Source organism: Dipodomys merriami, unplaced genomic scaffold (assembly GCF_024711535.1).
Source record: "Dipodomys merriami isolate MVZ:Mamm:240054 unplaced genomic scaffold, mDipMer1.0.p SCAF_130, whole genome shotgun sequence".
Taxonomy (NCBI): Eukaryota; Metazoa; Chordata; class Mammalia; order Rodentia; family Heteromyidae; genus Dipodomys; species Dipodomys merriami.
This window is the reverse complement of record NW_027202605.1, coordinates 616,658-675,291: the sequence shown is the minus strand read 5'-3', so window position 1 is coordinate 675,291 and position 58,634 is coordinate 616,658. Positions and strand designations below refer to the sequence as shown.

The window sequence follows — 58,634 nt, the reverse complement described above, 5'->3', positions numbered from 1 at the left end:
AGTCTCCTGGTTCACTACCCTATTATCCTCCTTAATGGGACCACTTATACTACTAATGCTAATCCTTACTTTAGGCCCTTGCATTGTGAACCGCTTGATACAATTTGTAAAAGACCGCCTATCGGTAGTACAGGCCCTAGTTTTGACCCAACAATATCAAGCCCTCAGGCAACAGGAAACTGGTAGTTAATATGAAAAAGGACAACACCGGCCTCTAAGGTTAGAGGCACTAACAAAAGAAATGGGGGAATGAAAGACCCCCTCCCCAACCAACCAGGCCCTGAGCCTCTTTGTAGGGGAACAGAGTTTTGTATCTAACCAAGCTATTTCTGGCTTCTGTAACATGCTTTGCTTTTCTATTACCCCACACTCCCCCTTTGATAACTAACCTCACCAGTTAATCAACAAGCCCACACCCTACTAACTAATCCCACCCCGCAGTCAGCCCCCTGGTGTGAGCGAAGGACAGGCGCTGACAAAGGTCACTTCCTCATACCAAGGGCGGGAGACACACAACTCGGGGCATGTACACAGAGGGACCCCCTCGAACAGTGATTGGCCAAAACACATGATTTGTTTTAAAAGGATTGGCTGCCTGCGTGCAGACCAGGTTGTAATACTTTAAATTTACTGGCTGAAAAAGCGCGGGCACTCCTGTAACGGACAGAGGGGTCCCATAAAAGGACCATCCCCGGGACTGCTCGGGGTTCCCAGCCACTGACCCGAACCTTGCGGATCTCGAGGTCACGTGCACCTGGGAACCTGGGCATGCCCAAATAAAACCCTCTTGCCTTTTGCATCTGGTGTCGTCTGACTGGTGCTTGGGGCAGGGAGGTCCTGATATGGGGGACACCCGAAGTCGGGGGTCTTTCAGATTCTTGTGGATTGTTAATGTGAAGGAAAAGTACTGGTGAGTCCCCACAGTTCACCTGGGGTTCTAGCCGCTCCTCTGGCTACTCTGTTACAGCAGTGTGCCCAATATAAAAGAACTATAATATTAGTCATTGCATCATTCACAGTAGTGGAAAGGTAGGAGCAACCCAAATGTCCATGGATGAATAAACAAAATGTGATCTATGCATCCAATGAAATACTATTCAATCTTAAAAAGGAATGGCATTCGGACCCATGCTACATGAATGAATCTATATATTGTAAGTGAAATAAACCAGATATAAAAAACGACAATTTGTCTCCACATCCATAGTTAAACAATAGTAAAAATAAATAAATAAAAGTCAAATTTGCTGGGTACCCATGGGTCACATTTATAATACTAGCTTCTCAGTGGGCTGAGAACTGAGGATGGAGGCTTGAAGCCAGGCTAGGCAGAAAAATCTCTGGGGCTCTTAACCCAATTATACCAAAAAGTCAGAAGTAGAAGTGGGACTCAACAGTAGAATATCAGCCTTGCGCAAAAAAAATTCAACTTCGAGTGGAGAATGAGTCGGTCAGTGCGGGTGAGAAAGAGCAAGCTTTCTGGGTGCAACAGCACTGTGGCAGAGCAGAGCACACAAAGCCAGCCCTAGGCTGATGAGGAAGGGCAGAAAAGACAGCAGAAGTTTGATTACTTTTATTGGCCAGCCCTGTGGGTTGACCCCAGGGCCTGGGTCCTGCTCCTGACCCTCATTGTGCTTAAGGCTAGTGCTCTACCACTTGAGCCACAGCCCTGACCTGCTTTTGGCTTTTTCTGAGTCTTTATTGGAAATAACACTTTCATGGACTTCCTGCCAGACTGGCTTCAGAAATTGATCCTCAGATCGTGACCTCCCGAGTAGCTAGGCATACAGGCATGAGCTACTACTTCCCCCCCCATTTCATTAACTCTTGTGTGTCATCCCCAGGAATGTGCACTGGAACCAAGGTGACCCAAGCCTTCAGGGGAGCCCCAGACCCCGGGGGCTGAGCAAAGGTGCGACTCCAGCATTATCTCCAAAGCCCAAGGAACTCGATTCCAGTGACCATTAGCAGCAGCAGAGGAGGCAGGGATCAGACTGGAGTGCACTCCAACTGCACCAAAATGCACCAGGAGCACCAATGCCCAGCGAGCACCAATTAGCTCCCAACAACCCAACTCCGCCTCTTTCTCACTGCCCAGTGGGTGAGGGAGCTACCGAGGAGCAGGATGCATGGTCGCAGCTTCAGAAGAGGGACTGAAGAACGCAAAAAATCATATATATATATATATATATATATAATGACAGCACCTAACAGCCATTTTTGCTTCTGTATGAATTGCTTTGTACTGGATGATTGTATGGTTTTTGTATGATTTTAACTGTGACTGGTTTTAGTTACTTAGTAGTGGAATGTCAGCCTGGGAGCCTAGAGTTGCTTAGTAAAAGACTTCAAAGGGTTTACAGCCCTGACCAAGGGGGCAAAGTCCTCAGAATTATCCCCACAGCTGCAACGCCCCTCCTGGAGGCTGAGGCAGTAAAGCCCTAGGGAAGAATTATAATGTTTTAAGAAACCTAAGCAACTCCATTTTTGTTTAACACTCCATCTCAGTTCTGCGACTTGACTCGTGATCCACTTTAGCCCCAATGCTAGGAATTTATGACAGAAAGCCATGCACAATTCTTGGAGCCATAGATGGCATTTGCTTAAGGCAGGTGTTAGCCCCCAAGTGGTGTTGCCCCCCAGCCACCTAGGACTAAGAGTTGTTAACCAACCCATTCTTCAGTGCCCGGGGCAAGGCATGCCATGCATTCTGTTGGTCCGGGTGTGAAGTAACCTTTTTCGGTCAAGCTATGGACCAAGGACATTTTTTCTGTAAAGGTCAACCAATCATTATTTGCCCAGTTTAGCTTGCTTTAAATGTAAATGTTAACCAATCATGTAATTTCTTATGTAAAAGTTCCTTAAAGTTGTTGGTTCAATACTATAAAAACGGCCCTGATTCTATGCTCAGGGCCTCTTAGCGTCACCGGTTACCATGTGCGCGGAGGACCAAGCTCGAGCTTGCAATAAACCGGCTCTTTGTTGCTTGCATTGATCGTGGTCTCTGGTGCTCTTCTGGGGGTCCCCGAATTTCGGTATAACAGGACCTCTAATGTTGGACCCACAGTTGGCACCCAGATAGACTTGAATCTCCACGCGAAGGTGAAGGCGAGTGATACAAGCATTTGCTAGCAAGTGTAGAATAGGGAATCATGGGTCTGGTGGTGGCTTCACAGTGCCCAACCCTTGCATTGGCGGCGCCAACTTACCCTGCAGCTGTGACTCAGTGGTATGGCCCAGCTTGCTAGTCAGGCAGTGGTGGAAATGCTATAGAGTCAGAGTGGGGACAGCGCCATTGCTGTCTTGGGTTTGGTTAGTTGTTGCCGCTGCCACCACGTGGACACACGGTCAGGTCTGACTGTCCATATTGGCCACATGGTGATTGTAGAGTCTGGCATCTAATCTTCATGCTGGGGGAGGAAAACCAGCCTCCCAGATGAGAGGCGTGCCCGGATCCCTGGAGGCAGGGGTGGGCACTTGGCTGATAGGTTATTGAACCTGTCAGTCCAATGCCTGGGACTGGGAATTTCCGGTGGATCTGCCCGTGCTCGGATCTTTTTAGGCCAGGTGGTGGGCGTGTCCGGATCCCTGGGGTGAGCACTTGGCTGATAGGTTATTGAATCTGTCAGTCTAGTGCCTGGGACTGCGAATTTCTGGTGGATCTGCCCGTGCTCCGATCTTTTTAGGCCCAGACCAGCTTAAGTCTTGCCACGTGTGTCTCCCTAGTCGAGTGCTGGGTCCTGTCTCATCTCTGGTCATCATGCCATGGTAATTCAGATCTCCATCGAAGCTGAATTGCCTTGTTGGTATTGGTTTTATTTCTTTCCTCTTTAGCATGTTTGCTAGCTGGGTTATGTGTATTTGGGGGGCTTGTGGGCCTTTGTAACAACGGGCGGCCTGCAGCCTGTTAACTGTGTAATAAAGACTCCAGTATTTCATATTCCAGAATGTGGCTTCAGGGATAGCTCACAACACAGCTAGTGCGGAGCAGGGCTGCCGGGCTCTGAAGGGGCTTTTTCAGGCGGTGGTACTGGTGGCCCTGGTCTTTCTGCCCAATGTGGGGCCGTGGGCTTTGGACCGTGAGAGGCAGCTCGGTGGCACCCGTGGGGGTTCAGAAAAAGTGCTGGTTCTAGCTGCGAGCAGGTGAGTGCCTCGGTCCGGTATGGCATGGAATGCTGCGCCACCCCCTTCTCCAAATACTTTTCTACTGCCCCTTCTTGCTCCTTCTCCTCCTGTCGGAGTCCTCAGAGGCAGCAGGGGGAACATCTGCACTTTTTCCCACTTTTTTTCCCCAGATGGGGCAAATTGAGGCTCCAAGGATGAAAATGTGTCCACTCAATTGAGTCAGAATTAGAACCCAGGGCCATTGGTGCCCCAGTCTGGGACTCTTATTTCAAATTTCCATGCTTTACAGTCAGTCCTCCTTTCTGTTGCCCTCTCTCGTCCCCTGACCTCATCCAATGTTCTCTTTCTGGGGAGAACCCTGTATCCCAGGGTATCATGCCTTCTGTAGGACTGGTTCCCTCATCTCTGCTCTCCTCCCTCATCCCCACCCCCCACCTCACCCGATCCTGTGGTTTCTGCTCAGGTCAGTCCCTTTTTCATTTTACCATTTGCACAGGGGCCCCTGGGCCTCCCTGCTCCCCTCTCCCTATTTGGCTTTCCCCATTCCTATTTTTTTCTCAGATCCTGTGGATTCCTTGGGGAGTGAGTGCAGAGAACCTCTTGGAGCTTCAGGTGCCTTGGATAGGGTGAAAGGTGAGTTTCTGGTTCCTGAGGAACTTGCCACCTTTAACTCTCCAGGAGTATGGAAGTGTCCTGGTGGAGGGATCCCCCAAAATGTCCCAAAGCACAATTCCTTGAGGGTAGAATGCCACATGCCTTCCTCCTCTCCTCTGAATTGACGGGACTTGGTATTTTTTGCATTTCAAACTGTGATCATTTTTGTTATTGCCTTTTTGAAACTTAATCATGTACCTGTACCTGTGTACATGCATTAGGCTAAATTTGCATTTTTCTGTGTGTGTGTGTGTGTGTGTTCAGATCCTGGGACTTGAACTCAGGACCTGGGTGCTGTCCTTTAGTGTTTTTCACTCATGGCCCATGCTCTGCCGCCTGATCCACAGCTCCACTTCTGGCTTTTTGGTGGTTCATTGGAGATAAGTCATACAGATTTCACTGGCTTAGAACAAGGATTCTCATATTTCAGCCTTCTGAGTAGCTAGGATGGCATGTGTGAACCATTGGCTTTGACTGCTCCCTCACATCATTCCAACTCCCTTATCTCCTAGCAAGTCTATGGATACTTAAATTGCTTCCTATAGTGGGGCATTTCAGATTTGCTTATGGGATTTTTCCTGGTCCCATAAGAAGTGGGTAATTTGTGTATCAGGATCTGACTTGACTGACTGTTGGCTGGACTCAAAGAAAGAGGCTGAATTTTTTTTTGTTGGGGGGGGGGTCCTGTCGTGGGGCCTGAACTCTGGGCCTGGGTGCTGTCCCTCAGCTCTTCAGCTCAAGGCTAGCACTCTACCACATGAGCCACAGCACCACTTCCGGCTTTTTTCTTTTTGCTTATGTGGTGCTGAGGAATGGAACCCAAGGCCTCATGCATGCAAGACAAGCGCTCTACCACTGAATTTTTGAGGTTGATGTTTTTCCTTTCTCCTCAGTCTCTGGCTGATCTCTGGCCATTCTGGTGTGTTGAGTACAGAGGGCTCTTTGCCACAGGGCTAATCAGTGGAGATTAGCAAATGCTCTAATTAATACCTTGAGGTTAACTTGGCAGCTAGAAGTATGTCCTGTAGCAGTTAATTGCCCTTGTCAGTGTTTGAATTGTGTGAGTTGTGTGTCTTCTGTATTTTGCATATGCCGGACCCTCTGCATTTCATACATGTGTCAGAGTTAGAAAGACAAAGACTTAAATGAAACTGTTGCTTCCTAACAACCACAATGGAACTGGGAATGGAGGGAGCCTCTGTAGCATGTGCAGTGGAGTGGGGAAAGGAGGTAAGCCACAGATAACCTAGCCCGGATCTCTCTTTGAGACCTCTCCTCTTTCCCAACTTCCTATGGGAACTGAAGGAAAGCTGGTAACCAGAGCTGCTAACACTAGCCCAGGGCCTGCAGGCAGGGTTAAGCTCTCCTCAGCAGGGATGATTAGCAGGTCTGGCCTTATTCTGGAGGAATGGAGCTGGCAGCAGGGGAGGTTCAGGAGCCTCTAGAGAAGCTCACCCCCACTTCAGGGTGATGGGTCCTAGGTATGAGCCTAGCTCCAAGGTTTCTCAGTGGGCCCTGGCCTTATGGATTACCAGAGTGCTAGTTAATAAAGGAATATAGTTAGTTAGCTGGGCACCAGTAGCTCATGCCTGTAATCCTAGCTACTCAGGAGGCTGAGAACTAAGCTCATGATTCAAAAACAGCCTTGGCAGAAAAGTCTGAAACTTTGCTCTCCTATTAACTACCAAAAAGCCACAAAGTGGATCTATGGCTCAAGTGATAGGAGCACAGAAGCTCAGGGACAGGATCCAGGCCCTGAGTTTAAGCCCTAGGACCAGTCCCCAAAATAAAACAAAACTGAAACACAAAGTTACTCTGTGCTATGGCTGGCAATTCTAGGTGCTAGTAGGACTCTCATTCCAGAAACCTATAAGGAAACTAGGGTTCTGTGGGGCTTGAACTTGTTTAAGATCCCTACCATGAGCTAGATTACCATTGGCCTTCCTGGACTTGTGCCCAAGGCTATCTAATTATTGGGCATGTACAGCCTTTTAATTTAACTTTCATTTCCTTGCAAGTGAGCTGCGGCTAAAGTGGTAGAGCATCAGCCTAGAGAGAAAAGGTTATGAGAGAGCACACAGACCCAGACTTCAAGCTCCAGCACTGGCACAAATAAACGCACTCTCTTTTCCACCTATATGAGCCATGGAGAGACTGGTGTTGGAGTGAATGCAGTTGTGCTCTTTTGCTTACTAACTGGTGGGTCTTTATGTACTTTATAGTGCCAGCTGTGGCTTGAAATCATGGCCTGGGTACTATAAACTGAGCTTTTTTGCTCAGTTCTACCACTTGAGCTACAGCTCTAATTCTAGGTTTTTAGGTGGCTCATTGGAGGTAAGAGTCTCATGAACTTTCCTGCCCAGACTGGTTTGACCCATGATTTTCAGATCTCGGCCTCTCCTGAATAGCTAGGATAACAGATGTGGGCCACCAACACCTGGCTTAGCTGGCTAAAATTCAAAAACCACCTGGAGGCAGCCCCAGAGACTTGGATTTAGTTGGTCAGGTTGGGGCTGGCACTATGCTGTGTGTCTGTGTCTGTGTGTCTGTACGTGCTTGTGTAGTTGCCTAAACACAGGACCTCATATTCTATTTTGTTGTTGTTGATGCTGGGGTTGAACTCAGGAACTAGGGAAATATCCATGAGAGTCTTTTTCTCAAGGCTACCACTGAGCCACAGCTCTATTTCCAGCTTTTTCGGAGTAATTTACTGAAGATAGAATTTCATGGAGTTTTGTGCCCAGGCTGGCTTTGAACTGTGATCCCCAGCATCCTGAGTAGCAGCAGCAAGGATTACAGGTATGAGCCAGCAGGTCCCAGCTCATATTTGTAAAGAAGGATGAGGTAGTGATTATCTTTTATCATAAAGCTTGCCTCTGGGCATAAATAGTTTGTGTACTACTTGTTGTTGTTATTGTTGTTATCACGTCAGAGGTGGGGATGGAACTCAGGACCTTGTACTTATCAGGACAGGCTTCTCCAAGAGCTAAATCCCCAGCCCCACCTCATATTTTTTATTGTTTTTTTTCCCCTCACAATTGGTGCTCTACCAGATGAGCCCCATCTCTATTTCTGTTTTATGTTTTTGATTTTTTTTCTTGTTAATTGGAGGTAAGAGTGTCAGACTTGCCTACCCAGGCTGGCTTTGAACTGCAATCCTCTCATCTCAACCTCAGGAATTAGAATGGTGGGCTTCCAGAGGCTGGGAAAAGGCATGGATTGGTGCTGCTAATTAAAAGGTACCCAATTTCAGTTTGGGATACTGAGAAAGTTCTAGAAGTTGGTATCAGTGAGGTTGCTTGAAATGTGACTGTACTTAAAGCCACTTCTACTTGGTTTGTATAGCATGTTTTATGCTATACTTATTTTCACACAATGAGAGAATAATTAACATTGCAGCCAGAGAGGGGCTGGACAAGAAGGGTTGGCAGGAGGTGTAAAGTTCACTCATTCAGTTTCTCACCACCAAATATCTGTTGTTGGACCATTTGTGCTGGGCCTGTGCCAAGTTGGAACAAAGGCAGTGGGTGGTTGCTTGGAACTGGTGGTCTATTACTTGAGCCACACTTATACTTCTGGCTTTTTGCAGGTTAATTGGAGATTAATCTCTCAGATTTAGCTGCCATGGCTGGCTTTGAACTTAATATACTATCTTAAACTCATGAGTGGAACCTGCTCTCTCTCTTTTTTTTTTTTTTTTTTTTTTTTTGTCAGTCGTGGGGCTTGAACTCTGGGCTTGGGTGCTGTCCTTGTGATCTTCAGCTCAAGGCGAGCGCTCTACCCGCTTGAGTCACAGCACCACTTCCGGTTTTCTAGTGGTTTATTGGAGATAAGTGTCTCATGAACTTTCCTGCCCGGGCTGGCTTTGAACCATGATCCTCAGATCTCAGCCTCCTGAGTAGCTAAGATTACAGGCATGAGCCACCAGCTCCCGGCCTGCTCTTTTTTTTTGATGTTTTTGGTTATCAGGCTGGGCACTGACCCTGGGCACTGACCCTGAGTTCTGCTTAAGGCTAGTTCTCTACCACTTAGATCCACTGCACTACTTTTGGTTTTCTGGTGATTAATTAGATTTGAGAGTCTCACAGACTTTGCTGCTCATTAGCCTTTATCTTCAATCCTCTGATCTCAGCCTCCTGAGTAGTTAGGATTACAGGCAGGAGCCCCTGCACCTTGCTGGAGACCTGCTCTTCTATGAGGGAAGGGGCTCTGATTATTTCCATTTTACAGATGTAGAAACAGAGGCAAAAAAATTAAAATGACTTGTCTATGATGTCATGAGTTAGTAAATACCAGAGCTGGGACTTTTATCTTTTAGCAAAGCTCACCCTCAAATAATACTCCATTTGTGTGTGACCTTTGTCATCCCATCATATTGCTGTACCAAGGAATCAACACCCACAGGTGTTATTAAGAACATGGCCCTGTCTGGTGAGGAGAGTGCCTGGGTTCGAGTCTCATGTTCACTATTGAATTTGGATTGAGATGTTTGTATGGCCAAGATTCAAGTTTTATGATCTTGGCCCTGGCCAATCATTTGTTCTGTGTTCCAGTGGCCAGGTCTGTAAGACTAGGATAATTTATTACCAAGTTCACCCATTAAAATCAGCTTCTTAGTTCATTTGAGTGAAGATGGCAACCTTGGGCTGAGTATCTCATTCAGTGGTATTCTGTACATTTTTAGCATGGTGGGAAGGAGGAAGGAGGTGAGGATAGAGGAAGAAGAACCAAGAGGAAGAGGTAGAGGTGGAAGTTGGCCAGGTATCAGTGTCTGGAGCCAGTAATCCTAGTTACTCAGGGGGCTAACATCTGAAGATGATAGTTCAAACCAGCCAGTACAGGAAAGTCTAAGATTTTTGTTGTTATTGTTGTTGTCAGTCATGGGGCTTGAACTCTGGACTTGGGTGCTGTCCCTGCACTCTTCAGCTCAAGGCTGAGCGCTTTACCACTTGAGCCACAGCGCCACTTCCGGTTTTCTAGTGGCTTATTGGAGATAAGAGTCTCAAGGACTTTCCTACCTGGGCTGGCTTTGAACCTTGATCCTCAGATCTCAGCCTCCTGAGTGGCTAGATTTACAGGCGTGAGCCACGAGTGCCCACCAAGATTTTTATCTCGAACTACTCAGAAAAGACTGGAAGTGGAACTGTGGCTCAAGTGGTAAAGTACTAGCCTTTTTTTGTGTGTGTGGGGTCTGGTCCTGGGGCCTGGGCGCTGTCCCTCAGCTCTTCAGCTCAAGGCTAGCACTCTACCACTTGGGTCCCAGCGCCACTTCTGGCTTTTTTCTTTTTTGCTTATGTGGTGCTGAGGAATCGAACCCAGGGCCTCATGCATGCAAGGCAAGTGCTGTACCACTGAACAACCTTCCCAGCCCCAAAGCACTAGCCTTCATTGCACACAAAGAGGCTCATGGACAGTGCTCAGGCTCTGAGTTCAAGCCCCAAGACTAGCGAAAAAGTAAGAGACAAAAGTAGAAAAGATAGGGTTTTGTGTTAGTAATATAGTTTGTTGTTGCTGCGACAAAATACTTGACAGAAATAACCTAAGGGAAAAAGGATTTCTTTTGCTTCATGTCAGAGGAAATCTTGGCAAAGCAGAACAACTCATGGTAGCCAGGGAGTTAGGGAAAGGGGTAAGAGTGGGAAAGAGAATGCCTGCCTGCATTGCAGTATTCTCTCCCCCACCCTACTTTAATTTCATATGGCAAGCCTGCCTATGGAATGGTGCGACCTATATGCAGGAGAGATTCAGTTAATCTGATATCCAGCCCAACCCCCCCCCCCCCCACACACACACAAAGGCATGCTTTACTCATCAGCTGGATGCATCAAAACCAATCGATCTCAATTAAGTTCATCCTCAAGATTTAACCATCACAGATGTCAGCTTCATTTGCCTCCAGATTTACCTTACTTGTTCTCTCACAACTCACCTATAATTTGTCATTGTTGGGTTTTGTTTTGTTATGTTTTGTTGGTTATGCGGCTTGGGCCTGGGCTCAGTCCCTAAGCTCTTCAGCTTAAGGCTAGCACTCTACCACCTGAGCCACAGTGCCACTTTGAGTTTTCTGAGTGGCTTATTGGAGATAGGAGTCTCACAGACTTTTCTGCCTGGGTTGGCTTTGAACTATGATCCTTAGATCTCAGCCTCCTGAGTAGCTAGGATTACAGGCATGAGCCACCAGCACCCAGCTTCATTGTTGGTTTTTTTTAAGCACTCTTAAACTACTATGTGTGTGTGTGTATGTATGCACCTGCACGCATGTGTACACATGCTGATACTGTCGCTGGAACTCAGCCTCTGTGAGTGAGTTCTTCCTTTTGTATTCAAGATAAGGCTGATGCTACCACTTGAGCCATGCCTCCATTTCGGTTTTTTTAGGCCAGGCTCAAGTGGCTCACACTGTAATCCTAGCTACTCAAAAGGCTTGATATCTGATGTTGAGGTTCAAAGCCAGCCAGAGCAGGGCTTTTATCTCCAGTTAGCAACCTACTGTGATTTAAAGTGGTAGACCACTTGCCCTGAGGAATAGGAGTTCTGGTGGGTACAGCAACCAGGCCCTGAGTTCAAACTCCACAAACAACAACAAAAAAAACCCTGAAAACTCTCATGAACTTTCTTGCCTGACCTGAGCTGACTTTGAAACGTGATCCTTAGATCTGAGGCTCCTGAATAGCTAGGATTACAGGTGTATGTGAGCCACTGGCACCCAGCTTTTAAATTCTGAGATAATGGATGTTCCTAAAATTGCCAGAACTTTTTGCCTTGAATGGAGCCTGCAAGATGCAGAACAGGGTCAAAGCTGGGTGTAGAGTGGCTCTGCCCAATGGAAAGGGCAGAACTGATCATCTTTGCAAGCTGAGTGGCTTAGACAACAGTTGTTAACCCTCCCCTGGGGTCCACATTGGTCAGACCTTGGGGCCTTCCAGAGCAGCTCTGTAAGTCACAGGGGGGGATGTTGTATATAGAGTTATTCAGTCAACTAATCCAGTAAACAGGATCAGCAGGACCTAGCTGGATTTATGGATTGCCAGAGGGCCTTTCACTGAAGGAGATGTGCCTGCTTGTGGCTCTTCTGCTCACCACTGGCCAAGCTTGAACTCAGTATCTGAACACTGTTCCTGGGCTCTTTGGCTCCAGACTGCTACTCTACCACTAGAGCCATAGCTCCATTTCTGGTTTTCTGGTAGTTAATTGAAGATAAGAGTCTTAATGGACTTTCCTGCCCAGGTTGTCTTTGAATTGTAATCTTCAGATCTCAGCTTGCTGGGTAGCTAGGATCACAGGTATGAGGTACCAGCTCCCAGACATTTTTTTTTTTGAGCCCAAGTTTTTCTGTTTGTAGAATAGTGATGTTCTGAGTACATTTGCAGTATTGATATTTTGTGTTTCTGTGTGTCTCTGTCTAATGGTCCTGGGGCTTGAACTCCGGGCCTGAGTACTCTCCCTAAGCTGTTTTTTTGTTTGTTTGTTTTTGTTTTGTTTTGTTTTTTTTGCCCAAGGTTAATGCTCTACCACTTGAGTCTAAGCTCCATTGCTGGCCTTTTGGTAATTAGTTGAGTAGCTAAGAAACAGGCCTAAGCCACCAATGAGAAAGGTACATTTTACCAAAACAAATATGCTTACATCCAAAACAAGAATACACATGTCATGTCAGGTACCCATGGTTCATGTCTGTAATCGTAGCTCCTGTGTGAGCCCTGTGACAGGCTCTACCTTTTAACAGCAGTCATTTTTCCTCACTTACTTACTGTCTCCAGAATTCTTTCATTAGCTGGGCACCAGTTGCTCATGCCTGTAATCCTCACTACTCAGGAGGCTGATATCTGAGGATCACTGTTCAAAGCCAGCCTGGGCAGGAAAGTCCCTGTGAGACTCTTAGTTCCAATGAACCACTGTAAAACTGGAAGTGGAGCTTTTTGGCTCAAGTGGTAGAGTGCTAGCCTTGAGAACAAAAACTCATGGATAGCACCCAGATCAAGATTTTAAGCCCCAGGACCAGAAAAAAAATTCCTGCATTGTGCAGAAGTGACAGTACATACCACTAATCAATACTCAGAGTATTGAGTGTGATTAAGATTCCTTTCTAAGCCAGGGACCTGAGGTTCACGTCTTTAATCCTAGCTTCTCAGGCAGCTGAGATCTGATAATCAAGGTTTAAAGCCAGCCTGGGCAGGAAAGTCTGTGAGGCCCTTATCTACAATTAACCACTTTTTGAAAAGCCAGAAATGGAGGTGTCACTCAAGTGGTGGATCACTAGCCTTAAACAAAAGATCAAGGAGGGGGCCCAGTCCTTGAGTTCAAGCCCCAGAATTGGCACACATGCACAGTTTTTTCCTGTGGTCTCTCTGTTCTCTTTGGCCTCTGCATGCAGGCCATGAAGCATGGCTGGTGTAGATTCAGAACCACTGCTGCCTTGGTGGGTGCCAATGATGCCCATTGAGCAACGCCCTCTGACCCTTTTACCATTTCCATGGCTCTGCTCCTCAGCACTCAACACCTGTGGCTTTCTTTAGAGGAGAAAGCAAAATAGAGGGATGACCAAATGGATTAGGGCAGCAGGAGGAGATTGTTCACTGCAACTCAAGGCTCTCCAAGTTCAGGTTTGCACAGAACCCCATATCACCCCGTTATCCTTTTCTTCTGCTGCTGATCCCCTGGAACATCATACACCTTACACATAATCATTTCATGGACTCCCTGGAAACCTTGAGGAAGCATCACTCCTTCATTGCTGTCTATTCTTCTTCTCTGTCCACATACTGACTTCACTGAGTATCCCTCTTCCCCAGCATTCCTTCAGTCTCCATGGAAGGACATTGAAGGGACATAGGCATGTAAATGAGTCACTGTCTGACAGATCTATCGTGTGTGTGTGTGTGTGTGTGTGTGTGTGTGTGTGTGTGTGTGTGTGTGTGTGTGTGTTTCCTAGGGTTTGAACTCAAATCTGAGTGATGCCTCTGAGCTTTATTGCTCAAAACTCGTGCTCTACCACTTGAGCCACAGCTCCATGTCCACGTTTTTGGTAGTTAATTGTAGGTAAGATTCCAATTGCTTTCCTTCCCAGGCTGTCTTTGAACCATGATCCTTAGATCTCAGCCTCCTGATTCAGCTAGGTTTACATGCATGAGCCACCAGTGCCTGTCCCTAAGCCTTTTTAATTTACCTTCAAGGTCACTGAAAGCCCAAGAGTTCTTCAGACAATCTGACAACTCTCCAGGAATCATAACTGTCCTTGATTCTCTGCCCTCATGAGGGTGCTCTGAGTATGGCACAAGGAAATGTGCCATTTGACAATCATCATTGAAACAGTATAACACAAAAAATATGTGTTGTATACATTTTCCCTCTATAAATTTAGGTGAAAAATACTGTTACAATATTCGTGTTCTCCAAGGTGTTTAAATATGTAAATGAATGTTATAATACAAATGCTCAGTGGAGTACTAGGATATCTTTGCATTAGTAGAATAATAGATCATACATCTCTAAGTGTATTTGAGTAATAGCTAGTTTTAGTGAAGATGTGACTTTTTGATTATTCAATTATTTTTGTAGGAACATCAGTTTTTATGAATTCTGTTTGTACATTAACGGAGAAATGAATTGCTTTTGGACTATCTGTTAGGGTATATTAGACTTTGCAAGAGAACCATGCAAACATCCAGGTACAAAGAACAAAGAAAGGTTTATTGACAGCAGTGGAACTGGCAAGACCCCTTCTCACAAGTGAAGAGTGAGAAGAATTGCCGGCTATTGTTTGCAGTGACCTATATAACTAGGGGCTAGGAGGTGGAGACCCCAGTGTGGACATGTAGACCAAGGGATCCATCATGGTGGACTAGGATTTATGGCTGCTTGCCCAAATAGTAGATAAGGGGCTCTGCAGCTGCCCAGACCTTAAGATCACTCTAGGGAGTTCTTGCTGCCCTATATCATAGTATCTACCCCAGAAGAGTGCCATCTCAAGATAAAGGGGGCTTGGAGGGAGGCTGATTATTAACTGCCTAGTGTTGACCAGGAAGGGAGCATGCCAAGCTGTGGGAAAGGGAAGGAGCATGCTTAGCTATGGGAAAGAAGCTTATTGGGCTAACAGTATCTAGCAACTAAGGACTGTGGATTTGTCTTTAGTGGAGAGTTTGATGGTTTACTTGAGACATAAAAGATTCTTCTCCCATAAGAAGGCCTTTCCTCCCATGTATAATGTTTCGAGCAGGAAAATTTCAGTAAAATTACACAGGTTCTTTCCTGACTACCTCATTTGCCTTCTCTCCTAGCCATGCTTCCTGAATCTTCTGTTCATTGTCAACAGCAAGAAAGAATGAAAGACTCTCTGGTGAGTTGCATTTTATTTCTCATTTTGTATTACATTCCATCTTATGAACTTAAAGGTGTCCAAGATTTAAAAACAGAAAAACAGATCCAGCTTCAGGAACATGTTCATAAATCACATAAAGATGGCTATTAGGTTTAGCATATTATAAAAATCTGACATTCTATGTTAAGTGCAGATTTGCTTCAGCTTGTTTCTAGTTTTTCTTATGTGAGAAAAAGTATTCACACTGTTATGTGATTCAATAACCTAGAGGAGGTGACATCTCATCCTCATGAGTAACATTGAACTATTTAATGAAGTCTTTGGTCACACACACCTTTGAATGTTTTAGAGGACTGAGTAAGCAATATGTACTTAAATTACTCTTCATACCTTATTGGACTGCGTCATGGTCATTTTCTTACTTGAAACTTAGGCTATAGATGATGATATGGTCTATGATTGTTCTAGAAATCCCTCTATTTTTTCTAAGGTGTCCTCACAAGATTCCCCCCTCCCCCTACTATTTTCTGTTTCATTCTTTGTTTTCTGCTCTCTAGCTTTGCTTATTTGTATCTTTCTTTATGTATCTATTTTTCTCTCTGTATTTTTTTTTCTCCCAGCCTTTCTTCCCTCCATCTGTCTCTCACTTTTTACTTTTCTTAGAATGCTCTGTCTGGGAACTAGTTTTTCTTGCAAATTTTCCTTTGCTGCAGTGGCTCTTAGAATTGACATTTTTCTTATGGTTTGATTTTTCCGTATTCCCTTTGAAGACAGGTCTTGCTATGTAGTCCAGCTTGCTCTTGAAATTTTATGTAGCCTAGGCTGGCTGGTAATCCCAAACTCAGGGAGTATAGGTATATTCCATCCTTTTTGGCTACATTAACCATTACATATGGCCACATTGTTTTATGGTCATACCTTCCATCCATCTACAGCATTTTTTACCTTTCATAAATGAAGCTGTAAAAATCATTAAATACACAGCTCCTACCAATCTTTGGAACCATTATAGTTACTGGGTCTATGAGTTTGTTGATCCATGGAAGAGCAGTAAGGGAAATCATACCATGGCTGATACTTGATGCCTGGTATATTTTATTTAGCTTATTGTATTCAAGATTTATCCCTGCTGTAAAATGCATTAAAGTTTTCTTCCTGTTAAACACATTTATCTATTCTTTCCAGGCTTCTGTCTTTTGGTTATTGTGAGTAGTTGTGTAGTGATTCTCCAAATAATTGTTCTAGTCCCTGCTTTCACTTCCATTGGTATAAATCTAGAAATAGAAGTGCTAGACCATATTCCTATGTAATTCTATATTTAGTTCTTTTAGAAGTCTCCATACCATCGTTGATTGTTTTACATTCCTGCCAGAAATGCATCAAAATTCACTTTGTTTTCACAGCTTTCTCAACAGTTGTTAGACTTTGGAAACTTTTTTGTTTTTGTTTAAATAAAAGTGTGTATTAAGAAGTAGATATTTCATTTTGATTTGAATTTTTCTAATAACTAGTGACATTGAACTTTTTTATATTTAATGAGCTACCTGTATACTTTTTAGAAAAGTCTCTTCAGTTTTTTCCATTTTTAAATTAGATTTTGTGTCATGGGAGGATGGTTAATTATAGGATTTTGTTTTATGTGAACTCTGGGCCTGGGTACTGTCTCTCAGCTCTTCAGCTCAAGGCTAGCACTCTACCACTTGAGCCACAGCACCACCTCTGGCTTTTTCTGCTTATATGGTGCTCAGGAATCAAACCCAGGGCCTCAGGCATGCAAGGCATGCACTCTACCACTGAGCCACCTTCCCAGCCCTGTTGTTTTATGTTTTTAATTCACTTTGGTTAGTAATCTATTTAGAGAAAAACTAATACCATGCTTTCTCTTCCTTGTTGATCACACCTTCTGATATACAATGTTTTAATTATATGCACTAAATTTGATTTTGTTTAGTATCAAACACTTTTGGTGTCCTATCAAAGGAGTCACTGGCAAGTCTAATGTCATGAAACTTTCCTCCCTTCCTCTCTTCTTTTCCTTTCCCTTCCCTTCTTTTTCCCTTTTTTTCCACTACTGTCTTGTCAGCTCTTCTTTTCTCTGCCCCCTTTCTCTCCTCTCCCCACTCCACTCATTTTCATTTCTCTTTATGTCTGAGGACTTACTGTGTTGCCACAATTAGTGTCAAAGCCCCAACCATGCTTTCTTGTGCTAGTACTAGATCTTGAACTCAGTCAGTCAGCTTCCTCAATTACTGTTGACAAGCTCATTTAAGCCATGCCTCCAACCTGTTATTAGCTACTTAATTTGAGTTGTCCACCAAGGCTGCTTCCAGACCTCAGCCTCCTTAGTAACTAGGATACATTCTCGTTCATGAAGCACTTGTTTTTGTTTTTCTTACCAGCACATACTGTTACTGGCTTATGTGGAATTAGTATTCAACCTCAACTCCAAAATTTCAAATGAATTTGAGTTGTCTACCATGCTGGCTTCCAGATCTCAGCCTCCTTGAGTAGCTAGGGTCTGATAACAGTCTTGAGCTAGAGCACTTGTTTTGATTTGCTTTTCTTACCTGAACATTTAATACTAACAGTTAATTTGATACTAAAACAAGGTTATTGTTACTGGTTTATATAGAATTAATATTCAACCTCAATTCCAATATTTCACGTTTCAAATTAAGTCTTGTATTTTATTTCTAATAGTTGTAACTATTCTAACTGGTATATTTTCTTCACTAAGCAAACAGTTTAGGCTAGCACAACTACATGGAAGGATTGTTTTATAATTAATTTAATTTATTGTTATAGAGATACAGAGAGATTACAATTACATGAGTCAGGTAATGAGTATATTCCCTTTCACAGAGGGTCTTCCTTTCCTTACTTTCACAATTCCTCCCTCCCTTCTCTAATCATGAGTTGTATAGTTTATTTTCATTTGTGTCTAATGAATTCCACTGCTGTACTTTTTCCCTGTTTCCCTGGAGTTCTATGACTTTCCCCGACCCTCCAGAAAATATACCTGTGAATAGATCATACATAGTTAAAAGCATTTGTTTTTAGTTCAAAGGCGAAGTAACAAAGTGACTGCTTTTCATAGCCTATAAAACATAGTGATAATGTACATTTCTCTCATATCCATGCTAATTTCCCTGTGTTTATTTCACTCATAGATTTTTAGAAATATATTACTTAACTGTAATGTGTTTATAACCTAGCTTTATATCTCATTTTTTCCTAGGAAGTTTGTCTTGAGAATTACTCTCATTGTTTTGGTCTTCGTAAAATTAACACTGCAGTACTTTATAAACAGCATTTAGTTTGAAATAATGCCAGTGATATGTATGTTCCTGCTGATGTTTTGTCCTGATGTTTATAAATTAGAGGAGTATTACTTTTCCAATAGTAATGGAAGATTAAAAAATTACAATTCTGTGGCCTTTTTTGCACAGTTCCTTGATCTCAGGCATTCATTCTCTCTAAGCTTCTTTCCCTGAAGTCTAGCACTCACTGCTTGAGCCACAGCACCACATTCAGCTTTTTTTGTTCATGTGGTACTGAGGAATCAAAACCATTACTTCATGCATGCTAAGCAAGCACTCTTTATAAGCCATGTTCCCAGCCCTAAATTTATTGCCTTTTTATTTTCTTTTGGTAGAATTAATTTGGTGGTCTCAGGCCTTCATATTTACCAAGCAAGTAAAGTATTAATTGATACATATGCCTAGTGCAAATACTTTGTGTATAATACACTTGTGCATTTGTATTTTGAATCTTAATAAATTAGTTTTCTTCCATGAATCATTTCAGAAAGATTACCTAAAACCTAACATATGTTCTACAGATTTCCTTTTAATGACCTTGTCCTATGTGTACATGCATGTTGGCATCTTATTCTTTTGAAGCAGGATAATTCTTAAAATGCAGATGTGTTATTAATGAATTATCTTTCCATTTAAATATCTCCAATCTACATTTTCTGAAGAGTTCCGCTACCCAATGGATTATCTATTGAAGATTATTTTCTTTCAACACTTTACACATATATTTCCTTTTTGTGTGCTAGTCAGCATTCACCACTGGTATTGTCACGCACGGCTGGATTGGTAGGATGATCGTTGGCCATTCTTCCTTTGTAATGGGGTTCAAAATGGGAATCAAAAGACTTTCCTTTTAGCCTCTGCAAAACAAATTAGTACTATATTTCATTCCAACTTTTAAAATTTCTTTCTGTAGGTTTTAGGTAGCATCACTTTTTATCCTTTTTGTTCTCTGTTGTGCTTGTGGTCATATTTCACATTTTTTTGTCATTTTTTAATGTTACATAAGCCTTTTGCCCTTTGCCTCCATCCTTCAGTAAAGGACTGATAAAATGCAATTGTAGTCAAGGAACATTTTATTCCTCTGCCACCTAAATTTCTTATTGTAGGAGGTATGCAGTGTTCACAAAAGTTCATGTAGCAGGTCTTACAGAGGAAGGAAGTATCAGGGTATCTATGACCACATTTCAATCATTAGAATTTCTTCAGACTGGGGAAGCATCAGCTGCTGCATGGGGAGGAGGCTGAGGCCACTGCTTCATGAGCCCCTGCCCCCTCTGTGCCTGTGTCTGGGAAAGCCAGTGTAAGATGAAGATAGTCTTTCCCCAGCCACCTGGATATTCAAGAGTTTGGGACAGATTCTTCGATAGTGAGGAGCCAGGAGAAAAGCACAGAGTATGGTGTTGAAATGGATTAATAAGGAATAATGTTCTCTTATATTCTGTTATGTAATGACAGCCCATATCATGGAGGTGTATTTTTTTAACAATTCATTTTCCTACAGACTACCCAACAAACCACCTGAGGTTGCGTTTACAACAAGAATTTAGCATCCAAATATTAACAATATTGACAGTATTTGTCTTGATATTCTAAGGTCACAGTGGTCTCCTGCTTTAACTATTTCTAAAGTTTGTTTATCCATTTATTTACTGCTATGTGATCCGATCCTAGAGATTGCATGGACAATAAAACAGACAGAGACAAATACAACAGAGTATCTTGGAAATAGAATTAAAAGTATGTCATGTGATGATACCTAAAAGTCAGAATAACCTGCATTATAGCTGGAATGAACTTGAAACTACTGTTCCTTTTTTGATTTCTTATCTGGCTGCTCCCCTATTAGACGTCATCTTTTCTTTTAAATTTTATTTTTCACTTAGCTCCCTCCCTCCATTCATTTAGATTCTCATCTGAGTAGACTTAAGTTTTTCCAGCTTTGGACAATAACTGCTTTTAGAAACTGTAGTTACAAGAAAGCAGTTGCCCAAGACTCAAATTTTTTTTTAAAGTTCAGCATTTGTATTATACAGCCAGTATGTTCACTTTTTTTTTTTTTTTTTTTTGTCGGTCATGGGACTTGAACTCTGGGCCTGAGCACTGTCCCTCAGCTCTCCAGCTTAAGGCTAGCATTCTACCACTTGTGCTACAGCTCTACTTCCTATATTCACTCTTTTTTTTCTTTTTTTTTTGTGCTTTTCTTTTTTTATTGTGAAAATACTGTACAGAGGGGTTACAATTACATGGGCAAGATAATGAATACATTTCTTATCAAGCATTGTAGCCTCCTCCTTTGTTTCCCCTTCCCATCCCTTCCCATCCTCCCCCCAACCCCCACCCAACCTATATTCACTCTTAACTTGATTATGAAACCAAACCATTCCTCACTACTCTAACATGATGAAGAAGCCACCTGAGGGGGCGGGAGCTGGATTCTCAGTTGTCACATCAAAGGAAACAACATTCTAGCAGCATCCATTCTTGTTGAAGCCTTCCCAGTTAGAGATTTGAGATTACATGTACTTTATGCTCCTAACTGATGTGGCTGGAGAATTGATATTGAATTTATAGTATCAGCAGAACAGAAAATGTGGTGTATTTTATACAGGTCAATAAAGAAGTGAGCTGTTCTTCTCCAGAGAGTGGAAATTAGAAGTCAATCACCCTTTGTATTTCAAAATAGGGTGTCAAACATTTTGTAATTTTCATTTAAATTCTTAGGAGGCTTGGCGCTATTAGTTAAACTGTCTTCCAATACACTGCTTAATATAGCACTGAATAAATGATGCAAGTTGTTACTAGATAAGTGATGGATAGCTCTGCTAGTAATTGATTTATTTTTCTTCAATAAAGTTTCATAAACCAATTAGCTGCCTGAATTAATCAGTATGGGGAATATATTTTGTAAATGGAAAGCTGTTTTTATTGTTTTCCATGTACATTCCCTAACTAAACCTCTTTATCATGTGCATTTGAAGCTGGGGGGGCGGGGTAAAGGGAGTAATAGTGGGTTACAGTTTACAAAATAAAGTACTGTTGTGGGAGTCGTAATGAGGCTGTGTTGAATATAACCATGAGCTATTGGGCATCCGTGGGTTTGTTCAGCCATTTGCAGTAATGAGCATTAAATGCAGCAGATATCATTTCAGGTGACTTAACATGAATAAATAAAAGTCAATGCTACTATAAAAATTTTTAATAACAAAAACAGTTAACAAAAATATTTTTATGTGCTAAGTCAAATCTTAAAATGTCCAAATCAGTCATTAGCTACTTTCTTGAGTACTGTTAACTCTCTTTTACATTCACATGAACACTGCTTTTCATAGGTTGATGAATATGGTATATATTCGATATAATATCCTGAATGTGTTGTGCTTGCTTATGTGAGAGCATTTTTTAAGTGAGGCAGAATATGAAAATGCAAGAAAAGCTTCCTGTTTACTTCATTGTCACCCTGATACATAGGAAATTTTATCAAAGTAAGCTAAACATACTCTTTTACTACCTAGACTTAATGTGGGCATGCCAGATTATTATCTCCTTAGAAATGTGTGGTGATGTATTAGGGAAACTATATTTTTTTTATTTTTGTTGTCTGTGGGGTTTGAACTCTGGGCATGGGTGCTGTCCCTGAGCTCTTCAGCTCAAGACTAGCACGCTACCACTTAAGCCACAGAGCCACTTCTGGCTTTTTCTGCTTATGTGGTGCTGAGGAATCAAACCCAGAGTCTCATACATGCAAGGCAAGCACTCTAATACTGAGCCACCTTCCCAGCAGGAAACCTTGTATTTTAATTACCAAGTTAATACAGTGGCAAACATTTCTACTTTGATCATTCTTTCTCCCACTGTATAGATAACACTTCAAGCTCCAAACATTTTTATATAAGCTAAAATGCATACCTGTAGATGAATGAAATTCCAGCCTTGGTGTTCTCATGACTCAGGGCTAATTACTTGACAGAAATGTGTCCTTACAGAAGCTAGTGTCATTTGATGATGTGGCTGTGGACTTCAGCTGGGAGGAGTGGCAGTACCTGGACGTTGCTCAGAGGACCCTGTATAGAGATGTAATGCTGGAGATCTACCGTAACATTGTGTCCTTGGGTGAGCAAAAGTCACATTAACTTGTAAGGTCATGTGCTTTGTTTTTAGTAGATATATGAATATTTATGTTATTTAGATATAGCATTCCAGAAGACTGTCTTCCCAACCTTGAGCATATTATTGTAAATGGTTATACAATCTAGAATATAATGTATATTACTGTTGGAAAGATGATCTGGATACCACAGATTTAAAATGGGTATTTATACTTCAAAACTGGCAATTAGGTACAATGGAGCTGGCCTGTTATCCTAGCTACTCAGGAAGCTGAACTGAGGATGTTGATTTGAAGCCAGAAATGGCAAAAAAGACCCCATGACACTCATTTTCAATTAACCACTCAAAAAGTGAAAGAGGGGCTGGTACTCTAACTGGTAGAATGCTAGCCTTGAGCAAAATAACTGATTTCAAACCACACAACCAGAAAATAAATCCAAAGCTGGAGGAAAGTCAACCATGGAGTCATTGAGAAATAACAAGATTTAGGAGCAACCTTGTGAATAGACTGTCAAATCTTACAGCAAAGATGACCTGATCAATAACTCTTCACTATTTATTAAAAGGGCACTGTGTTCCTAAACCTAACTTGATCGTCAAACTGGAGCAAGCAGTAGAACCAAGGATAAGAGAAGCCTCAAGCAAAAATTTCACAAGTGAGTTAAAGCATCTTGTGTAGTGATATTTTTGCCAGAGCCCTGTTGGTAGATTCATCTTGCAATGTTCTGAGCAATAATCTTTCCAGTTCTAAGTCCTGTGTGGCAAAGAAATAGATGATCCTTTGTCTTAAAGATTAGTAAATCAAGAATTCATGTGGACACAAACTGAATTTGTTGTGGCTATAGAGATAAAGTTTGCAATTCTCTTTGTCTTTGTGGAAATCATTCTGAAACAGAAAAACTAAACAAGAAATGTAGAAAATAAGATTTTATTTTCTTTGAAACTAGGATTATGTAGGTATGAAGAAATAAGGAGTACCCCAGGCCTGTTCTCCTGATGAGTAAAATAGATCATCAGTGCTGGAAGACATACACTGGGATTCAGAACTGCAGCTTTTAGTCTAGAGAGGATGATTATTTGGCTGATGAGCTGAAGAATCGTTGTTCTTCCATGGTTCTGACAGGCAGGAATATCAGAAAAGGAATTTTAAAAAGACTTTGATCCACAGTGAAGACAAAGAAAATTTAAAATTCCCATAGATACCTCATAATACTTATTAAGAAGTTATAACTTAAGAGATGTAGGTGTAAAACCTTACTTCTAGGAACAATTCCTGCTTACTTGAGAGGCAAAGTGATATATAAACAATATTATGGTTTCTGAGAATGGAAAATATTTTTGTTCCTCACCTAATGATTGAGAAACAATAAAACAAAATATATAACTTATTTCAAGGAAATAAAAAATAACTTCCCTTATGCCAAACAAAATAAAAATTGAGAAAAACAACCCCAGGAATACTAAAGGGTATAGTTCGTACACAGCTTACTACTCTGACAGTACATGGGTAAGTAATTTAAGGAAATATTTCCTCTGTTATAAAAAGAAGAAACTTGAAACACAAACATTCTTTTCCATTGTAAAACATCAGTATTACTTTCTTAATTAAGACATTATGGAGAAAAGCCTATATTTATCACCAATCAATTCCTACTCTGATATTTTAAAATATGTAATAATTAGAATGAGAAAAAATGTCTTTACCTTTACAGTAAGGAGTCTTTGGATCTTATTGGTGTTTTGTCTTTTTTTCTGTGACTTATTTTAGATATTCAAGAAATGGAGGATGTGAATAAGATGTGCCAGCAAAATCCATATGAAAGTCCATGTGAAGTCTTAGTCACAAATAGTAATACAATGGAGGAAGGAGTGAGTTTAGTAACTTTTCATATGGCAGAATGAATATAACCATAATGAATATAGAGAATGCTATTATAACTCTGCTCTCTTTTTCAGAAAATACTTCAGGGAGGAAGAAAAACTCCTGAGTGTAGTCTATGTGGAAAACTGTTCAACTTAAGACCTACAGTCACTACACATGAGAAAAGATACACAAGAGAGAAACATTGCACATGTGGTGCATGTGACAAATCTTTCAGTCAGGAAATAGACCTCATGAAGCCTCAGAGCAAATATCCAGAGAATTCCAATGAGTATATCCAATGTGCAGAATTTACCTCTCAGTTGTCAGACCTGAATTTACAGCCTCAAACCCCAACAGAAGAAAAACTCTATGAATATGAGGAATATAGGCAATTTTCCACCCATAGAAATCACCCAAAAGAGAAACGTAATGAATGTAACAAATGTGAAAAGTCATTCAAAAAGAAGTCACAACTCCTTTTACATCAGAGAATACACACAGGAGAGAAACCTTATGAATGTATCAAATGTGGAAAGTTGTTCAGACAAAAGACACACCTCACTTTGCATCAGAGAACTCACACAGGAGAGAAACCTTATGAGTGTAAGGAATGTGGAAAGTCTTTCAGACAGAAAAATAGCCTTGTTTTACATCAGAGAAGACACACAGAGGAGAAACTTTTTGAATGTGATAAATGTGGAAAGACTTTCTTGCGGAAGTCACCCTTCATTTTGCATCAGAGAATACACACAGGAGAGAAATGTAATGAATGTAACAAATGTGGGAAGTCATTCAGACAGAAGTCAAAACTTCTTTTGCATCAGAGAACACACACAGGAGAGAAACCTTATGAGTGTATCAAATGTGGAAGGTCGTTCAGACAGAAGATACACCTTACTTTGCATCAGAGAACTCACACAGGAGAGAAACCTTATGAGTGTAAGGAATGTGGACAGTGTTTCACCTGGAAGTCACAACTTGCTGTTCATCACACTATACACACAGGAGAGAAACCTTATAAATGTAACAAATGTGGAAAGTCTTTCGGACAGAAAGAAAACCTTGCTTTACATCAGAGAAGACACACCAGGGAGAAACCTTATGAATGTGATAAATGTGGAAAGGCTTTTATACGGAAGTCACCCCTCATTTTGCATCAGAGAATACACACAGGAGAGAAACCTTATGAATGTAACAAATGTGGGAAGTTGTTCAGACAGAAGGTACACCTCACGTCACATCAGAATATACACCAAAGAGCAACATGAATGCAACAGGTGTGGAAAGTCTTTCATGCGGCAGTCACATGTCACTTCATATCATAGTTTACACAGGAGAGAAACCTTATGAATGCAACAGGTAGAAAGTCACCTACAAGGCAGACCTTACTAAACATCAGAGAAGTCACACGGGAGAGAAACCTTGTGAATGTAAGAATTGTGAAAAGCCCTTTACCCAGAAGTCAAACTTTAATACTCATGTGAGGACACACTCGTGAGAAACCCTATAAAAGTAAAAAACTGGACAGACTTTCAGACAGAAGTCATAACTCACTTTGTATCAGAGAACACACACAGTAGAGAAACCTTATGAAAGCAACATATGTAAAGACCTTCAAACAGAGTTCACACCTCAGCAGGCATAACAATTTACATAGGTTAGAAACCTTAGGAATGTAGTATATGTGCAAATCCTTCACCTAGCATTCACACTTTAGCAACTCATGTGAAACCTTTGGAATGTAATATATGTGGAGAATTTCTCACCTGAAACAAAACTCAGTTTGCATCAAAGAACTCACACAGGAGAGAAGCCTTAAGAATGTAGCCCAGTGTGCAGTCTTTCACCCAGAAGACAGTGCTCAAGCTTTATCATTGGACACCCACAAGAGAGAACTGTTACAAAAGAAACAAATGTGGAAAGTTGCAAAACAAGAGTTTCACAAAACTAAGTTTGTATCAGAAAACACAGCAGAGATCATACGAATGTAACATGTGGAAAATCCTTCATCAAGAAAGCAGGCTGTCATTTTGAAGAGAAGCATGAGCACAAATGTAGAAAGTCACCTGGATGGCATTCCTATTCATTAGAGAACTGACTCACACTAGAAAAAGAACTTAACAAATGTGTAATTACTAAATCAGAAGTCAATCTTCACTGAATCTGAGTACACATACAGCAGAGAAACAATTGAGTATAACAAATATATAAAAACATTTAGCCAGAAGTCATATGTCTACATGTAGCCAGGTTCTTTGGTATGCAGAAAAGCTTGTTTTATGCAATCCCATTTTTCTGGTTTTACTTTGATTTGTTTCAATTCTGGATCTTTAGGAAGTTTTGACCTGTGCCACAGAGACTTAGTGTTTTCCCTATCCCTTCCTGTAATATATTCAAGGTATCTGGTCATCCATTTGATCTAATTGTTACTAATCTGGTGCAGGGTGATATAGAAGGATTTAATTGTTTTCTGCATGTATAGCTAATTGTGCCAGCATCATTGGTTTCTTGTATTTTGAGATTTTGTCTCCCTTACCCACAGGTCTGTGGGTTCTATTACTAGTAGTAGTAGTAGTAGTAGTAGTAGTAGTAGTAGTAGTAGTAGTAGTAGTATGGCTTTGTTAGAGAGTTTGAGGCTTGGTATTGATATTCTTCCACCAATGTTTTTCCCGCTATGGACTGCTTTTGCTATTCAACATCTCCAGTAATTCCATATGCATTTGGGATCATATGTAATTAAAAAATATTGTTGAGATTTTGAAGGGAATTGTGTTGAATTTGTAAATAGCTTTGTGTAGTATTGCCATTTTCATGATGATGATCCTCCCAATCCAGAGGCATAAGTTTTTTCATTTCTTTCAGTGTGCTTTAATTTCCCTTCAGGTTTTAAAAGTTTTCATCGTAGAGGTCCTTCACATCTAAGTAAGTTAATTCTTAGCTTTTGTTTTTATGAGGCAGTTACAAATGGGGTTGCTTTACTGATTTCAGCCTCACTCTTCTCATTGTTGGCACACAGGAAAGTTACTGAATGTTTTGTGTTAATATTATAGCCTGCTGCTTTGCCAGTTTCCAATCAGCTCGAGTAAGTTGGGAGAGGAATCTGAGTTTCTTTCAATGCAAGGTCATGTCATCTGTTCCTGAGAAGAATGTATATTCTTATGCTGCTGGGTGAGATATTCTGTAGATGTCTGTGAAGTATAGTTGGTCAATGCAGTTCTTTAATACTAAGTTTTCTCTGATTAATTTTTGCTGGGTTGATCTATCTATAGGTGACTTTGGTCTGTTAAAGTCACCAAAAATCAATGTGTTTGAATCTGTGCATATTATGGGGTAAGTAGTATCTGTTTGATGAAGGGGGTATTCATTTGGGGTATAGCTATTTAGGATTGTTATATCCTCCCATAGGAAAGGTCCATTTATTAGTATGTCATGGCCTTCTTAGTCTCTTCTTACTAATTATAACTTGAAGTATATTCTATCTGATATTAGTATTGCTATTCTGGCCTGCTTAGGGGGACTATTTCCTTGATAGAATTTATTCTACCCATTCACATTCAAGATACTTGTTTCTGTGGGCAAGGTGTGCCTCCTGAAGACAGATAGATGGGTCTTGTTTCTTGATTCAACTTATCAATCTATTTCATTTAATTGGGAGTTAAGTCCTTTTTTTTTTTTTTTTTTTGTAATTTTTTTTGGTACGGTCATGGGGCCTGAACTCTGGGCCTGGGCACTGTCCCTCAGCTCTTCAGCTCAAGGCTAGCGCTCTACCACTTGAGCCACAGAGCCACTTCCGGCTTTTTTCTTTTTGCTTATGTGGTGCTGAGGAATCGAACCCAGGGCCTCAGGCATGCAAGGCAAGTGCTCTACCACTGAGCCACCTTCCCAGCCCCAGGAGTTAAGTCCTTGAGTATTGACAGGAGTGAAAAGTTTTGGCAATTCCTGCCATGTTACCCACCTTTCTATGGCCTGTGCCTTCTCATTCTTACTATGTTTATTTGGTTCTCTGGTAAATAGCTGTTTCTCTGACTATATCAAGCCTGGGCTGGGTGCTCTTCTTTTCATTTTCATTTTATTGTATTGTAAAAGTGCAGCACAGAGGAGTTATAGTTACATGTGTAAAGTAATTAGCACATTTATTGTTGAACATCGTTACCCACTCCTTTATCTCCTACTATCCCTTCCCACCCCCACCTTGAAGTTGTCAAGTTCATTTCCAACATACTGTCTGTGAGTATCTTCGTTGCAATGGGACATCCTGTGTCTTTGTTTCCTCTACATTTTGTTATTCCTCTTCCTCTCCCCAAATTAGATAAATGTATATACAAGATGCAGGATACCAAAAGGTAATTCAGTGACAACAGGGGATATACTATAGGGGGAAGAACATGCAAAAAAATCACAGTATAACAAAGAAAAACTTTGTTAAAAAAAGAAAAGCTGTATCCATGTCTTGGGGCTCATTGCACTTAGCATCTTCTTATCTGTTCATATGCATATAGCTTTTGAGTGTTTCTGCTCTGATGGAGGCATAGAATTCCATTGTGTATGTATGTATGTATATATATATATATATATATATATATATATATATATATATATATATATATGTAAAAATATATATATACACACACACCATATTTTCTTCATCCATTCATCTACTGAGGGGCATCTGGGTTGGTTCTATATTTTAGCTATGGTGGATAATGCCGAAATAAACATAGTTGTGCTGGTAGTTTTAGTATAGCCTTGTTTGTGATTCTTTGAGAAAATGCCCAAAAGTGGGATTGCTGGGTTATAGCGGAGCTCTATGTGTAGTCTTCGGAACTCTATTTGTAGTCTTTGGGTGATCTTTTTGAATCCTTTTCAGGCTCAGGGCAGTGGAGCATTTGTGGACAGGTCTGGAGGGATTAAGGTGTGCAAGGGAAGTCTGTGGTGCATCCTTTTTCACATTTCAGAAAGAAGCTGGGCTGTATGGGTCACCCCTTTAATCCTATCACTTTTGGTTAAATTGACTGTTTGAATTAATCTGGAGTGCAAATTCCAACCGAGGTGTAATTGCTGTGGTTCAGAAATCCTATCAGAAGCTACTCTCTGATTGGTTCATATGCTATGTTCTGTGTGGGGTTGGGTTATAAAGATGCCAGTGAGCCATCCTGCTCTCCATGAGCCAGTGCTCCCAGCTCATTCATTTCCTATGGAACCGACATCTCCATGTCCTCCCTGCAGAACCTCTTGAGCCACACTGGCAAGCTAGGCCATTTGAGATGAGGGCTTTATCCTGCCTCTCTAGAGAGCTACCAATGTTCAGTGTGGGTGGAAGAGCCAGGATGTCTGAGCTTTTCAATTCAATCATTGCTCTAGAACCCCATCATGGCACTTTTGCGGTACACGTGTCCTATGCACACTCCATCAGGAATCGAGTAAATTCAGCCTAAAAACTGGAACAAGATCTTGTTTTTACAACTAAATGGTGTGAGCATACCTCCATGTCTTGGGGTAGTCCTTGACTGTAATTTACTGTGCAAGCAATAAGTTGGTTTACAAAAGAAAGAAATTAAGTAGATGTCATTTCTCAGGTCCAAAAATAACAAAAAGCAAAAAAATAAAGAGTATTACTTGTGCCTAGAATCCAAGCTACTCAACAAGTTAGAGAGCAAAGGATCACAGATCAAAATGATCCTGAACAGGAAACTCATCTCCAGTGAATCAGAAGAAATCCAGAAGTGGAACTGTGGCTCAAAATGGTAAACCACTTGAGTAAGACAGCTTAGGGACAACACCCCAGCTCCAAGTTCAAGCCCAGAATTGATCAAGAAAAGAATAAATCATCCCTCAGGTTGGTGATTCACACCTGTTGATGAGATCTGAGGATCACAGTTCAAAGCCAGTCAACCCAAGAATGACAGATAGTTATTTTCAATTGCCCAATGAAAAGTTGGAAGTAGAGTCTTTGGGTCACCTGGTAGAGTGCCAGCCTTGAATGGAAAAAGCTGAGGGTGGACAGTGACCAAGCCATGCATTCAAGTCCCATTCTTGGCAAACAACACAGACACACACAGAAGAAGCAAAAGAGAAACAGAAAGAAAAATAACCATCTCACTTTCTAAGAGACTGAGAATGTTTATTGACTGAATAAATAAACAATGTATACATGGGTTCTGCTATGTGCACATGATTTATAACGAGCTAAACTTAAATAGCTTCTTGAGATTGGAACATCAGTAAAATACTATTTCTCATTTTAAAAATCAGATGATGAGCAACATGTCAGCTGTATGCAGTGTAATGAACACCATGGGAACTCTCATAGTCCATGGGAAGGGCAATACACACCCATCCTAAATACCAGAAATAACCTAACACATGTAAGTAAAAATATCTAAAGCTGTTGATCACAGGAGACTCATGACTATAAACCTGATGTCTGCAGATTGAGCCTTGAAACCAGCCTCAGAATAAAATTCCATAAGATTCTTATCCCCAAATAATCACCACAAATGTGGGAAGTAGAATTAGAGATGTGGTTCAACTGGTAGAGCAGTAGCCTTGGGAAAAGCTCAGCAACAGCCCTGAGGCAATGAGTTCAAGCCTTAAAATTGGATGTTTGTGATGTATAGAAATTAATATAGTGTGAATACATGTGTAAAATGCACACATATGTGTCAGTTGTGGGGTGTGAACTTGACCTGAGCACTGTCCTGCAGCTCTTAAGCTCAAGGCTATTGCTCTACCACTTGAGCCACAATGCCACTTCTGATTTTCTGGTGGTTTATAGGAAATAGGATGTCTCACAGAGTTTTCTGTGTTGGCTGGCTTTGAACCATGATCCTCAGATCTCAGCCTTCTGAGTAGGATTATAGGTGTGTGCCACCAGCACCTGGCAAAATTCACTTTAAGAATTGCTCTTAGGGACTGGGAAGGTGGCTTAGTGGTAGAGCGCTTGCCTTGCATGCATGAGGCCCTGGGTTTGATACCTCAGCACCACATAAGCAAAAAGAAAAAAGCCGGAAGTGGCGCTGTAGCTCAAGTGGTAGAGCGCTAGCCTTGAGCTGAAGAGCTGAGGGACAGCGCCCAGGCCCAGCGTTCAGGCCCCCGACCAGACCCAAAAACACCGGACAAAACTTTATATGTGCATTCTAACTTAAATGTTTGTTACCAAAGGTTTGATGTGGAGACTTCATCTGATGTGGTGGAAGTTGGTTGGGCTCATGGTCTATGCCAGAACTCAAAGTGGAAGGTACAGGAAAGAAAAATTTGGAGCCAGCTGAGTAGAGGAGGGCAGTGCCAAAGTCTTCACGCAACCGGCCAACCAGGCAAGCCCCTTGGGACAGGAGTGAGAAGCCCAGAGCAGGGTATGTGCTACCCCTCAGTCCACCAGCACAGCACGGCACCTGCAGCATGGGCCAAGGTGCACACGTGTTTCCTGCAGGGCTGACTGTTGACACAGGGACCTGTCAGAGCAGTCAGTGGCCTAATGTAATAGTCTTGTCCTATGTAGATAAGACAATTGCTTGTGGACTAGAAGAATTGGTAGTAAAACATTGTTAGATGAAGTAGTAAAAATTCTTCAGGATCTGTGTGAATGTGTGTGTCCTAAGAAGAAAAGAAATTGAAAAGGAATTCTATGATAACTCAAATGACAAGTGTGGGACTTGAGTGCACAGCAAAATAGATCCATTACGATCACAACAAATAGGTGAAAAGGAAGGGTTTCCTTCATTTATTTTTACCAACCCTTACAAATCCTTTTGTGTTCAAAATAATAAAGGCAGAAATGTTTCTGTTGATGTTTACTGTTGTACAACAGCTAGTTTATAAGTGACAGCAGAAGCATAGGGTCTCTTCTGTATGCAGCCCCTGAACTCTCTGGAAACGAGGACAATACTATTGAAAGTGAACTTATGTCACTTGTAAGTTTGTTGTTTAAATTGCAGGGGAAGCATTGACTAATTTAAATGAGCAGACTTTTTGTTTTGCTGGTCCTTTGGTTTGAACTCAGGATACAGGTGCTTGAGCTGCTTTTGCTCAAGGGTAGCACTCTACCACTTGAGCCACAGCACCACTTCTGGCTTTTCCTGTGTATGAGAATCTGAGGAATAGAACCCAGTTCCTCATTCATGCAATGCAAGCACTGTACCACTTAGCTACCTTCCCTGTCCTATAAGCAGACTTTTTATGTTAAAAGAAGAAAGAATAGGGGCTGGGAAGGTGGCTCAGTGGTAGAGCACTTGCCTTGCATGCCTGAGGCCCTGGGTTCGATTCCTCAGCACCACATAAGCAAAATGAAAAAAGCCGGAAGTGGCGCTGTGGCTCAAGTGGTAGAGCGCTAGCTTTGAGCTGAAGAGCTGAGGGACTACGCCCAGGCCCAGAGTTCAGGCCCCACGACCGTGCCCCCAAAAAAAGAAGAAGAAGAAGAAGAAAGAATAGATTGGTAGGCAGTATCCACTTTCCATGTGCAAGTCCCAAAGTTCAACCCCCCAAAGTGAAAGGAAGAAAGTAGAAAATGGAATGACAAGAAGTATTCAGTTACAACTACAAAAAAAAAAAAATAGAAGAACAAAGGCAATGAGCAAGTAATTAGGTTTTTGTTTGGGATTGTTTCTTTTTTCTTTCAGTTCTTAGCTGTGGGTTTTAAACTCAGGGAAGGCCTGGCATATTCCCTCACTAAAGGCTAGCATGCTACCACTTCCAGCCAGAATGTCACTTCTAGTTTTCTGGCATTTAATTGGTGAGAAGTCACAATGAATTTTCTGCTGATGTGGTGCTGAGGCATAGAAACCAGTGCTTCATGTATGCAAGGCAAGCACTCCACCACTGAGCCACACTCCCAGCCCTGCCTCCTTTCTTAAAACAGTGTGGTTGGGGCTGGCACTGTGGCTTAGTGATAAAGTGCTTGCCTAGCATGCATGGAGCACTAAGTTTGAAATCTCAGTACCTAATAAACAACAACAGCCCCCAAATACCCTTAGAAGCACTGGTGCTGTAACTCAAATGGTAGAGTGGTAGCCTTCAGCATAATGATATTCAGGGACAGTTCTCAAGCCCTGAGTTCTAGCCTCAGGAATGTCAAACAAGAACAACAACAACACGATGAAATGGTAGATGAAAACAAGAAACCCAATGTCAGCAAGTTTCATTGATAAACACAACACAGAAACACACACATAGATACACACACACACACAAATACACATTTATTAAACCATATTCACCTCTTTTTCCCTGTCTGCTCACCCTCCCTGCTCCAACTGCTACCTATATCCACTGGAGAACTTATTCTATGTTTCTGTTGTTTGTGCATTCATAAAAAATTATTGTGAAGATTATATATATGAGTGAAAATTGCATAAGCCAGTATGCATTTTTGCACAATTCCACCCAGTTATTAAACCTGGCGTTTATTTCCCTATATCACATTAAAATGTACCAATGTAAGGTATTGATCTCATTGTCTGGGTGCTATCCCTTACCATTTTACCTTAAGGCTCTATCACCATTTCTACTTGTAGATTTTTAGGTGATTAATTATAGATAAGAGTTTCATTGACTTTTCTGAAAGGACTGGATGAAAACTCAATCCTCAGATCCTAGGTTTACCACCATGAGAAACTTTTGTCCAGCACGTTTAAATAGTATTACATGCACTATGTTGTTTGTGGTGTTTAGTAGTGGACTTTTGTTTGTTTTTGTGCTGGTCCTGGGCTTGAACTAATGGTCCCAGAGCTGTCCCAGAGCTCTTCAGATCAAGGTGAGCACCCTACCACTTGAGTGACAGCACCACTTTTGTTTTTCCTGTGATTAATTGGGGATAAGAGTGTCACTGACTTCCCTGCCCAAGCTGGCTTTGAATTGTGATCTTCAGATCTCAGCCTCCAGACTAGTTACAATTGCAGGCGTGATCCATCAGCATCTGGTTGTACTTCAAAATAATGTATTTACCTATTTATGCAATACAAAATGGGGCTGGGAAGGTGGTTCAGTGGTAGAGTGCTTGCCTTGCATGCATGAGGCCCTGGGTTCGATTCCTCAGGACCACATAAGCAAAAAGAAAAAAGCCAGAAGTGGTGCTGTGGCTCAAGTGGTAGAGCGCTAGCCTTGAGCTGAAGAGCTGAGGGACAGTGCCCAGGCCCAGAGTTCATGCACCATGACTGGACTGCAAAAAAAAAAAAAAAAGATGAGGATCACTATTTACCTGTATTTGACCTATCGAATATCTAAGCACAATCTTACTTCTGTCTCTTTGTGTCTCTCATTCCATGGATTTCTGTAACCATTTTCTAGCTAGTTTGTGCACTTCAATTTTTTAACATATTTCTAATGATTTCATTACATTTCTGTGCTGCTACCATGTCTTAATTTTGTTTTGGTACAATGATCAAAAGGGAGCTGGAGCAAGGAATAGTAGTGGTGGTAGAGAGAGGCTTATCCTCCTGAAAACTAAGTTTCAGCCTCTAGAAAAGTGAGAAAAAACAAATTCTTCACATCAGGCACACCTGTGTTTCATTATAACTCACTCAGCAGAACTACAAAATGGGCTAAGAGTGAATCAATCCAAGTGGCTTATCACTAGTGGTTAATTAAACATAAAGTAAGCACTGAAATCCTTTTGGGGTTACTAATCAAAATCCAAATGCTTATGACTCTTGTTTTTATCAGCAAAGAAAGTGGAAGTGCAGGCATGGCTCAAGTGGTAGAGTGCTAGCCTTGAACTGAAGGGCTGAGGTACAAGCTCACACCCAGAGTTCAAACCCCATGAGCGACAGTAAATAAATAAGTGAACAAAAAAATAAATACCAACAAAACAAGATTAAGTGCATACAATGAAAACTTTGTATACTGAAAAGATCTATCAACGAAGAAGCAAAAGCATGGTAGGAGAAAATATTTGCATATGTCTTTAAATAGATTCCTAACAAATCTGAATTAGAAAATATAAAGAAAATCTTACAAGTAAACCCCCCACAAAAAATTTAATTTAAAATGGGAAAAATATTGAAGAGACTTTTCTAAAAAGGACATATGCAAATAGCTGATTAAAATGTAAAAGTAGTATCAATAATCAGGAGACAAATTCAAATCAAAATTACAATAAAGTATCTATTTTATACATGTTAGTGTGGCCGTAGTTTTAAACAAAACAACAAAAATCCTTCCAAAGTCTAAGAAAAGCTAGGAAAGATGTGACAACAATGTGAACCTTGGTGCATTTCCCTCAGGTATGTAAAACTATCAGAGATGGGACAAAGAGTCCTAAAAAGAACCGAATATAGAATTACATAGAAATATCATCTAGTACTACTACACTTGTACATACCTTTGGGAAAAACAGATTTCTATAATTACCGTGAAATACAGCCTAAGAGTCAAGAAAGACAAATACCAAAAAGCAGTCCAAGAGTATTTACAGAGATTAATTGAAGTACTTATAACACACTCAGTCCTATACAACAGTCAAAGTTCTGTTTGACCACACTATTTCAGCAAATCCATTAAAACTTCATTAGGATAGTCTAATGTTATGTACGAGGCTGTGATGGCTGACCAGATTCTAGCCAACCTTTACTTTCCATGAGAAGTTACCTCCTAGGTGTCATTGAATCACATAAAAAGTGAGGCAACTTTGTCCTTGCATTAAAAAATGAGAAACAAACTAAAGCAAAACTGTACTTAACTTAGAAGGCAAGATTTGATAATTGGATAAATCTCCAAGCCATCTTTAGCTTCTTCAGAAACATGTTCCTGAAGCTGAATCTTTTTTTTTTTTCTGTTCTTCAATCTTGGACACAGTTAGGTTCATAAAATGGAATGTCAAACAGAGTGAGAAATAAAAGAATCTCATCAGAGATCCTTTCTTCTTTCTTGCTATTGACCATGAGTAAAGATTCTGGAACCATGGCCTGGAGAGAAGCCAAATGAGAGAGTCAGAAAACAACCTGTGTGATTTTACCCTAGAAGTTCCTGGTCAGAACATGATAGGTGGGCTGGAAAAACATAAAGCCTTCTTATGGGAGAAGAAACATTCCTGAATCAAGTAGAGCATTAAAGTATCCACTAAAGACAAATCCACAGAAGAGTGAAATCTTAAGTGTTACTAAACAATATTAACAGAAAATACACCCCAAAATGTAGGTGGTATTTCAATATTGTGATTTGCATTTTTTTATGGCTAGGGATGTTGAACATTTCTTCATTTGTCTATTGGCCACCCTTTCCTTTTCAGAGAATTTTCTCTTTAAGACTTTAGCCCACCTATTTATTAGGCAGTTGTTTCTTTGAGGATGTGTTGTTGGGGGATTTCATTTTTTGTATTCCAGGTATATTTTAGATTTATAGAAGTTCCTCAAAAGACTACACATAGAGCTCTCCTGTGATGCAGCAATCCCACTTTTGGGCATTTACCCAAATGATCACAAACAAGAATATCCTAAAGCTACCAGAATGACTACATTTATTGCAACATTATTTATCATAGCTAATATATGGAACTAACCCTGATGCACCTCAGTAGATGAATGGATCAAGAAAATGTGTCACACAATTGAATTCTATGCCTCCATCAGTAAGAATGAAATTGCCCCATTTATTAGGAAATGGAAAGACTTGGAAAAAATTATATTGAGTGAAGTAAGCCAGGCCCAAAGAAACATAGGTTCCATGGTTTCCCTTATAATAACTGGTATGTGTGTGAGACAAGCAGAAACGGTTAGATAAGTTGATGTTAGGGGAAATAAAACTGAAGATAAGGACACCAATGTTTTTTCTTGCTTCCTATTGTTGCTAATATATATATATATATATATATATATATATATATATATATATATATATATATATATATATAAGATGATTTCTTTGTTGCTTTGTATGTCTCTACCATGGTATAATCCTTGTTTTCACTGTATTTGATATTGATATAATTTGTGGAGGGGAAGGGAAAAATTGTTTAAATAGAGATATAGGTGTACTCATTCCAATAATGAAAAGTACAAGATTTTATGTTGTAAAATGAATTTTACAAGTTTGGTGGGGGGTGTGGGAGATGGGAGGGCAGGGATGGTAAGAGGAGACAAAGGAGGAGGCAACAATGCTAGATAGGAAGTGTACTCATTACTTTGCTCCTGTAATTGTAACCCTTGGGTTTGGTATTTTCACAACAACAAAAAAAAAAAGTAAAAAAATGGCTTTTACAAGAAGTATACTCTTTATCTATTTAGAAAATTATGCAGAGGCTGTAACATTTAATAAAGTGATTTTAAAAAATCAGTAATATTAAGTAAGGAGGTCAGGCCTGGCTGGTGCCATATTGGCCACAAGATAGATGGTTGGGTCTGCCATCTTGTATTCATGCTCGCGGAAGGAAATGACAAGATTCATCACCTGCCTCCCAGATGATGGATGTGCCTGGATCCCTGGAAGCAGGGGTGAGCATTTGGCTGATATGTTACTCAATCTGTTATTCCAGTGCTTGGGACTGGGAGTTTCCTGTGGACCTGCCCCCTGCTCCGGCCCTATTTAGGTTGGACCATCAGTGGCACCAGACACCATGCCACATGTCTCTGTGATCCTGTCCTGTGTCCTGTCTCCTGGCTTGTCTCTGGTAATCATGGTGTCCCAATTCCCAATTCAGTACTGTATTGGTTTGTTGGTATTGTTTTTATTCTTTTTTTTCCCTTTCTGGCCTGCTGCCAAGCTGTCTAAGTGTATTTGTGGACAGCAATACTTTGTTACAACGGGCTGCTTGCAGACTGCTACCGGTGTAATAAAGATTCCAGTATTCCATCTTCCAAAATATGGCTTCTGTGCTCACTTCGGCAGCACATTGGCTGAAATTGGAACGATACAGAGAAGATTAGCATGGTCCCTGTTTAAGAATGACACACAAATTCGTGAAACGTTCCATATTTTTACAAAATAGTGTTCTAAACGTACCAAGAGCCTAATTACATCATTTATACAATAAAAAATGTGACTTCTGGGATAATTCACCTTACAACAAATATGCTGTCTTCATTTACATAAACACAAAGTTGGACCTAAAGTTAGCATTTCTAGAGCCAAGATAGATCCCTCTGTATAGTTATGTATTTAAACATAGCCTGGATGCATTTAGAAAAAATGTCTGTGTTACATCAGAAAGTTCTTAATTAGTAAACCAAGACCAAGACTCCAGATCCTATATAAGCCAGTCATTCTAGATAAGTCCAGAGCTGTTTGCTTCCATGAAGAGCTCTACTTTCACACTTTCATGAACAAATGTTTTTGTGACAATATGAGGTCTTCACCTCAGGAACTGATTTAACATACTTGATATTTTCTCTTTTTTTAAAGCAACACTATCACTCAACCACTTGTGCCACATCTTGATTTTTGGTGGTTAAGTAGAGATATTTCTACTGTCTTTTCTGCCAGAGCTGACTTCAAAGGAGATTCTCTCATCTTGGCCTCCATAAAAGCTAGGAATCAAAGCATGAGCCCTGTGGGCTTTTCTGAAGAAATCTTCTCTCTCTTGGAACAAGAGGTTTCATTCAGTGCTTCACCTCAGGCTTCCTGTGCCTTCAACAATTTCAGTATTTGTTTTTATTGTTCAAAGAGAATCCTTAAATCCTGGCCACGATTCCATTTACAAGATAAGGACAGTGGACTTCACATTGCCAGATTTAGCTAGGTTGCTAGCTTAACTCCTTCCCTCACACTGTTCACCCTTCTGGTGGTCTATACAGGCCTAGTACAAAAATGGAGGGATTGGGAGGCACTTGTGCCCTTGGCCTTCCTACTTGTGGCACACACACACACACACACACACACACACACACACAGAGGCATATACACCAGGCATTTGGAAATAGCTCATTCTCCCATCTTTACACACTGGATGCTTTCTGAGAAGGGATGGTTCACAGACTGGAGTCCTTCTACCTAGGCCTGTCATATAGCTGAAATTAAAAGGCGGGAACCAAAATACCTCATTCATTCAACATAGGTCTGATGATAACATATTTAATTATTGCTTTAATCATTTTTATTACTATCACTTCACCAATACTTTTGGTTAAGCTCAAAATTTAAGAGACTTACTGCTCACTTAATATAAGACCAGCAATTAAAAACTAGCCAGTTACACTCCCTCAAGTGTGGAATCTTAGCTACTCAGGAAGCTAAATTAGAACGGTAATATTTGTAGGCCATCCTATGCAAAACCTTCATGAAAATGGTATCTTAAACAATAAAAGGGTGGATCTGGTGATATGTGCCTATCTTGTTTGCTCCTTGTGACATGTAATTATAAAAATTAGTCTAGAAATGCCCAGGCAGAGAAGCAAGACTGTAAGGTGAAAATTGAGTGATACAAAAGGGCATCTGGCATGGAAGGTAAAGGAAGACTTACAAATTTTCCCCCTGAATTCAACCTGAGGGCTACTAATATGACCTGTGCAAACAATACATTCTTCTAAATACTTAGTAGAAGAATTTGGATGTGGTTTACAGAATGATAGGTAAACAGTCCTTTACCAAGTGATTGCAAAAGGACCTTTGCATATGTCTATATGATGTTATAAAATTTATATCCTATTGTGTGGAAACCATGACTCCTGCTTGAATCAAGTAGTTCAGATCTACTGATCTAACAGGCCACTGGTGCTATACATCTGAATTCTTAGTTGCTCAAGAGTATGAGTTTTAAGGATAACAATTGAAAGGCAAACTAGGTAGGAAATGCTGTGAAGGTGTTAGTGCCAATTATCACCAAATTTCCCACAAGTAGTGCTGTGAATCAAGTTGATAGACTATCATTACTTTTGGTTATTTATTTAAAAAGCTCAGGGACAGTACCCAGGCCTGAGTAGAAAAACTCCAAAGCCAGGGAAGATATTTTTTAAAATGGGCTCTTTGTCCCTTGTGCAGAAAAGTTATCATTCCTGTGTAAGCCTAATGTACTCCATAGGGTATAGTCATTGTCCCTCAATTGAATTTGATATTGAAATGTCTTATAAGCCAGGGTAAAGATAGATTGTCACGAATATTTGGGTATCTTTTGTCATGTGAATGGACGTGCATATACCTTTATGTTTCTGACTAGTTCATAGGTCCTTGCAGAGGTTCAAGTTACTTTGTAGGACAATGTGGTCCATGTCTGTATGGAGTGGAATGAGACCTTCAATGAAAGATCTCAACATATAAAATGTGGCCAAATATTTCAGTATACTTGAAACAGTATCATAAGAAATGAAGGAGGCAAATAGTGTTGATTTAAGATCCTAGAATACCAATATATCTGAACGAGAAGACTGTGGTCTTGTACTAGGTGCACATAGATGCAGGAGAAATACTCTTTTCAGTCTGATCTGTCAGATGTATTTAAGCATTTTTGTTGTTTTTCCCTTTCTGATTGCACTTTATTTCAAGGCCACTCCAAGGGGTGAGTGACAGGATATTTAGTTTCAGCTCATTCTAAAAGCTCCGATGTCCTGAGAAGAGAAGTGGTGAACCATGACTTGGGTACATATTCACCCTAGACCCAATCACTAAGAGTGGGTTAAGTTATATAATTTTTCAGAATGTCAAGGGTCTTACCACAACTTTCATCCTGTAGTAATTTCCAAAGTTAGGCCTTAGAAGAGTTCAGCTTTTGTATGAAGATTTCAGCTCTAAATTAGATTATTTTCAACAGCCATCTATTGAATGTTACTGGATAAAGTGTACAAATAAAATCATATTTATGTTATAGAAAATTGTGTTATCATCATCAGGGTCAGTTAATATGACCCAAAGTCATGACCCTGAAGAGTCTGCTCTCCAGAGATCTAAGTATTTATCCAAGAACCTCCAGTTCCCAAGCAATCTTGACCCCAATGAGAGAGCAGGATGTCAGGTGAACCTTTTTTCTTCCTCAGGTTAACCTGGAATGATGCACCTCAGAGTGACTGGAAGGGACAGAAGCTGGGATACTGAGCACAGTGGATACTGAACAAGGCTATCATAGGATTTTCACTAGACCCTCACGGACCACCCAAGACTCCCTTGCATTACCTTGAACACTTATATCTTTATGATTCTCAAATTCTAGGTCATTTTTCCTCCCAGAATTAGGTTAACATTAAGTGTACATTTTTTTGTTCCATCAATGAATATTGAATTTCTTTTAAATTTTATTCTTTAAGTTTTCTGGATCACTTACACCCTTGTATGAAGTTCTTGTTATAGAAGTCTCAGTACTTTGAGTACATGACTACCTGGAGCATCCACAGTCAACCATCTTTTGCCTCACTTGCATATGAAGTCTGAGCAAATCCCAGCCAAAACATTCTAACTTAAATATTTCTTACAAAAAGTTTGATGTGGAGACTTTATCTGGTGTGGTGGAAGTTGGTTGGGCTCATGGTCTAGGCTAGAACTCAAAATGGAAGGTACAGAAAAAGAAAAGTTTGGTAAGGAACCAGCTGAGGAGAGGAGGGCAGTGCCAAAGTCTTCATGCAAGAGACCAGTCTGGCAAGCCCCATGGGACAGGAGTGAGAAGCCCACAGCAGGGCCTGTGCTACCCATCAGTCCATCACCACCACAGCATGGCACGTGCAGCATGGGCCAAGTTGTGCATATGTTTCTTACAGGGCTGACTGTGGACACAGGGACCTGTAAGACAAGTCAGTGGCCTAATGTAATAGTCTTGTCCTATGTAGATGATACAATGGCTTGTGGACAAGAAGCATTCGTAGTAAAACAATTGTTAGGTGTACTCGTATAAATTCTTCAGGACGTGTGTGTTTGTGTGTGTCCTAAGAAGAAAACAAATTGAAAAGTAGTTCAGAGAGAACTCAAATGACAAGAATGTGGGACTTGAGTGCACAGCAAGATAGATCCATTACAATCACAACAAATAAGTGAAAAGGAATGGTTTTCTTCACTTATTTTTACCTACCCTTACAAATCCCATTGTGTTCAAAATAATAAGGGCAGAAATGTATCTGTTGATGCTTACTGTTGTACGACAGCTAGTTTATAAGTGACAGCAGAGGCATAAGGTCTGTTCTGTGAGTGTCCCCTGCAATCACTGGAAAGACAGTACTATTGGAAGTGAACTAAAGCCACTTATTGCAGAGGAAGCATTTACTAATTTCAATGAGCAGACTTTTTGTTTTGCTTGTCATCGGGCTCGATATCAGGGCCCAGGTGCTGTCCCTGAGCTGCTTTTGCTCAAGGGTAGCACTCTACTACTTGAGCCACAGCACCACTTCTGGCTTTTTCTGGGTATGTGAACCTGAGGTATAGAACCCAGCTCCTCATTCATGTGATGCAAGCACTGTACCACTTAGCCACCTTCCCTGTCCTATAAGCTGACTTTTTATGTTAAAAGAAGAAAGAATGTGTTGGTATGTACTATCCACCTTCCATGTGCAATTCCCAAGGTTCAGTCCCCCAAAGTGAAAGGAAGAAAGTAGAAAATGGGATGACATGAAGTATTCAGTTACAACTACAAAGAAAAATAGAAAAACAAAGGCAATGAGCAAGTAATTAGGTTTTTGTTTGTTTGGGACCATTTGTTTCTTCTTTCAATTGTTGTGTGAGAACTTTAAACTCAGGGAGGGCCTGACATATTCCCTAAGCTTTTCACTAAAGGCTGGCATGCTACCACTTCCAGCCACAACGGCACTTCTAGTCTTTTAGCATTTAATTGGTGATATGTCACAATGAATTTTCAGCTGATGTGCTGCTGAGGAATGAAAACCAGTGCCTCATGAATGTAAGGGAAACACACTACCACTGAGCCACACTCCCAGCCCCGCCCCCTTTCTTAAAATAGTGTGGTTGGGGCTGGCAATATGGCTTAGTGATAAAGTGCTTGCCTAGCATACATGGAACACTGGGTTTGATTTCTCAGTATCTAATAAACAACAACAACCACCAAACACCCCTAGAGGTGGTGCTGTAGCTCACGTGGGAGAGTGGAGGTCTTCAGCATAACAAAATTCAGGAACAGTTCTTAAGCCCTGAGTTTAAGCCCCAGGAATATCAAACAACATCATCAACAACAACAACAAATGAGTAAATGAAGACAAAAAAACCAATGTCAGCAAGTTTCATTGATAAACATAACACACACACACACACACACACACACACACACACACACACACACACACCTACACAAACACTTTTTAAAAACCATATTCACCTCCTTTACCCTGTCTGCTCACCCTCCCTGTTCCAACTGCTACCTACATCCACAGGAGAACTTATTCTATGTTTCTGTTGTTTTTTCATTCTTAAAATTTTTTTCTGAAGATTTTATACACACACACACACACACGTATCGATATATATATATATATGTATATATATATATACATATATATATATATAGGTGAAAATTACATGAGCCAGTATGCATTTTTGCACAATTCCACCCACTTATTAAAACTGGCATTTATTTCCATATATCACATTAAAAGTACCAATATTAGGTATTGATCTCATTGTCTGGGTGGTATCTCTGACCATTTTATCTTAAGGCTCTTTCACTCTTTCTACTCCTGTATTTTTAGGCGATGTATTATAGATAAGAGTTTCATTGACTTTTCTGAAAGGGCTGGATCAAAGCTCAATCCTCAGATCTCAGGATTACCATCATGAGACACTTGTGTCCAGCACCTTTAAATATTATTACACGTACTATGTTATTTGTGGTATTTAGTAATGAATTTTTTGTTTGTTTTTGTGCTGGTCCTGAGCTTGAACTAAAGGTCCTAAGTGGTCCCAGAGCTCTTCAGTTCAAGGTGAGCACTCTACCACTTGAGCCACAGCACCATTTCTGCTTGTCTGGTGATTAATTGAGATGTGTCTCACAGACTTCCCTGCCCAGGCTGGCTTTGAACTGTGATCCTCAGAGCTCAGCCTCAAGAGTAGCTAGGATTGTAGGCATGATGGATCAACATCCAGTTATACTTCAAAATACTGTATTTACTTATTTGTGGAATACAAAATGATGAGGATCACTTTTTACCTGTATTTTACCTATCGAATATCTAAGAACAATCCTACATCTATCTGTTAGTGTCTCTCAATTTATGGATTCCTGTAACCATCTTCTAGCTAGCTTCTGCACTTTATTTTTAACATATTTCCAATATTTTACATTACTTTTTTTTACTGCTACTATGTCTTAATTGTGTTTTTGTACAACTATCAAAAGGGAGCTGGAGAAAGGAATAGTAGTGGTGGAAGGGGGACGTTCATCCTCCTGAGAACTCCCTTTCACCCTCTAGGAAAGTAAGAAAACACATCAGGGACTCTGGTGTTTCATTATAACTCACTCAGCAGAACAAAACAATGGGCTAAGAGTGAATCAATCATAAGAGGCTCATCACTAGTGATTAATTAAATATAAAGTAAGCACTGAAGTCCATTTGGTTACTAATCCAAAACCAAATGCTTATGACTCTTGTCTTTATCACAAGAAAGTGCAAGTGTAGCTATGGTTCAAGTGGTAGAGCATTGTTAGCCTTGAGAAGAAATGATTCAGGAAAGTGTTGCTAGGCACCAGTGTCTCAGGCCTCTAATCCTACCTTCTCTGCAGACTGAGATCTGAGGATCATGGTTCAAAGCAAGACTGGGCAAGAAAAGATTAGGAGACTCTTATCTGCAATAAACAACTCAGAAAACCCGAAGTGGTGAGGCTCCTCAAGTGGTAGAGCAGTAGCGTTGAGCTGAAGAGCTCATGGACAGTGCCCAGGCCCAGAGTTCAAGACCCAAGCCCAATTAAAAAATGTAAAGTGCCTACTCTCTGAGTTCAAGCTGTAAGACTTGTTGTAACCTGTTTGGTTTCTCTGATGCAAAATGAGTTATCTTCCAGGTGAGACTTCCCACATTTATTACATTCCTAAGGTTTCTCAGGTGTGTGAATCCTCATAGGTGAATGGAGGTGTGAATTCAGGGTGAAGGACTTACCCATTTCTTACATGCATAAGGTTTCTCTCATGTGTGTTCTCTGATGCAAAGTAAGCTTTCATTTCAATCTGAAGGGACTTCCACATTTGTTACATTCATAAGGTTTCTCTCCAGTGTGAATTCTCTTATGTGTGTTGCAATCTGAATTCCAGGAGAAGGACTTTCAACATTTGTTACATTCATAAGGTTTCTCACCTGTGTGAATTCTATTATGGCTGCAAAGCTGTGACCTCTGCCTGAAGGATTTTCCACATTTGTTGCAATCATAAGGTTTCTCTTCTTTATGTGTTCTCTGATGAAATGCAAGTTGTACCTTCCAGTTGAAAGACTTTCTACTTTCCTGATAGTTGTATGTTCATTCTCTGATGAACATGAAGGTTTGACTTAATGGTGGAAAGACTTTCCACATTTGTTACATTCATAATTTTGGTCTCCTGTGTGCTCTCTGATGCAAAAGTGAGTTCTACATTTCTTGCATTCATAAGGTTTTGGGCTGGGAACGTGGCTCAGTGGTAGAGCGCTTGCCTTGAATGCATGAGGCCCTGGGTTCAATTCCTCTGCACCACATAAGCAAAAAGAAAAAAGCCGGAAGTGGCACTTTGGCTCAAGTGGTAGAGCACTAGCCTTGAGCTTAAGAGCTGAGGGACAGCGCCCAGGCCCAGAGTTCAGGCCCCACGACCAGACCCAAAAAAACAAATAAATAAAAATAAAATAAAAAATAAGGTTTCTCTTCTGTGTGAATTCTGTGGTGCGTGCTGAGAACTGACTTGTACATCAAATTTTCTTACATTCCTCATATTTATAGGGTTTCTCTACTGTGGGCTCTTGTGGAGGGAAAATCAGTTCTGTTTTCTCAGACATAGATTTTGGACACTGCTGATGCTCATCAAGCTTCTCCTGTGGATACATCCTCTGAGGTTTTGTTAGGTGTATGTCCTTATTGAAAGATTTTGCAAATCCAGTACAAATATAAAGATTCTCTCCTGTGTACATGTTTTTATGTGAACTGACTGTAGGTATTTTTTTTTTTTGGCTCCAGTCATGGGGGCCTGAACTCTAGGCCTGGGTGCTGTCCCTCAGCTCTTCAGCTCAAGGCTAGTGCTCTACCACTTGAGCCATAGTGACATTTCTGGCTTTTTTCTTTTTGCTAATGTGGTGCTGAGGAATTAAACCCAGGGCCTCAGGCATGCAAGGCAAGTGCTCTACTACTGAGCCACCTTCCCAGCCCTACTGTAGGTCTTAAATGGAATGATTTTGCACATACAGTACATTCAGGTATTTCCCTCCCTCCCTGAAATATTTCTTGGGCAAGGACAGTAGAATTATCACACTCTTCTCTATATTCATTATGTTTACTGGAGTGTCCTCCAATACTGTCTAAAGAATATGGTCTCTTATTGTACTACCTTCCATTCTCTACCATATTCAAATGTTGCAGCTCATTTGGATTCTCACAATTTTGGATAAAAATGCTCAAAATATCTGTGGGGTTCTTCAACTTCAGTAGACACCCTGGGCATGCATCTCATTAGGTTCACTGAAATCCTCAGTCCTCATCCTTCAGGGTTCCCATTAGTCCTAGTCAGCTCTTCCTTATATTTTGAGCTCAAAATAAAAGTTGTTCCTAATCACACTCTTCCTTCAACTGTATCAGTAGTTGTGACTATTTCACACAGAGATTTATCCTGGAAAGACTTAATCACAGCATCTATTTTTTTGCACCTCTAAAATGATTCATAGGAAAAAAAATACAAAAACTTAATTGATATCCCAAAACTCTTCATTGTAAAGATGACACATTATCTTTTTAAATTTAAGATTTTAAAATAGCAAAGTTGGAATTGATTTATGAGAATTATATGCCTTTCTCTCTAAGGTATTATGAAAGTAATAATGATATTTTATGATGGAAAATAATATTTTTCTGTGTTTAAGTTTTTCTTTCTTAGTCAATTCACACTTCTAAAAATGCAAATTATGGCTATTTTCAGGAAATAACACATCTCTCTCTGAAAGTGTTACAAGAAATTTATCCTGCTTCAAGACAATCAGAAAATGTCAACATGAAACTACACATGAAAATTATAAATGTGTAGGTAATATAAAGGAATGTATAGAACATATATTTAATGTAATCTGTCTAAAATGATTTGTGAAGGGAAAACACAGCACCATATTCATGATTCATAAAGCATGAAGATTCAATAAAAAAATAAGTGTAATCAAAACAAAGTATGTGGATTAGTAATATGCATTAATTAGTACTGTACTTGCCTGGCAAATATGAGGACCAGTGTTCAAAGAATACCAACAAAAAATTAAAAAGTGTAATTGATTCAGATTTTCAATGGAATTATTCCATTGAAAAGTAACTATATTATATAATGTCATAGGCTAGTATTGTGACAATATTGTAAACTCTTAGAGTACCTAGTAATAATGCAATGCAGTACCTCCAGTAACTTAACTACCTATGTCTGTCATAAGAAAAATCAGACTGTTTGGGAAATTTACTTTCTTGCAGTTCTATAGTATAGCAACAATTATGATGCATGTTTTACATATTTAGAAGTTCTGTGCTTCATCCTAAGGATGGTCTTTATTCTGTACACAAAATCTGTGGTAACTTCTTTTTTTTTTTAGATTTTATTTATTTATTTTTATTGTGAAAATACTGTACAGAGGGGTTACAATTACATGGGCAAGATAATGAGCATTTCTTATCAAGCATTGTAGCCTCCTCCTTAGTTTCCCCTTCCCATCACTGCCCATTCCCCCGACCCTCCTACCCAATCCTCCCCCGCCACCAAAGTTGTAAAGGTCGTTTTTTGACATAACGACTTGTATATCTCATTGTTGCAATGGGTCCACCTGCATCCCCATTTAAACGATTTGCTTGGGGTTACTTCTTTATTAAAGAAACAGTCAAACTACAAGATTAGGTTACAGCTACTGTATAAGAGCATTTTTTTCTTTTTTCTTTTCATCAGTCACCGGGCTTGATCTTTGGGCCTGGGCTCTGTCCCTTATCTCTTTGGCTCAAGGCTACTGCTCTACCACTTGAACCACAGCACCACTTCCAGCTTGTTCTGTTTATGTGGTGCTGAGCAATCGAACCCAGGGCCTCATGCATGAAAGGCAAGCACTCTACCACTGAGCCACCTTCCCAGCCCCTCTAGTAGCATTTTCAAAGGAGTATATTAGGACTTACATATTTGTTTGTTTCACAGATTCAACAAACCATAGAACCAAAATACTTGACAAAGTATGGCACCTATAGTAAACATGGAGTCTTTGATAAAACTGGCATTATCATGAACCATGCAGTATAACAACTATTTAGTAGGATTTAAAATGTAATAGGTATCAGAGGTGATTTGCAGTGTATAGAAGATTGCCTGAAATTATATTACAGGTGATTTGCACTGTATAGAATGCTGTCTGTAGGTTACATGAAAGCAAACTAAGAAAGAAGAATCAGATGAGACATAATAAATAGCAAACATAATAAATAGCAAATAATTACTAAAATGAAATCATATTTATATTGTAATCCAAAAATACTAAATATATCAGGTAATTTCTGATTTAAACTGAAGAAAATATACTCAAAAAACTCAATAAGCCATCCAAAGAAATATACATTAATTATTAAGAAATCAAAATAAATCAATAATGATACCTGAAGCAAAAAGCAATAATGAAAAGTAAAATACTGATAATATGAGAGGAAATAAACATCAGCACAAATTGTGTTACCACAGATACAGAGCATTGATAATAACAGGTATATCATCAATCTATATAATAAAAATTTTATTCTGAAAAGTAGTGTACAAAGGTATGGTTAAAAGGCCAAAGAATGTTAATTTCTTTAATCTATAATTATGATTGTAGAATTAATACTCCTCTTTTTTTTTTGTTGGTTGTGGGGCTTGTACTCAGGGTTTGCATGCTATCCCTCAACTTGATATCAAGGTGAGTGCTCTACCACTTGAGCCACACTGCCACTTCCAGTTTTCTAGTGCTTTATTGGAGATAAGAGTCTCATGGACATTCTTGCCCGTGCTGGCTTTGAACTGTGATCCTCATATCTCAGCCTCCTGAGTAGCTAGGATTACAGGTGTGAGCCACCGGGGCCTGGCATCTAATACTCCTCTTAATGACTGAACAACCAGATAAATGGTCATCACACACACACATGTGGAAGGCATTATCTTTATCTAAATGCTGTTTATAAAGCACTATGCTGTTATATTTACCAAGACAGACACACTGAGAATAGATCTGAAGACAAATTGTCTAGAAATTGAAGTACCTGGTTTCAGATGCCCCCTCACAGACCACCAGGGACCACAAACAATGCAAACAACAAAGAGTCATTTTTTGCAAACTTGAGCTTGGTCCTCCGTGCACTCAGTAACTGGTAATGCTAAGAGGCCCCGAGCACAAAATTAGTACAACTTTTATAGTATTAAACAAGTTCACAAGTTTAGGGGGTTTCCACACAAGCAAGTTCAGGGGGGTTCCACACAAACAAGTTCATAAGTTCAGGGGTTTTAAGTACACCCGGACTGTACTTCCCTTTTTCTGATGGAACACCTGGTGGCAACCTGTGGTTTTCTGAGAACTATTTTTTCCTTTGGCAGCACAGCTCTCTTTGGTGGTTACTCTGAGCGCAGCACAGCTCAAGGGGCTTGATCTTAAAATAGAGTTACTTTAGCTCTTCAGAAATCAGTATGAGAAAGAAATCTATGTTATAAACACAATAAAATCCAACAATATGTTTCTAGTGATCTATCAGTAAAACAAACAGAGGGAAACTAGAATGGATCTGTAACAAATGTATGCTATCACTATGATTTATAGAATATTAAAGGGAGCCACTCTCTTAATTAAGTTGTGAAATAAATACAAGTGCTTTCAATTATGTATGGTGTATTCACATGTATATCTTCTGGAGGGTGTGGCAGAGCCATAGAATTTGAGGGATATAGGCAGATGAAAATATAGTATACAACTCAAGAGTAGAGATAGGAGGGAGGGATTGGGAGAGAGTGAAGGAATGGAAGACACTGTATAAAAATAAAAGTATTAATCTCTGTATGCATTACCTCCATAATAACATTAAATTACATTAATAATAAAATAATACCTCTAGCATAAACCATTTGCTTGGTGATCAAAATCTACCATAGTTAGAAGAACAGTTTCAATTATTAGACATATAATGCAACACTTAAATGGAAAGATAAACTATTTCAATTTAGGTTGAATATTAATTCTACATAAACCAATAACAATAATCTGTTTCATTGTAGTATTCAATTAAGTGTTAATGTTAAATGTTGAGGTAAGAAAAAACAAGACAAGCACTTCTGGCGTTCAAGACTGTCATTTTACCCTAACTATTAAGGAGGAAACTGAGGTCTGGAAGCCAGCTTAGATAGACAACTCAAATTAAGCAGCTAATGAACAGGTTAGAGGTATGGCTCCAGTGATAGTGCCAACAGTGAGTAAGGAAGCTGACTGACTGTGAGACCTGGAGTTCAAGCTCCAATAGTAGCTCTAGAAAGCTATGGTGGAGTCTGAGTTATGTGTATTACATGTGTTTTTAATTAGAAACCTAATGGTTGTGAAAACTGGCAAGTCTTCATCTCAGACATAAAGAGAAAAGAAAATGAGTGGAGGAGAGAGAGAAGGGAAGCCAAAAGTCAGGGAAAAGGTGGAAGAAGAGGAGACAAGAGAGTACTGGAGAGAAGGGAAAAAGAGGAAAAGGGAAAGGAGGAGGAGAAAACAGGAGAGGAAGAAAGCCTTCTGGCATTAGATTTGACAGTAAATCTTAAATAGGACACCAAAAGTGACTCATGCAACAAAGAGGCAAACAAACAAGTGCCAGGCTTTCGGGGCTCACACCTGGAATCCTAACTACTCAGGAGAGTCAGATCTGAGGATCATGGTTCAAAGCCAGCCTGGGCAGGAAAACCTGTGAAATCTTATCTCCAATGAAGCACCAGAAAGCCAGAAGTGGTGCAGTGGCCCAAATGGTAGAGTGCTAGGCTTGAACTGATGGGCTGAGGCACAAGCTCAGACCCAGACTTCAAGCCACATGACTGACAATAAATAAATTAATGAATAAGGGCTGGGAAGGTGGCTCAGTGGTAGAGTGCTTGCCTCGAATGCATCAGGCCCTGGGTTCCATTACTCAGTACCACATAAGCAGAAAAAGTCAGAAGTGGGTGCTGTGGCTTAAGTGGTAGAGTGTTAGCCTTGAGCTGAATAGCTGAGGGATAGCACCCAGGCCCAGAGTTCAGGCCCCAGAACTGACCAACAAAACAAAACAAAACAAAACAAAGCCAAGAAAATGAATAAGTAAAAATTAAAAAATAAATACAAAACCAAAAAAGAAAAAAACAAACAAGATTAAGTGCACATAATCATAATCTTGTATAATGAAAAGAACTATCAAGGAAGAAGCAAAAGCATGGTAGGAGAAAATATTTACATATGTCTTTAAATAGATTTCTAACAAATCTGAATAAGAAAATATAAAGAAAATCCTACAAGTAACCCCCACACAACAAAATCTAATTTTAAAATAGGAAAAAGATTGAAGAGACTTTTCTAAAAAGGACATACACAAATAGCTGATTAAAATATAAAAGTAGAATCAATGGTCATGAGAATAATTCAAATCAATATTACAATAAAATAACTATTTTACACATGTTAGTATGGCCATAGTTTTAAAAAAAATACCAAAAATCCTTCCAAACTCCAACAAAAGCTAGGAAAGTTGTGACAACAATGTGAACCTTGGTGCATTTCTCTCAAGTATGTAAAAGTATCAAAGATGGCACAAAGAGTCCTAAAAAGAACTTAATATAGAATTACATAGAAATATGGTCCAGCTACACTTGTACATACCTTAGAGAAAAACAGAGATTTCTATAAATACCATCAAAAATACAGCCTAAGTTTCAAGAAAGACAAATACCACAAAGCAGTCCAAGAGTATTTACAGAGACAATTGAAGTACTTGTAACACACTCAGTCCTGTACGACAATCAAAGTTATGTTTGAACACACTATTTCAGCAAATCCAGTAAAACTTCATTAGGATAGTCTAATGTGTGTATGAGAATGTGATGTCTGACCAGTTTCTAGCCAACCTTTGCCTTCCATGAGAAGTTACCTCCTAGGTGTCATTGAATCACATAACAAGTGGGACCACTTTGTCCTCACAATAAAAAATGAGAAACAAACTAAAGCAAATCTGCTCTTAACTTAGAAGGCAAGTTTTGATAATCTGCTAAATCTCCAAGCCATCTTTAGCTTTTTTAGAAACATGTTCCTGAAGCTGAATCTTTTTTTTTTAATGTTCTTCAATCTTGGAAACACTTAGATTCATAAAATGGAATGTCAAACAGTGAGAAATAAAAGAATCTCATCAGAGATCCTGCCATTCTTTCTTGCTGTTGACAATGAATAAAGATTCTGGAACCATGGCTTGGAGAGAAGCCAAATGAGAGTCAGAAAGAACCTGTGTGATTTTACCCTAGAAGTTCCTGCTCAGAACATGATGATAGGTGGGCTGGAAAAGCATAAAGCCTTCTTATGGGAGAAGAAACATTCCGGAATCAAGTAGAACATTAAAGTATCCAGTAATGACAAATCCACAGAAGACTAAAGCCTTATGTGTTACTAAACAATATTAACAGAAAATACACACCAAAATGTAGATCCATAAAATTTAAAAGAAACAACTTATATAGGGATGTGCTTTTGCTTATACTTGTTGGTTGATGACACAGGAAATTCTATTATCCAGCGTTCTGTCTTTTTTTCCCATTTACCCACAATGGTAATTGTTAATATAAAATACATGAACTTTACAGTGACATTTACAAAAAGTGAAAAGATTTATTCTGTTTACTTCAGTGAGGTTGTTTTTGATAGGAAACACAATATGAATATTTTAAAAGAAGTGTTTGCACATTAGTACTGGGGTTTTCTACATCATAAGAATATTTTCTTTCTTTGAAAAATTAAAGTGGAGCTGGGAAGGTGGCTCAGTGGTAGATGCTTGTCTTGCATGCCAGAGGCTCTGGGTTGCATTCCTCAGCACCACATAAGCAAAAAGAAAAAGCCGGAAATGACACTATGGCTCAAGTGGTTAGAGGGCTAGACTTGAGCTGAAGAACTGAGGGACAGCATCCAGGCCCAGAGTTCAGGCCCCACGACTAGACCCCCCCCCAAAAAAAAGAGAAAACTTAAAACGTATTTATTGTAGCCTAAATGTTCACATTCACAATACTTAAGATGAGGAGTGTTACACATTTCAAAGTGGGATATTTTTGTGTGTTTGGGGATTTGGACTGTCCTCATCCACATTAGTGACTGAACAATCTGCCTCAAAATTGTCAAGTTTTCTATTTCATCTTATTTTATTAGAATATAATCTGAATTTAAAAGAGGACATTGTAACTGGGCTCTCATGTCTAATGGCTGTAATCTTAGCTTCTCAGAAGACTGAGATCTGAGGAAAGTTAATATTATCCACACCTTTGCTCCTCAGCTCCACCAAGACGAGCTCCTCCCAGACCTAGAGTTCCCTCCATACTGCTGACCACTCTCTCCCTCTACCCACACCTATCTGAGCATGCACCTACCTAACTTCCTGCCCCCAGCTCCTGTGGCTACCTGAAGACAGACACATGCATGTGCTCCCTCTCCTGGGAAATATGGTCCTTCTAGTAAACCTTATAATAATCTTTCTCCTGTGCCTGCTTGTGGTCCCCTGGGATGCACATGATGGATCCCTACAAGGATCACAAAATGAAGCCATTGGTAAAAGAATGTCTGAGACTTATCTCCAATAAAATAGCCAAAGTAGCTGGAAGGGGAGGTGTGGCTTAAGTGGTACAACATTATCATTGAACCAAATAATTTCATGGTCATTTTCCAGACCTTGAGTTCAAGTATCAGGACAAGCACACATATATCAAGGTCATTGTATTGTATTCAAATTATATTTTAACAATTAAATTGGAATACATAGATAGGAAGTCTCTCTCTCTCTCTCTCCTTTTTTGTTGGTTGTGGGTCCTGAACTCTGAACCTGGGAACTGTTCCTAAGCTCCTAAACTCAAAGCTAGCACTCTACTACTTATGCCACAGTGCACTGCCAGCTTTTCCTGCTTCTGTGGTTCTGAGGAATCATACTCAGGGTCTCATTCATGCAAAGCAAGCACTCTACCACTGAACCACCTGCCCAGCCAGTCTCTCTCATTTTAAGTGATGTAAAATAGACTAATTATATTAATGGAGAAATTGTAATTTGTCAAGAAAGGACACAATAATTGGAGTATATCTGTGCCACATGCATTTTGAAAGTTTCAAACACCATAGGAAGTGCAGAGGGTGAAAAGAAGATCACTATGTTTATATAAGACATATTCAAGGAATGTTTACCATTCATTGGCTTCAAAGCACAAAAACCAAGTTTATAAAGCCACATGGGTGAGTACCAGAATCTCTAGGTTCAGTCTCTAGACTCTCCTTGTCGAGAGAACCAGAGGATTCTCAGCCAGTTTCTTGCACCTGCAGGAACAAGTGCTAATGGCAGCACAATTCCATTAGGCCAAAAAATATCCTCAACCTCAGACTGGGGAAAGATGGTAAGGGCAGACTTTGGCTGGCGACTCAGATTGCTTCAAGTTACAGCTTCCAAGTTCCTCTGAAGAAGAGACACTGGGCTTCTTACTCTTGGCTCTGACTAGAATGCAAAGCTGTACTTCAGAGCACTTCCAGCAGCAAGGCAAAAGGAAAGAAACTTGAATTTACAAACTAAAAACATCAACAGTGGCCAAGCAGGTTCAAGCGCCTTACCCCGGCAGCCCTCCATTCTTTCGAAGGATCTGTGCCTCAATAGAAACTACAATTCCCATAACACAATGCATTCAACTAGAGGAAGTGGGCTTGTTACAGGGTTTGGACTGGCACCAGACACTTGGTCCTAAGTGTGCATGGATGCATGGGGACCTTTCTCTCCCAGCTGCGGGAACTAAGGTGAGTTTCTTCTTGAAAAATCAGTTTACCTCCTGAAACATTGTGAGATCAACCAAAACAAAGAAATGTATTAGGATCATTAGATAATTTGGCTTTTTAATTCGTAGTTTTATTAATGTAATTGAGGTTATGAGATTCCATGGTTATTGATTTTGTTTTTGTTCAAAAGTATGTTCCTCTGAATATAAATTAGGTCACTGTTTTGCCTTCAAAATTTGAATATCTCCCCTCTCACTTTAAAAAGGTATTTGCAGCTGGGTGCCAGTAGCTCATGCCTGTAATCCTATGTACTAAGGATGCTGAGATCTGAGGATGCTGCTCCAAAGCCAACTCAGGCAAGAACATTCATGAGCTTTCTCTCCAATTAACCACTAAAAATACGGAAGTGGCCTTGTGGTTCAGGTGGTGTAGAGCTCACCTTCAGCAGAACAGCTCATGGATGCAGCTCAGGCCCAGAGTTCAAGCCACAAGATCAGGTATTTCCATACACTGAGCTGATTGATTCTGGAATTATTTTCCCCTTCCCTAATACATATATGTATATATAATATATAATATATATTATATATACATATATATGAATAAAATAGCAGAATTTTAAGGTAGACATACTTTATAATCTTAGAATTGAATACATTGGTCAAACTCTTCCCATTATTTTCCCAGAAACTCCCAAATTCCCTCTATGAAAATTTGAGGAGTTTTTGGTTATTGGCATATGAAATTTGCCTTTTCTTTAATAATTTTTTCCCTCCTTTTGTTGTTGGTCCTGTGGCTTGAACTCAGAGCATGGGCACTGTCTGTGAGCATTTGCTGTGCTGTACTTGCCTTTCTTTTATTAATTGCTTCAGGAAAGTAGTGAAAAGTTTCCTCCCAGGGGTTTCTTAGAAAATGGTACTCCTCCTCCAAGACTCTTTCAAAAATGGTTGTCTAGGTAGATCAGGATGAATGTGGGTGGAGATAGAGTTCAGGGTAGGTCTATGTTCATGTGAAGCTTGATAACTTGATCCAAACCAGTCTGTTTTTACTTTTCTGTTTTGCATATCCTGTTGTTTTGATTTTCTACCTGTTCTCTGATCCTAGAAGTTTCTGCGTGCTAGGGGTCCTCAGACTTGTCTTCCCAACTGTATCCATTACACTGTGGAATAAACATTTTGCCTCCCTCCCTCATGTCAGACATCCTAAGCTTTTCTCTTAAGGATTTGTTGTGATTGTTGATGATCCTTTCCACACATCATGATTGGGAAGGATTGTGTAGGAAATATTCATCCCTGATATTCAGTCCTCCATTGCATGGGTCCTTCCATGCCTCTTTTAGAGGACCTGAGCTATTCCTCATTGAAATGGAGATCATGAGGCACATTTTGATATATAGACGTCAACTTTGGAGCAACTATAAAATATGAAGGAAAAATAATACTTTCTTTCTGTAAAAGTTAAAAGTTCCTGAGAGGCAAAGAGATAAGGATCAGGTATAAATGGGTGCTTCCTAGACTAGCTGTGTCACATAGTTTTCATTGTTCAAGCGTACATTTTTCAAACATTCATTTCTAAGTATTATGTTCATTGTACTAGTAGAAATAGAATTCACTTCCTACATTATTTTTGAATTGTTCAATGCTCACAGAGTAAGTCTCATTATTTGTTATACAGATATTATATCCTCTTCCTTCATTCATCTCAATGATTGACTGTTCCAGATGCTGAGGTAGAAGGTACAAGTATGGTACGGTATTCAGGGATAAATTATGGTTCTGATGTCCTCTGGAGGAAAAGGTGAATGAATGGAAAACATGGAGCTCATGCATAACACTTCTAGAATTCCTATGGCAGGAGATGTGGTGCACCCCTCAGGGGTTCCACTATGCCCGGAGATTCCTGTGGTTGCATTGATGCACCACCATGGAGGGCATGTGGATTATAGAGAGCCTGTGGATTTCACATCTTGTCTACTGTTGTACTGGTGGAAGTCTCCCAGTATGCACTGCATAACTGGGCTCAAGGAGTGACGTGATCAGTGGTACCTTGCTGGCCCCCATGTTTGTCAGCCTGTTTTGACAAGCTCACCCTGACATCTGCAAATGGCTGCTGCTGAGGCCTTTGGACTAATGCCTCTCTCTATCCCATACCTCTGTATCAGAGACATGTCCTGTTTCATGGTTTTGTATCAGTTACTGTGCAATGTTGTGTTATGTATCCATACATGCTGAGCTAGGTATGGTTTTCAAGGGAGGGGTAATTATTTTTTTTTTTTTTTTGTCGGTCGTGGGTCTTGAACGCTGGGCCTGGGCGCTGTCCCTCAGCTCTTCAGCTCAAGGCGAGCTCTCTACCACTTGAGCTACAGCGCCACTTCCGGTTTTCTGGTGATTTATTGGAAATAGGAGTCTCACGGTCTTTCCTGCCCGGGCTGGCTTTGAACCGCGATCCTCAGATCTCAGGCTCCTGAGTAGCTAGGATTACAGGCGTGAGCCACCAGCGCCCGGCTGGGTGGGGTAGTTTTTGATGCCTCTGTCAGGAACAATTGTGTTCTCACTAACTGCATAAATACTCTGAGATTACTATGCAATCACCTTAACTTATGTTGCTTGTTCAGTTGATATAACCATTATGGTATAATCAGTTTGGGTCTCTGTTTTCTATTGAGGTTTATAGGCTCTTAGCCATTGCTGAAGATTTTTTGGAATATTGGTTGCCAGCATTTTTGCTACCCTAAATGTTCTTGCTAGTGCTACTGCTTCTGCTGTGAACCTTATCCAAACCATATATACAACACAATATGTTAATAGTTTGGCTTGATATGTTTCTGATGCCCTGGGATGCAGGTGGGCTTGGATAAGATTGTGATACGTTTTATGATTTGGAAACAGCAATGATGTATATTGATAATCAAGTAGATGTGCTAAAGACACGGTTAAAAATGATGTGACATGCTAATGGTTAGTACGTCTGTGTTATCCCTCAATATGATATGGGCCAATATCCAGTGACATATTTGAGGAATCCGGACCTTTGATAATTTTTTTGGGGGGAGGATCTGGTCATAGGGCATGAACTCTGGGCCTGGGTGCTGCAAGGCTAGCGGGCTACCACTTGAGCGACAGTGCCATTCTTGCTTTTTTCTTTTTGCTTATGTGGTGCTGAGGAATCGAACTCAGGACCTCATGCATGCAAGGCAAGGGTTCTACCACTGAGCCACACTGAGCCACACACACAGCTCTCCTTTGATAAATTAAGCTTA

The 58,634-nt window shown here is 40.3% G+C and overlaps 1 protein-coding gene and 1 non-coding gene across 2 annotated transcripts; both read left to right on the top strand.

Annotated features, from left to right (window-relative positions):
- Window positions 1–842: 842 nt before the first annotated feature.
- LOC138824957 (zinc finger protein 25-like) lies at window positions 843–25,653 on the top strand. The gene is made up of 8 exons (XM_070019350.1): window positions 843–910; window positions 1,845–1,912; window positions 4,687–4,758; window positions 15,054–15,112; window positions 22,398–22,524; window positions 23,088–23,177; window positions 24,290–24,390; window positions 24,478–25,653. The coding sequence occupies exons 1-8, from the start codon at window positions 843–845 to the stop codon at window positions 25,651–25,653; spliced, it is 1,761 nt and encodes a 586-aa protein (XP_069875451.1).
- A 12,531-nt stretch (window positions 25,654–38,184) lies between these two features.
- On the top strand, window positions 38,185–38,291 carry LOC138824972 (U6 spliceosomal RNA). The gene has a single exon (XR_011371241.1). It is a non-coding gene; the product is annotated as a U6 spliceosomal RNA (small nuclear RNA).
- Window positions 38,292–58,634: the final 20,343 nt, after the last annotated feature.

What these genes read in the sequence shown, in the direction of transcription:
- LOC138824957 (XM_070019350.1), top strand. Translation starts at nt 843, where the DNA reads ATGGGGGACACCCGAAGTCGGGGGTCTTTCAGATTCTTGTGGATTGTT. An exon ending in ACCCCGGGGGCTGAGCAAAG is followed by an intron (nt 1,913 to 4,686) that starts GTGCGACTCCAG and finishes TTTTTTTCTCAG; the next exon opens with ATCCTGTGGATTCCTTGGGG. An exon ending in AAAGAATGAAAGACTCTCTG is followed by an intron (nt 15,113 to 22,397) that starts GTGAGTTGCATT and finishes GTGTCCTTACAG; the next exon opens with AAGCTAGTGTCATTTGATGA.